Source organism: Cryptomeria japonica, chromosome 4, assembly GCF_030272615.1.
Source record: "Cryptomeria japonica chromosome 4, Sugi_1.0, whole genome shotgun sequence".
NCBI lineage: Eukaryota > Viridiplantae > Streptophyta > Pinopsida > Cupressales > Cupressaceae > Cryptomeria > Cryptomeria japonica.
Genome location: NC_081408.1, coordinates 557775525 through 557847613, shown reverse-complemented (window position 1 = coordinate 557847613; position 72089 = coordinate 557775525). Strand labels below are relative to the sequence as shown.

General features: G+C 35.1%; 1 protein-coding gene across 1 annotated transcript; it reads left to right on the top strand.

The window, feature by feature from the left end:
• The first annotated feature begins 60281 nt into the window (after positions 1–60281).
• On the top strand, positions 60282–64380 carry LOC131029449 (protein DETOXIFICATION 41). Its single transcript, XM_057959939.1, has 9 exons — positions 60282–60834; positions 61741–62285; positions 62457–62543; positions 62657–62713; positions 62820–63058; positions 63142–63260; positions 63495–63581; positions 63669–63785; positions 64129–64380. The coding sequence occupies exons 1-8, from the start codon at positions 60484–60486 to the stop codon at positions 63744–63746; spliced, it is 1563 nt and encodes a 520-aa protein (XP_057815922.1). The 5' UTR covers positions 60282–60483; the 3' UTR covers positions 63747–63785; positions 64129–64380.
• Positions 64381–72089: the final 7709 nt, after the last annotated feature.

The window sequence follows — 72089 nt, the reverse complement described above, 5'->3', positions numbered from 1 at the left end:
AACTACACACCAATTGAGCGTGCATGTCTCGTTGTGGTCTTTGCTTTGTAGAAATTACGACATTACATGTTAACTCATAAGACTAAGTTGGTTGCAAGGATTGATCCATTTAAATACCTTCTCAATAAAGCAACACTTACTGGGCGACTAGCCAAATGGGTGATGCTCCTAAGTGAATTCGACATCGAGTATGTGGATAGAAAAGCAATAAAAGGACAAGCTATCGCAGATCAATTAGTAGATGCTCCTATGTTAGATGGTGTTCCTCTAATTTCAGAATTTCCAGATGAATCCATTTTAACAGTGTCACATGCAAAACCTTGGCAATTATACTTTGACGGCTCATACACATAGCATGGGGCAGGAGTTGGCATCCTCTTCATAACTCCTCAAGGGGATTCTATACCAAAATCATATTGATTATCATTTTCCTGCACTAATAACATAGTGGAATATGAGGCATTAACAACTGGATTACGGATTGCAGTTCAGTGGAAGATCCAGGAACTTCATGTTTTTGGGGACTCTCAACTTGTAATTCATCAAGCAACTGATGACTACCAAACAAAAGATGAGAAATTAATGCCTTACAAAAGAATGGTGGATGACTTGAAACTACATTTCACAAAGATAGACTTTGAGCAGATACCAAGAGAGCAAAATAGAGCTGCAGATGCCATGGCTACAATTGCTTCACTAATTGATCTACCACTGAATGAGACCCACTATGAGTTCTTGGTGGATAACCTTTTGGTTCCCTCATATGAAATCACTCCTACTGAGATGATATGTGTTGTTGGTCCTGAGTCCTAGTTATACGGTTCCATTTTCACATACCTTCGTGACAATACCCTACCTCCTGATCTATCCAATAACCAACGTCGCACTTTCATTCGCCAATCTTCTTGATACGTCATTTTAGCTGATATCCTATACCATCGAGGTCTAGATGGCACTCTTCTTAGATGTTTAGAAAGCGACGAAGCTCAGATTGCGTTACGTGAAGTACATGAAGGGATATGTTGTCCACATTCTAGTAGTCCTACCTTAGCCAAGAAACTCATCAGGACTGGATATTACTGGCCCAATATGGAAAAAGATTCATATCAGTTTGTCAAGAAATGTAAGCAGTGTCAACTTCATGGAGACCTCGTCCATGCGCTAGTGCAAGAACTTCAACCAATTACGACTCCTTGGCCATTCTGTCAATGGGGACTCGATCTCATAGGCAAGATTCACCCTCCATCTTCCAACAGTCATAAATTCATCATCACTGCCACAGAGTATTTCACAAAATGGATCGAAGTCGTGCCTCTCACACAAGTCACTAGAAAATAAATTGCTACATTCATTCTCAAATATATCATTTGTCGATATGGTATTCCTGTTTCCATCATCACTGACAACGAGCATCCCTTCAAAAATCAGGATGTTCGTGAACTCTGTGACCGCTTTCATATTACTCATCATTTTTCCACACCTTATTATCCCCAAGGTAATGGTCAAGCTGAGGCGTCTAATAAAACAATCCTTAAAATCTTGAAAAAGACATTCGACGACGCTGGTTGTAATTGGCATATCCAACTTAATCCCGCACTTTGGGCTTACCGCACAAGTGTCCGCACACCTACAGGAGCTACACCCTATTCACTTGTCTACGACACTGAAGCTATCTTGCCTATTGAGGTCGAGTTACCCTCTTTATGAGTCTCTTTGCAAAACATTATCAGTGATGAAGACTACATGGTCTCTCGCTTACAAGAACTTGAATTATTGGATGAACGAAGACAAACTGCTTTTAATCATCTAAAGGCTTATCAACAACGAATGAGTCGCAGCTACAATCATAAATTCAAGCCTCACACATTTGAGGTAGGTGACTTGGTCCTCAGAGAAAATCCTAAAAATCAACAAGATAGAGAGAAGAAGGGCAAGTTCAAACCAAACTGGCTTGGTCCTTACATCATCACAACAGCATATGGATCTGGTGCATATCAACTCTCAACCACAGAGGGTGAACCTTTGGAGGATCCTATCAACAACATGCACCTTTGCAGGTTTTATACATAGCTCTTCAGAGTATCCTAATTCAAAACACAAAAAAAATAAAAAATATCAAAAATACAAAAAAAAATAAAAATAAATAAATAAATAAAATTGAAAAATAGAAAAATATTTCGTCCAATGGTGAAAACTACTTCGGTGGCGCCCTGGGCAAGTACCATGGTGAAAAATGGGTCACCGACGCCAGGCGTAGAGACATTGCTCCTCCCTCCTTCGGGATTCCATTTTATCCTTCACTTTGCACACACTCACAACCTATCCATTCATAATAAACTTACCCATTCCCATCATGGCTTGTTATTGATCTACCTAAGATTAGTTAGCCATCCATAATAAACATTCCTTTTCACCCCTTTCCATTCATAATAAATCAGCTCCTATCTGTGGCTAAGGCAAATCCTACATCTAGTGATGGGTGTGGAATTGAGAGCATCACATATTTTGAGGAGTACAGTTTCTTCCACTTTTCTTTAGTCTATCCGCGCACAATCCACAATAAAGCAACACTTGCATCGCCAATCCGCAATAAAGTTTTGTCTTCTCCACAATAAAGTATCAATTTCATGGATTCAGTCGGTTTCAGATGAGGCACAATAGTAAAAATGGGCTTCAATAAATCAAATCTTTCAATAGACTCAGACAACATTATGGTTCAGTGCTATCTATCCTTTTTGTGAAAGTAAACATCATGACCACAATCAAATAAGAGTTATACAAGTGACAAGAGACACTAAACTTGAGGACTACAGTGGATGTTGGTGTCGAGTCTTGGTTTTCTTTTGATTTTATCTTTTGGTGACATGTCTTTTACCTTTTCCAGGATGTCTCTGACTAGAGATTTTATCTCCAGGATGTCTTTGACTAGAAAGGCGAGGATGGGGTATCGTCACCTATTTTTCTTTGTTGTCTGTGGATTGTCTCTTAGTAATGCTATGACTTGTCCAAGGATATGAGGACGTTGTGAGTCTAATGTGAACTAGGGCATTCCTTGTTTGCAACTGTCTTATCTCCATGCAAACAGGTACAATGATTTCTGGGTCGAACATATGCCTAGATTGTCATAACCTATTTTGCCATAATAAAGCTCAATGATGATAATGCACAAGAAGCTCCTTCACTTCCATATCTTCTACCTTCCATCCCCCTTTCTTAATTGACTTCCATCATCCTTCCTGAGTCCGTGTAGCCTGCTATCACATGACTGAGTATAATGACACACCAAAAAAATATCTGCATTTCATGTAGTTGCACCTGCATTACCACATGTTTAAAGTTCATACATACATATAGATATCACAATTACATCACATCCTGCACACAACACATGTTAGCACATTTTACATTTGCATTATCATATTCATCTGCATTTCATACATTTACATTTGCATAACATTTTAAAAACATAAACACACAAAAAAATATTGCATTGCATCATATTCATATTTGCATCCATATCATAAGCATCACATCGAAACATACATCACATAGGTACACATGCATATAGCTGTCGCAAAGATGAATCATCTCATATATATATATAATCAAAAGTGTCATGATACAATGATGTCAAAATCATATGGCTACAATCACCTGAAGGTGTCTACATCATCATATAAAATAGTACAAAACTGATACATAGGGAGCCCTCTATGGCTATGATGAACTCCCTCCCTCGGAGCCGCCTGGCCTCGACGGAGTCTGAGCCCTAGAAGGACCCTCCCCAGGATCATCTCTCTTGCCCCCTCTATCCGGTGGTGGTGGAGGACCCATAACCCTACCACTGGACGCTTGTCTCCTCTGACTCCCTCCCGTAGTCGTCGTTGTCCGCGATGGTCTGCAGAAGCTCCTCGCCCACTGCTCTGGTGGCACTGCCCCGTAATATAGGTCTCGCCAATAGCCTATCTCCTCCCCTGCCTGCAGAACATAGGCGTATGCAGCCCCTGTGTCCTCTGTTGCCTATCTCCCAGCCCTCAGTGCTATCTCAGCCTCAACATAGAGTTGGATAGCTTGATCCTTCTCTCGCTCTATATCCCTCAGCTGTCTCCTGAGCCTAGCTGTCTCCCTCTCCAGGTCCTGGATCTCATCTGCCTGTTCCTGGCAGATCTCCCTCAGCTCAAACAACTCATCCTCCTCCTCCTCGGCCCCATGTGCCTCTGCCTATGGCTCCCCTTGTACTGGTGGCTGTGGCTATGGTTGTGGCTGTGCCTCTGCCTGTACTTGCCTCTGTCCTTGTCCCTGCACCTGTCTAGGACCCTATGCTGTTGGCACCTATAGTGGCAATCCACCGCGACCCCTCACCACCCGAGCCTGCCTCTCCTCCCCACCCTCTCTCTGTGGAGCCACTCTCCTCTCTCCAACAACCCCCCGCCTCCTCTGTCGGCCTCTCCCCCCACCATCTCCATCTTCATCCCCATCCCCACCACCATCTCCATCTATCGGCTCCCCTGGGTCTGTCAGTTGTGGAAAGGGATGCTCCGCCCAATATGCAGTGTACTCTGCATCCATCCCTGCATCCTCTATCTCTGGCCACATATCCCAAGGCATAGGCACCATCTCTACCAGCTACATCACGACCTGATCATACGACAGCAGTGGCCCAAAGTGTGCCTGGTCTCGCATTGTCCGCGCATACATACCAAAACCCCATGGCATCTACTGGATCCTGCCAAACTGCCTACATACCCTGTCAACCAGCTGTCTCTCTAATACATAGGGCGTCCGCCCAATCATATATCTGCTCCGGAAGGTATAAGGTAGATCCACTGCGTCATCCTCCCACTGCTCGCACTCACGGTACGACCTCCATATCATAGTGTCGATCTCATCCAGGACTCGACGCTAGTGCTCCAGTCTCCCAATCCATGGCTGCGAGGTAATCATATCATATAAATGCACAAAGCTGCATCCATGACCCCTGCCCCTGAAATGTATCAGTCGGGTAACCGACAGATGCTCATATGCCCACACCTGCAATAATGTAACTTCACAGCCCAATCCTACAGATCCATGATAAAGAAACTGATGAAGCTCATAATATTAGTGTGCTAGCATGCACTGTCCCTAGGCATATCTGGTATGTTGTGTAACCAGTGTCTCCAAGGTGCTCCCCCATCCTACAGCCAACCCTCGTGTCACCCTGTCTGGACACAGGAACCCACTGATCACTCCTCCTAGCACTGCTGGTAGTGCCAGTCCTGTTGTTGTCATGGTGTCCCATGCCACGTGTCCAGCCCTCATCTCCAGTCTTGGATCCTGAAACACTCATCTTAGGGCCTCCCTATCTCCATCTCGATCATAGGGTATTAGCTCCCCATCGATCGGTATCCTCAGAATCCTATAAACATCCTCCAAGGTGACTGTCATCTCACCCATTGGCAAATGAAAAGTGCATGTCTCAGAATGCCACCTCTCAGCAAGCGCAGTCAGCAACCCCATGTTCACTCGAAACGCAAGCACATATAGAATGAATCGCAAACCCATAACCTCAATTGCGGCTTTGTCCTCAAATGTCAGCTCTGGTTGTAACCTCTGAGTCGATAGGAATCTCTCTCGTGACTCCACCATAGGTAGGTACTCCTGCAGTCAAGCAAATCAATTATGTCAATCATAGTGGCATTCCCCGTTTATCACAAAATGTTGCTTTTTATCCTAGTGCTTAAATTTATCATATGGTGCTCTATCCTAGTTGCACTCCATGTTCATCACAAAGTGTTGCTCATATTTTGCACTCCCTATTCATCACAAAGTGTTGCTCATATTTTAGTACTCCCTATTCATCACAAAGTACTATGTTTTGACATTCCATGTTCATCACAAAGTGCCTTCATCTATTCCAGTCTTCCCTAGAGGACCTTCTTGAGTGTATCCTCTCAATAACTCATCCAATCGACAACGTATGTTCATCATAGACCTGCCGATTTGACCTTGAAGACATAAATGCGCCTTGATGACATAAACGCGCTTACAAACTGCACAAATGTGCCTGCTCTGCACAGACGCGCCTGAAATACACAGACGTGCCTATGCTCTACACAAATGCACCTATCTTGCATAGACGTTCCCACATTACACAAATGCGCCTGCACAACGCAAACGTGCTCGCATTTTGCACAGACGCTTTTCCCAGCATAGACGCGCCTGGCACAAACGCAGACGCACCTAGCCAATATAGATGCGCCTAGCACCAACGCAGATGCGCCTAAGTATTTTTTGACCTTGTTTGACATATTCTAAAATGCATTTATTGCACTACCTAGCATGCATTTATGACAACAATTAATGCGACAAAGTACAAGGAGGTTTTGTGGTACTCACCGGCTCTCCTGCATCTGCTGGCCTCTGAAATCGGCGAATGCGATCGAATCTGTGAACCAATGCCATTGCTGCTGACTGTTGCTGCTCTCTTCTTGCTCTGCACTCTGATCTCTTAGATGTGTGGATGACAATGAGGATGTTTCCCCATTGTAGTTTATTTTATAGACTACCCTAGCCCTCGTTTCCCGAGTCAGTCTTCATTATCCTGTGACTCTTTCACTCTATCCTATCCGGTCAGTCCATTCTAGCCTTTCTTTCTTATCGAGAGATTGTCTGCGGTATTTTCAGACATTTTCATCCAATCTCTCGAGGGGGCATATCATTCCCATCTTGGGTCAACTTTGTATCAATTCATATCATTTTCTTTGAAACAACGCGACAAGTTGCATTGTCTCAAAGAGGGGCAAAATGTAGACACCTAAAATTATCATGTCTAATTAAATAAATATCTTTATTTATTTAATTATCTAAGCCTAATTCTTCTATTAATAAAATAAATCTTTATTTATTTAATTAATTCATTTATCCTCTTCTAGCCTTATTTCTCATTTAAATAAATACATTTATTTATTTAAATTACCCTTTTCCTAAATTAAATAAATATCTTATTTATTTAATTGATCCCACTTTTTCTATTAATTAAATAAATCTTTATTTATTTAATTAATTCATTAACCTTTTCTACCCATGACACATGTCATTCATCTCTTAATTCATACACTACCTACCCTCTTATTATTTTATTATTTCTTTTACCTACCCTCTAATCATAGCCGACCTCTTTTACACCTCTCAATCTTATCCCTCCATTTCTTATAGTGTCTTCTATATAAGAGGATACTTCCTTCATCATCAAACCCTGACTAACTCACTATGCATTTAGCCCCGACTACACTTTTGAACTTGCATATGCAATCAAGCTTACTTGCAACCACATTTCAGTTCTTTGTTGAGCTCTTGTGCACATATAAAATCTGAGAGCAAATATATCAAGCAAGATCAATGGAGATAGGAAGAATGGAGATCCAAACCCTATTGGACATGTGATGGTATAATCTTTGTGATTTCATTTGATTTGCATTGTCTTAGGTAATCTTCATATGTTATGGTAGATCTTTATTGTTGTTAGGCTAGGGTTTTGTGGTTGAATTCATTTAGTCTTTCAATATTGTTGTGTCCATTTTCACCATATACAATATTAATAGACAATAAAAAATTATCTAGTGGGTAAATAGCTGTCATTGGTAATACCCAATAGATGGGAAATAAGTTAGTAATTAAATCAATTGTGCAACTTTGTTTGTACCAATAGTGCAAAATTAGTGGGACATGTGTACATAAGCATTGGATGAGTTGTGCAAATTTTGTGGTCGTCAAACTAAACGGTTAATGGGGCAATATGCAATATGCATGGGACGCCAACTCAAAATAATCAGTTTTTGACCCATGTGTGCATAATGAATCCCATTGTGTTTGTCGTAACTACCTAGTAGCCAAAACAATAGCTATAAGCACTTAAGTCGCATACAAAGATAACAAAAAAAAATTGTTAAAATTTGAGGTACCATCTAAGAGCTTAGGGTGCATGAAATTAGCTATAATGGTTATTGGTACACTTCCCCTAATACCTACAAGAATTATCTATTTAATTATTTTTAATTTTTATTATATTAATACAATATAATTTTTTATTTAATTTATTTTTCTTGATGTTACAAATAAAAAATCTATATTATTTATTACAAAAATATTAAAATATTTTTTAAAGTGGAAAAATACCATTTATCTTATATACTATTGGTTAAATGGTTTACATGATATTTAATAAAAAGATTAATAGATTTATATTAAATTTAATACAGACTCAACATATACATATAGATATGATAAAATATTGGCAATAACAATTAATAGCCTTGTAATGGTAGTAGTTTATTATGTTGGTGTTTTTTTTTATCTTAAAAAACAATAGGTTTTGAAGGGACTCCAAAACCTCTTACAAAATGTTATCCAAGAGAAATAAGCATGGATAACATTAGCAACCAAAACACCCATAGAAGACCAACAACAAAATAATAGCCTATGTGGTGCTATTAGCAAACTAGCCACACAACAGTAGAAAGAAAACACAAAAAATGAAAGAAAACAACACTATTACAATCTCTTTAAAGCTTCAACAACCTCAAGCTCCTGTTTATAGAATTGCTCCTAGAGACTAGTGTATCTATTTTTAAAAAATATAGGTAAATTATGCCGAGAGATATCTTATAATAGAAGGGAATCTGAAGATTGCAGCAATATTATTATAGCTGCTTAAGTATGTACCAACATTATCTAAGGCGACTTGACATGAACCTGGAATTTAGAATCATTAGATACTCACAATGCCAAGCCCACTTCTCCACTAACCTCTCAACGCTACTTGATTTTATTGCTTGTTCCCTTTTAAATGTTATGGCACTCTTCCACTATCATTTGAATGTAATGGTTTCATATAGTTGGAGACAAGTGGCGAGGGTTCTATTTTATTTGGAGTAATAAAATATCACCTCCACAAAAACCAAAAGTGACATATTTCATGCATTTACCCGTCATTTCCATATCAAATTATTTCAAAATTATTTTTTTGTTTACGAGCATTTTGATGTCATTGTAGATGCCTCTTGGCATAATTAATAAAACTGACTAAATCTCTCTTCTTGTCTTTAAAGAGTTCATTTTGGCTACCTCTGGTATGGAACTATCATGGCCAAAATTCACCCTTGGGTATGATGCAACTAACTCTTTCTTGTTTAATTATATAATAATGATGATTACCACATACTAATGGGAGAACAATATGACTACCAGATGATGTGGCATGTGCAAGGTCACTAAGGTACGCTATTAGAGGAGTAGTGGAAAGGGAACTTGTCCATGTGACCTAATCAAGGGATCTAGCCCTCATGGATATGTTAAAGTGCACATTTATCTTACTAATATTTATCCAAACCTGTTATATTTAATTGCTACCAAGATCAAACCAATCTTGTAAAATACTCTAGTAACTTACAAATGCTTTGCACAGTTAGGTTAAGGATCCATAGTGGAGAACTGCTGCATTTCACATACTTGGCTTAGTCTATTGTTGGCATGTTTGGCATAACTGATATAGATGGAGAATGATGACTGGACTGGTACAAGACTGTTTGAGATGACATTGTGATGAAGAGATTGAGATTGCATGATGGATGACTTTGATCAGTTATTTGTGTTGTCATTGATGACAACTAATGTTTATTCATGTCTACTGATGTTTACTTATGTTGCATTGTGTCATCTAAATCTTTTGGTCTACCTGATAGAGATTACCGTTAAAGAATCAAGAAACTGAGAATTAGGACCTTAACCAGTAAACGAGGAAATATTATGATTGTATCTGGCGATTGGTGATGATTGAGGCTTTGTGGTTTTGAATGTAAGTTTCTATCATTGTAACATGTATTTGACTGGAACTGCATCATATTGTGACAACCAGAAGTTATGTTTATAATTTTTGTTGAGTTTTTGCTAGGGTTTAAGAAGGGTTTAAGGACCGGTAAAGAATTCCCTTGACTGGTAATGATTTTTGGTTTGGCGGTGATCTACATCAAGTTCACATGTTGATGATAACACGACACAAACCGAATATGTTTTGGCGCGTTTGGAGAGCGAATTTCTTGAGAATGTGCAAAGTGCTAAGTGGAATGAGCTAAGGGTTTGACTTTGTACCAGATCGACTTGTCATGAGGACTTATGATCATTCAACGATTGATATTAATTTATAATTGATTGTAATGATCCATATGATGATCTGTAATGAGTTATAAAGATCTGTGATGATATATGTAGTAAGTCTTAGGTTTTTGATGTCGACCTAGTTGTAAAGGTTATTTATGTCGGTAAGGTTGATGTTTTCAAGTGTCGGTGATTTTCAAAAGTGTGTGAAGCCGAACCAGGGTGTGTGAGAAGATCTACTAGAATGATGCAGACTTACAACTTAATTGGATCTGATCAAGCAAGCAGTTGAGTGCTATACACAGATCATTCACTGTTGTTCTCTAACAATTACAACAACTAAAATCCCTTAACTGGGTAGGTCCTAACAGGCCTCACATTGTAAAATCCCCTAACAAGGTGACTCAATATCTAAGTTCTAAATCCTCCTGCGAGGTTGATCCTAACAGCTCAAAGCTCCTAATAGGGGTGAGGTAAATCCATTAACCGGGTGACTCCTAATAGGGTCTGCTCCTAACAGGGCATCATTGTAAGCATCTAACCGGGCTTGGCTCCTAACAGGGCGCATTCTGAAAGAGTGCAAAATATTTGTGGGTACCAATTCCCATCGTGGTTTTTCCCTATTTGGGTTTCCACGTGAAAATCATGGTGTTCATATGGTGAATATTTTTTATATGATGTTATGCTTTACTTTCAGTTTATGCATGGTTAATGAACACTTAATGTGCAACATTGATATATTAGTTTAGCAGATGTTTACCAGCAGATACCGGTACTGGTAAATGACTCTAATGTTGGTCTATATTTGATTTGGTGAAAGTTTTATGAGTCTAAATTTCTGATTTCAAATTATTGTTAATATTGATTCACCCCCCCCCTCTCAGCATTAACTGGATCCTCTAAGATTAACAGTCTATATCCTAAGAGGGTAACTTATCCTTCCCCCCTTCCCCCTCAAGACTAACCTAACCTCTTTGATTCATTTGACGTTGAGAATTCTATTATTAATGAAGGAAAAGATTACACCCCCTAAAGGGTTTTGCAGTGATAAGTCGGGGAAGGCTGTGTTGGTTCATTTTAAGTTTTGAAAACTTTTCTTAAACAAAATATTTCAGTGCTTGTGTCAGGTTCCTCCATTGCATACTTTTGGAGTCATTTAAGCATTGTAAGGCTTGTCTATGAGCTTTATGACCCAAATTGCCTTTGGAGTTGTTGTGAGGAGAACTTCTAGACCAAGTATCCCTCCAAATCATTATAGTCCTACTAGATTTGGCTGGATATTCTTAGGTAATGCAGATCCAAATGACCCTTTTACTTCATGTCATTTCCCTAACAATTGTAAAGTGGAAAATTGGGAACCTTAGCCAAATTAACCACTTGGGAGAAAGATGGGAACTTAACTAAGGTTCAATTTTCACTTTGGGAAACTTTTCATTCAAAAGAGGGGGACGGGTCTACTAGATCAAATCCTAGAGGATGAAAGGATGGAATACTAAGTAGATTGGAATGGAATTAACCCTCTTTTGTAAGTTGATTGATTTAATTAAGACAAAGTATGCAAAAACAGTGAGCTACAGATTTGGGATTTAGCCATGCACCTGGATCTGAGAAGTTTGAGATGATTCAAAGCTACTCTATGAAATCCGACAAAAGTTGCAGGGACCGTGTGTCTGAACAGGGGCGCCCTCCTATTGGTCCTCTGAACTTTCCGCTCATCGAAAAGGGTTTTTTCGTCTTTGCGAATAAAGCTTAATTCTAGAAGTATAGTTGCGCACCTATTTCCTACACACATAAAGAAAGGGAAATGTGTTGGGAATAGGGGTTTGTCTTCATATCAAACCCCAGTTTTGGAATTAACCAAGTGGTTGAAATAATCTAATTGAAATGACTGAAAGTAGAAATCCTCCTCTTTCAGAGGATGTTGAATTGAATGAAATTGAAACACTTATACCTCCTTGTGAAGTTTTGCATGCCTCCACATGGAATTAGGGTTTCATGAAGTAAAATTTTGATCTCCTCTTCAATGCTTGAAATATTGTCTCTATTGCTGCTCCAAAGCTTGAAGGAAGACTGAAAAATGCTCAAATGCTCTTGAATGCTTGAATGATTTATCTCTTGGATGCTCGGATGCTTGATAATGATTGATGATAGATTCAATAACATGTAAAATGAGAGGGGAAATCCCTCTTATATACTTTCTAGTGGGTTTAATTGATTGATTTTCTGACTTAGGCTGACATAGGGGGGATTTTCCGCTCTAATTTGAGATGAGCACAAGGGAGGGACCCCAAAATGGGTCCCAAATAGGGGATCCTAGGGTGCCACACCCTATTTTGGGGCAGGATCAAGGTGTAGGTAGAGTGCAGGGTTGAATTGCAATGTATTTTTAATGTGCATGAGCATATTCAGGTCTCCAATCAGGACGAGGGGCACAAACACTAAGGTGAAGACCCAAATGCAGTCAAAAATTGCAAGGGGTGCAATTTTAGGACGTTACAACAATGTTGTTACTGGGGGCTCTTCTACATCTGACTCACAACCTAACTCTCAAAATAATACTTTGATGAACACTCCTCTAGAGTCTCCTCCCACTATTGATCATGAGTTTGCACTTACAATTTTGTTTGACCTAATTTATTCTTCAGAGGAAAACCTAAGGGACTTCAAAGGGTTCATGAACTGAGAGAATGATTAATAATTTGAGAGATATGCTTATCTTGGATAGCAAGGGCTTGGATGTGTTAAGGGCTCTATCTATTATTGTGAGATCTCATGTCCCGCTTGTTGAGGCTTGCACCCTAGATGATTAGTCTAATACCATTGGCACATAGATTGGTGTTGCTATCCCTGGATTGTTAGTCCACATGGTGGTTGCTAGATCTACTATTGATCTATTATCAAGTGACACTATATCAAGTATTAATGTTTCTCTCACCCCCTTGGGGTACACCAACATGTCTACTGGCTCCATTGTTGCCACATCCACTACTTAGGCTACTTTTGCTAGCATTTAGTGTGGGTGCTAGTACTGGTCTTGGTGCTAGGAGAAGCTCTAGTGTACATGCCTTTGTTGCTTCACCTCCACCTCCTTCACCTAACAATCCTATTCTAAAAACCATTTTACATAATATGGGACAATTGCAACAACAACTGACCACCCTTGCATTTGTCGCTAATCAATCTTCACTTCCTACATATTATTGCCACAGTCTACTTGACCTGAGCATCTTAAACACAATTTATCCTTGTAATGGGGAAAATTGGATTTGGCAATTTGCAACATAGAAGGGAGAAATCAACAAATTAATTTTTCTTGAAAGCCCTTTACATTCAAAAGACGGAAGGGAATCCACTAGATTTAGTCACAAATTAGATTAGGAACTAAATATTGAATGTATTGATTAATTGTTGTGTGGTTTTTCCTCTCTTTTGTAAGTTGAAATGTTACATTAGGGTAAATTTCTGAAAAATAAAGGTAAAACTGAGAAAATAGTGAGCTATAGATGCAGGATTGAGTTGGGCACTTGGAATTGGGTAGTATAAGCTGAGTTAGATTTGACCCTCATAAAAGCTCCTAAAAAGCTGGGAATAGGATGCGGCACCATGATCCTCCAAAATTTTCACGCATTGAAAAGGGTTGATTCATCTCTGTGAATGAAGATTATTTTGAGAAGTAGAGCTCTGTACCTATTTCCTACACACAGAAAGAAAGGGAAATAGGTTGGGAATAGGGGCTTGCCTTAGGTCAAACCCCAGTTTTTGAATTAACCATGATATCCAAATAAATGTAATTGAAATGACTGAAAGGAAAAGATCTCCTTTTGAGGGGGATGTTGAATTATGACTGAAAATTGAATAATGATACCTCCTTGTGAAGTTTTGCTCGTCTCCACATGGAATTAGGATTTCATGAAATAGGATGTAGATCTCCACTTCAATACTTGAATCTTGACTTTATTGCTGCTCCAAGGGTTGAAGGAAGACTCAAAATGCTCAATTTCTCTTGAATGCTTGATTGCTTGATCTCATGTGATTTCCGGATTTCTTGATAGATGTCTTAGATGGATCTTCAAATGAGAGGGGAAATCCTCTTTATATACTTGCCTGTAGAGAAAATTGGCTAATTTTTTGACATAAGTCGACAAAGAGAGGGAATTACCGCTCATATTTGAAATGTGAAAAAGGGTTTAAAGGGTTCCAAAAGTGAGGGTGACCATGGCATGGTGCCATGGTCCTATTGAGTACCAAGGTGCCACGCCCTGGTCCTGTCCTATTAGGGGGCAAGGGTCAAGTGCCAAATGAATGCCAAGTGATGCAATATGGAAGGGGCATGAGCATAATCAGGTCCCAAGTAGGTCAAGAGGCTGAAAAACTAAGGTAAGGACATAATGCTATCAAAATTCCAAAGGGGTGCAATTTTAGGATGCTACATTTAGCCCCCACTTTAGCGGGAGTATGAAGTCAATCATAATATCGGTAAAGTACAAATGGTTCACATTGAAAAACCTTCACCAAGTCATCAAGGAGGCAAGATACACTAAGCCCCCAGTGGACTTTAAGATATTACAACTTCAATGATAAGGTAAAAGGGAAGACCATGAGAGACAGAATGAGAGAGAACCATGACTACAAACTAGTAAGGTTCTCTTACTATGAGTCATGAAAAGAAAAATACAAAAAATTACAAAGCAAAAGACAAAGTTTGATAAGTAACTTTAAGTGTCAAGGTATGCAAGAGAGAGAATCATTGAGCAGAGTGTATACCGCCACGTTAAAGTGATTGTGCACGCCTTTATCGGGAGAAATTTCTATCGCAAAATACAAAGCATGAGGCAGTTTCACTTAACTTTGGAGTTAGTATGCTTTTTATGATAGCCAATGTATATCATGTGTATATATATGCATAGAATTGTCCTCATCCTCCAAATAAAGGAAACCACCATGGGAGAAGGGAGCATGTGTCTTTTAAGTCAACATGGGAGAAAATAGATCTCAACGCTTTGCATCATCCTCAAGTAGACAAAGACAAAAGCTGCTCAGATTAGGTTGGCGTGAAGAAAAAGTTGTTGCTTTTTCGACATTTCAATAGGAGGTGCATGGCTTAAATTTTCATTTCCAAGGTCATCCCTTGGATGAAAAATTTGAAGACATATGGAACAAAGAGCATAATGACACCTCCAAAGAGAAAGAAGATTCCTAGGAACAAAAATGGAAAGGTAAGAAACTAGAGACAAGGCCATCAATGGGACCATTAACACCTCAAGTGGCAGCAACCTATGCAAAAGTCCGATAGTCGCAGACGCAAAACTTGAGGAGGAGGCTTCGGTCCATGCAACAAATTCAAGGATCATTGGATGTTAATAGTCCATCACTTGGGAAGAGGCAAAAGATGAGTGATGTTCAAAGAGAGGTTGCAGAACAAATACCTACTTTTGTTCAATCCCCAACGACTCCTACTACATAGGTATATTCTTCTCCCCCCTTACTCTCTTCTCAGTCTTTGGTCTATTCAGTGGCACCTTTGCCCCCTTTCTTTTTTCATAGCGTTGGTATCTTTGTTTCAACTTCTACATTCATAATGGGGCACGTTCAATCCCCTTCACCTACCCTTGTTATTGTTCTATCCTTCCTACCTCTGCAAGTGCTCCCGTCACTGGTCTCTTCTTCCGTCACCCAGTCAATTGCAATACCAATAATGTCGGTACCAATATTGTTTGTTGAGGTGTCATCAATACCTGCATCATAGGTTGAAACACCTCTTTTTACCCCACCACCCTCATCATCTAATTTGAGCACCCTGCTCCCTCTTGCACCCATGGAAGCTTTGCAAAGTATCCCTCCTTTCTCTCCTTCAATGCTTAGTCTGCCAAAATAGACACAATGTGAGTCTTCCATGATTTTGATTCCCTTTGGTCTTCATGTCGGGGCTCCTTTTGTTGGTCAATATATCCAATATAAATCCAAGTTTTGGAATCAAGATAATGTAACTAAGATTGCACGGGCAAAGAGAGCACAAAAAAGAAAAGAAAAAGATGCTACTAGAACCCAACAAGGAGACTATTTTCAATGAGACACACCAATAAATAATGTTCACATCCAATATTCCTAACATCGTAAAGCCTAAAGGACAAAGGTGGCCAAATGATTACATAGTCCATGCTGTCTAAGAATCAATTTGAGCCAAGCTTGGCCACAAGAAAAAGTAGAGCTCGTCAAGGAAACTTAAAAGGTGGTAACCATATATCTACTAAAGTTGAGCTGGTGGCAAGAGAAAAGGGAAAAATAATTACAGAATGTAAAAGATACAATTGATCATCTGAAGGAAAAGGAGAAAGGAAAAGATGTAGAGATTGCTCAGGGTAAGTGCAAGAAGCCGTGTCCACTTAATGTGGAAGTTTTGGACTTAGTTAAAAAGTGGAAATCGGGCGGAGTGAATAGGAGATGAATCGGGATCCCGTTTACTCTCAGGATCCCGAGTTGAAAAACAAATGGGATCCCGTGGGCCCCGGGATCCCGAGCCTAGAACCCCAAATGGGATCCCGTGTTAAAACAAAATGGGATCCCATTTCGAATATATAATTATTATTTTTAAATGAAATGGGGTTTATTTTTGCCATACGGGATCTCGATTGAAGGAGTGGAGCCCTCCCAGAAATTTCCAGCAACCTGCCTGCAAGTCTTCCAGGTATGCCCAACACCCATTTTTATTCAATAATTCATATTTAGATTAATTTTTTAGTTAAAAAATTAGATTTTTAGTTTAAAATTATTATTTTTGTTAATGATATTTAGTTAGGGCATTTATGCTCTTGATCGATACGTCAAGGTACCCCTATTGAAAGAAAGTCCCCCTACTATCTATAGGCCATCGGGAGAGCACTCGTCCGATATAACTATCCATACTATAACTATAGTAGGGGGTGGGGGGGGGCGCTCTCGACTGCCTCTAGGGTTGGGCCTCCCTCCTTCTTAAACTGGGTCATCTCCTGCCACGTTTATAGTGAATGCTTAAATTATTATTTTTTGTTAGAAAAAAAATGATTTTTAGCTTAATAATTATTTTTTTCATTAGAAAAGTATGCTTTTAGTTTAAAAATTAGTGAAATTTAGTTTGAATTTTTTTTTATGAATTGATTAGATTAGGATTTTTTTTAAACGAATAAATTTAATAAAAATGTTGAAAACCTTGAAACGAAACCAAAACCCCCAAAAAAAAAATCAAAACCAAAACATTTAATTTACAAGATCAAAACAAAAATAAAAATGAAAACCAAAACCAAAAAATTACAACAAAAATGAAACTATTTAAAACATCTAAATTGTATACAATATACCCCCTATGACCACATAGGATCACATCACATCCAACCCCTTATGACCACATATGACCCCATAGGATCAACCATAGTGTCCAAAGGGGTCATGTATGTGGTCGTAAGGGGTCATGCATGCACATTCTAATGTACATGTGTGACCCCTTAGGACCACATACATGACCCCTTAGGACACTATGCACGATCCTATGGGGTCATACATGTACATGGTCCTAAGGGGTTGAATGCATGTGTGATGGGCCTTTAGGACCACATTGTGTTCTAAGGAGTCATATATGTGATCCTAAGGGATCACACATGTGTTCTAACACATGCGTGACCCCTTAGGACCACATATGAGCCATAGTAAAATCCTAACTTAGTTGGGGTATACAATTATACGCCAACTACTAGGATGTTAATTTAGCCCGCTCATATGTGGTCCTAATGGGTCACACGTGTTCTAACGCATGCATGCTCGATCCATTAGGATCACATATATGACGGTCCCTTAGAGCACAATGTGGTCCTAGAAAGGCCTGTCACACATGCACGCGTGAACTAACTCATGTGTTCAACCCCTTCTATGACCATGTATATGTGTAATCTGACCTCATAAGATCACACAGTTGACCCTAAGGGGTCATATGTGGTCCTAAGGGGTCTCACATGTACATCGTAGAACACATGTGTGTATCCACTTAAGCCATCTCCTATTTTCAAATTCATTCCCCTTTTAAGCCACATGTGTCCTATAATTTAGTTTGAGCCATGTCCAGATTATACCATGAGTTAGAATGCATGCATGTGTGTGACGAGCCTTTACTAGGACCACATTGTGTTCTAAGGGGTCATAATTTGGTCCGAAGGGGTCACACGTGTGTTAGAACACATGTGTGATCCCTTAGGACCACATATGACCCCTTTTACCATCCTATTAGTTGGGGTATATTGTATACACTAAGTATAAGATGTTAAAAGGGCTCATAGGTGGTCCTAAGGGGTCATGCATGTGTTAGAGTCACACATGACCCCTTAGAACACAATGTGGTCCTAAAGGCCCATCACACACATGCACGTGCTCTAACTCATGCGTTCAACCCCTTCTAGGACCATGTACATGTATGACCCCTTAGGATCACATGGTGTCCTAAGGGGTCATATTATGTGCTCCTAAGGGGTCATGCATGTACATTAGAACATGTATGTGTGCCCCCTTAAGCTATGTCTCATTCCCCTTTTAAGCTACATGTCCTAATAAATAGTTTGATCCCCTTTCAAGTGCCATATGTCCCAATTAGGCTTGCATCCCCTTAAGACATATGTATCTAGTTTAAACATATGCACGGATAGCCCCTTAGGACACAATGCCACCTTTGTAACATTTATGTACACAACACGTACCCCTTATGACCCAACTTGACCACATAAGATCTCATATATTGTGTACATACGTCCATCCCCTTAAGTCATGTGTCTTAAATGAGTAATTACAAAATTTGTAGATGTTAAATTTAAAATTCCCATTCTAAGTACATGAAATTAACTAATTAACTAATTATGACTATACCCCTCTTAAAACATACTATTACGACCATACCCATTTTAATGTATATTAGGACCTATTAAATATATATATTATTAAATTCCATATATTAAATAGCATAATAGGTCCTATTAACTATATATCAAATTAAGTAATTACGATCAAATTAAATAGAATTAAGACCAAGTCTTCTTTTAAGACACATGTAATTAGGACATGCATGTGTCTTAAGGGGATCCCAGTCATAATTATTTATTTAAAATGATCCCCTTAAGCCACATGTGTGCCCTATATTTAAAGTAGTTCTTCTTTCCCTTACTTGCCACATACATCCTATAATCTAGGCCTATCCCCTTAAGCCACATACATCCTAATTAGGCCTATCATCTTAAGCCACATACATCCTAATTAGGCCAATCCCTTTAAGTCATATGTCTTAAATGATTAATTACAAAATTTGTAGATGCTAAATTTGAAATTCCTATTCTAAGTACATGAAATTAACTAATTACAACCATACGAGCCTCTTAAATAGCATGTAATAGGTCCTATTAACTATATATTCAATTTATTAAACTTAATTACGATCAAATTAAATTTAATTTTGACCATGTCCCCTTAAGACACATGTAATTAGGAAATGCACGTACATCCTATAATTTAGGCCTGTCCCCATAAACCACATACATCCTATAATTTAGGCCTATCCCCTTAAGCCACATACATCCTAATTAGGCCTATAGATCATCTTAAGCCACATACATCCTATAATTTAGGCCTATCCCCTTAGGCCACATACATCCTAATTAGGCCTATAGATCATCTTAAGCCACATACATCCTAATTAGGCCAATCCCTTTAAGTCATGTGTTTTAAATGATTAATTACAAAATTTGTAGATGCTAAATTTGAAATTCCTACTCTAAGTACATTAAATTAACTAATTACAACTATACGGGCCTCTTAACATACTATTACGACAATTCCCCTTTTAACATACTAGGACCTATTAACTATATATATTATTAGTTGGCAATCTTTAAAAACTTTGAAACAAATGCGAACTCGAATAATGTTCAAAAAAATATACAACGCTGAGAAGAAAAAACAAGGGTTCGGAGATGAGCGAAAAAGGTTGCATGTGTAGCGATGGAGGAGTGGTGGTAGGAGATGGACATAGAAGACTGGGAGATGGGTCGCTAAGAAAGGATTTGGTGCAGGATCTTTTCAACAGAGGTGGAGGTGCAAGTCATCAAGCAAGGCAGATGCGATGGGCAGATGTGTCATTTGACGACCATGATTTGGCTCAGTTACAAATTTCTAATCATTCTCCTCAATGGGTTGTCAAGGATGGTCGCTGGCGTGACTTGGCCTATGACAAATTCATGCCGGCTTCGTCATATTTTCGCAAATTTACAAGTAATTCTGTTCCAAAACCTTTGTATTCTTATTATAAATCTTCTATTCCCAAGGCATTAATATTTCAAGGCATTCTATGTCCTCCTCATGTTGATCACCCAAAGACTCCTTTTAAGTGTTTTCATTCCTTTTTTGGTTCTAAAAAACCTAGGAAGCGTAGATCTGTTTTACCTCAACCGCCATTCGACATTTGTGATGGCTCCCCGTGTTCTGATGGTTTTTCCCCATTAGCTCCTTCTAGATCTCCCTCCCAGGATTGTAATCCTTCCCTCCCATCTTATGTCACCTGGCTAAATTACACTTTGGTTTCTAACCCTCACTTCCTTTCTTCCCCGAATGACATTCATGTTGCTAAATGAGCTCCCTTCCATCCAAATCCACTTCCCCATAACTCTCCCTCTGCATTTTTCATTTTGATAAGGGGTAATCTGCATTCTTCTGTGCAGTATAAGGTTATATTCCCCGATTACATGATTCAGGACTCTATGAAGTTATTGCGTTCTACTGCCCTCATTGGTAAGCTTCTTTCTCTGATTTCTTTTGGTAAATTGTTAACATGGGCAAAGTCTAATTGGGATGGTATGAAGGATTTATTTCTGTTTGATAAAGATTCTCTATATTTCACTATGATTTTCAATTCTGAAAAGTATAGGGATTGTGTGCATAGATTTAAAGGGTGGTTTTGTTTTGGGATAGGAATTTTTACCTATGCTTGGTCTCCTCATTTTGATTCAATCGGCGAAGACACAGTTTGTGCCCTTCTGGGTAACTTTCCCAGGTCTTCCTTTGGAGTATCGTGATGTGTATATGGTTGAAATCTTGGCAAACAAATTGGGCATCTTTATTAAGGATGATTTAGTTCCTTTCGAATGACCTCATCTTTCGGCTAGGGTTTGTTTGTTATTAAATCTGTCTAAACCCATTCCCTCCAAGATTTCTATTTGCTCCAAATATGGTGCGTGGATTCAGCTTGTGGTAATTCAAGATTCGATCACTATTCATTCTTGTGCTCTGTTACTTGGCCATTTCACCTCTCAATGTTGTGGTGATTCTCATGCACCTTTACAAGTTTGTTCAGATTTTTCATCTGATTTTTGCCAATGTTCCTTTTTTAAAAGTAAGGATTGTCAGTCTTTGAAGGATCATAATGTTAAGGATTTTGCTCCTTTACCTCTTTCTATTACATCTCTCGTTCCTTTTTCTGGATATACCATATGTGATGTGCCTCTGATGGATATTACTTTTCTCTACTCTCTGGCTGTGTTCTTCTTTGTTTTGTCTGCCATTCGTTGGTTTTGTTCTGTTTCTTCAAACTCGGTTAAGTTTCTTCCTAGTCCTTTCAAGGATTACTGGTCTTCTGAATTTTGTTTTGAACCTTTTTTGTTCTACTTTGTGAGTTTTTTTCAAATTTCTTGTCCTTCGGCTCCATTTCCAAAATTGTTGTTACCTTATAATGGTTGCACAGATCATTGCTCTGTTAATTCTTCTCATTCTTCTTTTTTGGGTCTGGTGGATGATACCAAAATTGCTCATAGTTATTCTTTTTTGCCCATTCCATGGTCTCCTTCTTCTCTTTCAATTTTTGAAGAGAAGATTCAACTTATTGCTTCAGATATTTTATTTTCAGTTTCTTCTGATCTATTTGATGAGATTGTTGCAAAGGAATTTCCTGAATTTTCTTTTTCTTCTACATCTGCCTCTTCGGGGCCTGTCCATGATGGCTGTCATGTTTCCTCTTCTCAGCCAAATTTAGTTGAAGGTGTGGATGTATATCTTATTGATAGTCCTTCTTCAACTGTTTCTAATTTGCATGGATTTGATTTCTCTCAAAAGTTAGCCTTGGAGGAATCTCCTTCTGTTTCCCCCCTATTGTTAAAACTCCTAAGAAGAGGGGTCAGAAACCAAAATTGGCTAAAATCAAGGAGGAGATTGCAGTTGGTATTCAATCCACTATTGTAGAGAAATTTTCTTCCCAAGTAAAAATAAGGAGGGCATGTTTCTCTCCTTGTGATAAATGAGGATTTTATCTTGGAATGTCAGGGGCTTAAATGCACCTAACAAAAGGGGAAGGATCAAGAAATTTCTTGATTCTTCAAAAGTGGATATCATCTTATTGTAAGAGTCTAAAATTTCTTAGGATTCTTTTGATAACATAATTTCCAAATGGTCCCTTTGGAAATTTGTTCATGTTCCTTCTTTGGGTGCTTCTGGTGGTCTTATAACTTTATGGAATCCTAAATCAGTCAAAGTTGAGATGTTATCTTTTGCTTCTCATTGGTAGTTGTTAAAGGTTGACTAGTTTGAAGTCTCTTTTGTTCTATTCAATATTTATGGTCCGACTTCTCCTTCAGATAAAACCAACTTATGGGATTCCTTATCTGAATTATTTTTATGATATGATGATTTTTTTATTGTGCTTGGGGGTGATTTTAATGCTCTCCTTTCCCCGGATGAAAAAAGAGGGGGCAATCCTACAACTCAGAAGGTTATTGATGACTTTTCTTCCTTTGTACAAGACAGTGCGTTATTCGATATTTTCGTTTCTAATGGTTCTTTCACTTGGACTAATAGGAGATCTAAATGCTAGATTGCCTCTCGCCTTGACAAATTTCTTATTTCCCTAAACCTACGTTTGAGAAACTTTTCCTTTTCTTCTGAGATTCTTACCTCCTCAGATTCTGACCATTTCCCAATTTTTCTCAATTTTGATAAATTGGATCATGTGTCCTCTGTTAGACCTTCTTTTAAGTTTGAGAAAATGTGGTTCACTCATCCTCATTTTATTTCTTTATTAAAGAAATGGTGGATAAGTGCTCCATTTTGCAAAGGTACTAAGATGTTTCAATTTTATTCCAAACTGAAATTTGTGAAATCTCAAATTATGGCTTGGAATAAATTGGTCTTTAAGAATATTTTTCATGAAAAAGAGGCAGTTGCCAATGATTTGAAGGTTGTTAATGAGACATGGCACTAATTCCTCCACTAATGATGCTCAAAAGAAATTGCAAGCTTACTGAGAGATCCTTTGCTCTCGAGTTGAAATCTATTGGCAACAAAAGTCTCGTGAGGTTTGGCTTAAAGAAGGTGATAGGAATACTGCCTTCTTTCAAGCTACAACCAAGCTTAAACAAGTTGCTTCTACCATTTTTAGTATCAAGGATTCTAAGTCTGGTTATGTCCTTAATTTAGATCAATAGATTAGAGAGGAGGGGGTGTCTTTTTTTAAGGAATTGTTATCTCCTTTTTCTTCTTCCTCTATGGATCATCATGTGAATTTTCTTTTAGATTCTATCCCCTCCCTTGTTTCTCATGAGGGTAATGACTTTCTTATGAGGCCTTTTTCTTTAGATAAGCTTCATTCTGTTGTTTTTTCCATGGCCCCTGACAAAGCTCAGGGTCCTGATGGGTTTACTATCTTGTTCTTTCATAAATGTTGGGATTTTATTGGTTTTGACTTATTAATGGCTTTGGAAGAGTCTAGGAGGGGTGGGTATATCCTTAAAATTTTTAACATCACTTATATTGCCCTTATCCCGAAATCTAAGAATCCCCAAACTTTTGCTGAATTTAGACCCATTTCTTTGTGCAACTTTATTTACAAAATCTTCACCAAGGCTATTTATGTAAGACTTAAAATTATCCTTCCTCATATCATCTCTCCTCAACAAGGAGTTTTTGTTCTAGGTCGGGAAACTCATGAGGGAGCAATTGTTGCTAATGAAACTTTACATTCCATAAATTCGTCCAATATCCCAGCTTTTGTGGTCAAACTTGATATTATGAAGGCTTATGATAAAGTTTGCTGGGCTTTTTTGCTCAAAGTTTTGAGAAAATTTGGTTTCTCTGAAAGTTGGTGTAAATGGATCACGAGTTGTATTTCTACTGCTTCATTTTCTGTCATCATTAATGGAGCTCCATCTGGATACTTTTCTTCAACCCAGGGTGTTAGACAAGGAGATCCTTTATCTCCTTTCTTATTTATCATTATGGCGGAAGCTTTTAGTCGATTGGTTATTAAGTAAAGGGATCTGGGCTTTTGGCAAGGGGTGTTAATTCCTAATTCTAATATTTTAGTCATTCATAACCTTTTTGTTGATGATACACTTTTATTTGGGTCTTCTTCTATTCAAGAGGCTACTTATATTAAATTTATTCTAGATACTTATACTGTTGGATCTGGCCAATAGATTAGCCCCCATAAATCCAAGATCTTCATTTTTAATACTCCTCAGTTGGTGGCTAATAGACTTGTGAATATCTTAGGTTTCCTAGTAGACTCTCTTCCTTCTACCTATTTGGGGGATTCCTTTCTTTATGGGATCTTCTAAGTCTTCTTTTTGGAATTCGGTTATTGAGAGACTTAAATCTCATATTTCTGCTTGGAAGGCTAGGTGGTTGTCTCTTTCAGGTAGGATACTTCTCATTGAAATGGTCCTATCTGCCATTCCTAATTAGTATATCTTAGTTCTTCAAGATCCTAGATCCATCATCTCCCAAATTGAAAATATTATTCGATCTTTTCTTTGGAAAAATAACATGACAGAAGATAAAAAGATTCCACTGATTTCTTTGACCAAGATGTCTGTTTCCAAGCAAGTTGGTGGTGCTGGGATTCAGGACTTATCTAAACGAAATAGGGCTTTTGGGGGCAAACTAGTTTGGTCTATGTATACTAATCCCCAATCTATGTGGTGCCAAATTATGCAGGCTAAGTATTTGGATTCCCAGAATCCTACTAGGATCTTCACAATTTCTAATCCTCCACAGGGGTCTGCTATTTGGAAACTTATGATCTCATGTAGGGAAGTGGTCTCTAATTTTCTCTCCTAGCAGGTCCATTTGGGGGAGGATATTCTTTTTTAGAAAGACTCCTGGAATGGCTTTCCCCCTCTTTCACAACATGTTTCTCTTGCTTCTATTTCAGTTGTTCTTTCTCAATCATGGGGAGTTAGATTGGTTGATTATGTAGATAGTGTTGATCTGTTTTCTCACAAGGTCTCATGGAAGGATCCCTCTACTCTTCCATTGTCCTTGCAGGAAGTTCAAAATTTTAAATCTATTTTGGAAGACCAAGTGGCTTTCCTTCCTAACATCAAAGATCAACTTATTTGGTGTCCTTCTAAATTGGGAAACTACTCTGTTAAAGAAGGATATTTTGTTGTTCAACAAATGGCCAATCAAAATGCTCCTAATCGTGCCTTTTTGTTCTGTTGGAATAATTCAGTATTTCCTAAAGCTGGTGTTTTTTCTTGGCTCGTGCTGCAAAATAGAATTTTGACTAGTGATCATTTAGTCAAATTTAATATTGCAGCCTCCTTTTCTTATGTCTTATGTGGTAAAGCTCTTGAAGATGTCAATCATCTTTTTCTTCATTGTGAGTTGGCGAGTAGTTGTTGGCATTTTGTCCTCCAAAAGTTCTCTTTCATTCCCTTTGCCTTTATCTTTATGGGACATGTTTCAGTCTTGGCCAGTTTTGTATTCATCTTCTCTATTTGCTTGTTTGTGGTTTATAATTCCCTCTTCAGTCATATGGGCCATTTGGTGGGAAAGAAACTAGTGCATTTTTAGATGTGACTCATCGGATTTATCTATTGTTCTTGGGATTTTGGAAAGAAGTATTATTGATCAAGTTAATGCTCATGTTCAAAAATATTTTTATATGAATTCAGAGTTCTCTTCCTGGGATAATTTTATGATTTCTTCTTGGAAAAGTATCATTATTCCTGTATCACCTGCCTTTCCAAGGATTCAGAAAACACCTGTAGATAGAAATTTCATAAAATGGCATCCTCCTAATGCCTTTTTTTGTAAATTGAATTTTGATGGATCCTCCCGTGGAAATCTTGGTGATTCAGGAATAGGGATAGTTTTTCGTGATCATTTGGGTTCTTTATTAGCATTAAAAGCTATGCCAATTTCTTCTGGCACAAATAATATGGCTAAGGCTTGTGCTCTTTTAGAAGGTCTTGTTATGGCTAAGGATTTGAATTTCAAATACCCTCATATTGAAGGTGATTCGACTATTGTCATTAATGCTCGCAAGGCAAGAAAAGCTGATAATTGGCATTTCCGGTATATTCTTGAACAAATATGGACTCTTCTTGATACATTTGAGCACCTCATCATCTCACATGTTTATCCTAAAGGTAATGCATTGGCTGATTGCCTCGCTAATATGGGTTGTTACAAAACTATTATTGATTCCTCTCGATTGGGGTGTGATTTGATGAGCTTCCCAAACCTATTAAGTATAGCCTATAGAGAGTTAAGTATTTAATCTTTCTTATTATATGATTGCTCGTTTATACGAGTTGATATTCTCTTCTCTTAGTGAGGTATTCCTTTTCATACTTCCATTTGGTTTTGATTTGAGGTACTTTGCTTTACTCGATCATCACTTGGCATTCATTAATGATGAGTTGGTTGGTATTGATGTTGTTCGTTTGTTTGGTACTCTCTTTCGGTGCGAAATATGGAGATATTTATTTTCACATTGGGAATTTGTCCTTCATATGTCATTTAAAGTTTGGCGTGGCATTGTTTTCATGATTATCTCTGTATGCCGCTTCTTTTGGTTTGTCAGATTTTTTATGATATATCTCCTCTTTCTTTTCATTTACGACATAAAAATTTTGGGCTTCATTTCTCTCTAGCATTTCCGCATTCACCTCTTCTCCTTTGGCATTTGTCTATAATGGCGGACTATAGATCTCATGTCATTGGTTTCAGTCATGTTTTGGACCCTTGTGTTTCTTGTAAATTCTCTGCATTCTGTAGTATATATATTTTGCTTGCAGGAGTTCTTTGTTGCAAGGCCTTCAAGACATCCCATGAAGATGGATTTGTCCTTTGATGCTGGTTTAGTCCTCTTGCTTTTTGGAGCTCTCTTCTTCATTCACTGGACAACCTATGTTATTTATTTTTCATGTCCTTATTTTGTAAATAAGCTTGCATGCTCCTATTCTGTAAAATGAGCTTGCATGCTCCCATTTGTAAATGAGCTGGCATGCTTCTTTGTTGATCTCTATTTTGTAACTAGCTTCGACTAGAGGATTGTTTACTACTTCTCTTCTATAGTCATGTTGATGAGCAATGACTGAAGTTTTTCTTGCTGGTTCTTTTCTTTGGGAGCTCAGTTTGAACCAGTTTTTAAATATATTATAAAAATTATATATTATTAATAAAATATATCAAGTGGCATTGCCACCTTGCCAAAAAAAACAAAACTATATATATATATATATATTATTAAATTCCATATATTAAATAGCATGTAATAGGTCCTATTAACTATATATTCAATTTATTAAGTAATTATGATCAAATTAAATTTAATTTCGACCATGTCCCCTTAAGACACATGTAATTAGGAAATGCACGTACATCCTATAATTTAGGCCTATCCCCTTAAGCCACATACATCCTATAATTTAGGCCCATCCTCTTAAGCCACATACATCCTAATTAGGCCTATAGATCATCTTAAGCCACATACATCATGTATACACATAAAAAATGGCTATGAGCAATTAAATAAATATTTCATATTTATTTAATAATTATTCTTCTATTAAATAGTTAATTTGAAAAGATTAATTTATTTAATTCATTTTCATGTCTTTCTATTAATTAATATTTTATTAATTAATTCATATGTCTCATTCCTCTAATTAATTAAATATCTAATATTTAATTATCCTATTCCTCTAATTAATTAAATATCTAATATTTAATTATTCTTTTAACCAAGTTAATTAAATATCTAATATTTAATTATCTCCTCCAATGAATTAAATATCCAATATTTAATTATCTCCTCCAATGAATTAAATATCCAATATTTAATTATCTCCTCCAATGAATTAAATATCCAATATTTGATAGTTATTCTCCTATCCTATAATCTCAAGTATTAAATAGTTCTTAAATTATTACAAGTAACATTCTGTATACACATAAAAAATGGCTATGAGCAATTAAATAAATATTTCATATTTATTTAATAATTATTCTTCTATTAAATAGTTAATTTGAAAAGATTAATTTATTTAATTCATTTTCATGTCTTTCTATTAATTAATATTTTATTAATTAATTCATCTATCTTATTCCTCTAATTAATTAAATATCTAATATTTAATTATCCTATTCCTCTAATTAATTAAATATCTAATATTTAATTATCATATTCTTCTAATTAATTAAATATCTAATATTTAATTATTCTTTTAACAAAGTTAATTAAATATCTAATATTTAATTATCTCCTCCAATGAATTAAATATCCAATATTTAATAGTTATTCTCTTATCCTATAGTCTCAAGTATTAAATAGTTCTTAAATTATTACAGGTAACATTCTGAGGATGAAATTCAAGCTCACACACATCCTAATTAGGCCAATCCCTTTAAGACGTGTCTTGAATGATTAATTACAAAATTTGTAGATGCTAAATTTGAAATTCCTATTCTAAGTATGTACATGAAATTACGACCATGTACCCCTTTTGACATGTATATTATTATGACCATACCCCTTAAGCCACATGTGTCTCCTATTTAAAGTTTCTTTCCCTTAAGCCATATACAACCTAATTAGGCCTATCCCCTTAAGCCACATACATCCTAATTAGGCCTATCCCCTTAAGCCACTTGTCCTAGTTAGGCCAATCCCTTTAAGTCGTGTATCTTAAATCATTAATTACAAAATTTGTAGATGCTAAATTTAATTACGACCTATTTAGGCCTATCCCCATAACCCAAAATTATCCTATTTCTAGTTTGTTCCCCTTAAGCCACGTGTCCTAACTTTCAGCCAATCCCCTTAAGTCATGTGTGTCACTTGATGATTAATTACAAAAAATTTCATAGATGTTAAATTTTAAATTCTTATACATGATCATTTTTATCATTTATCTGTCTGCAGAGCTTGTATATATATATATATATAGATTGAACATGTTTTAAATTCATGTTTAAGTTTTAAAAGTTAGATTTTAAATTTTTATTTGATTTTTAATTGAATGTATGCATACAATATATATATATATATATATGCAGAGCTCAGATTACATACACATCATCACATGGATGAGTTTGATATAGAAGATTTGCTTAATACAACAGGGCCTCAACCCCCCCCCGCCCCAAAGATGACCCTGCCCATGGTGCACCACCTCCACCCCCACCCCCTCCTCCACCTCCTGATTCTGCTGAGGCTCGATTTCAAGCCATTATTGATGAGAATGTTGTTTTCATATAGGGAAAAGTTAATGAGATCCTTAGAGCACCACATATATCCCCACACATGCACCGTTTTGCATCGTTATTGATGCAGTTAGGTCTATAGATGCAGAGCTCGATTCACATCAAACATGGAGAGAGGAGAGACGATAGTTTTATTCTGATGGCCTCTCCTATAGGGATATTTTGAGCCTAAGAATAGACAAATCTCACTTTGTTCCATATTTTTCAAACCCCATCACAGGTGAACCCATTCCACCAAACAAATCCTGCATATCCATGGGGTGGTGTACACATTGGGGCATGACCGATAATTTTTGGGATCGATGGCAGATGGTATTTGACACCCCACCACATGCCAACTTAGAGTGCCCTTTTTACTTCTTGAGAAAATAATATTTAGAGTTAATTTTGGGTTTAAAGCCCAATTATTTTGATATTTATCAAGTTTCTCCTATTTTGTTAGGAGAAATCAAAACTGAATCATCAAATCTATTTATCTATCAAATCAAAATTGAATCATCAAATCTATCTATCTATCATATCAAAACTGAATCATCATCTATCTAATTAAGTTAAAAATAGGACATGTGGCTTAAGGGGAAATTAACTAATTAGGACATGCATGAGGCAAGCTAAAGGTGATGGGCATAATTGGGACGTGACTTACGGGGATCAAACTAGAAATAGGACATGTGGCTTAAAAGAGGATCATTTGAACTAAATAGGACATGGCTTAAGGGGAAATTAATTGATTAGGACATGACTCGACTTAAGGGGACGGGTGTACAATTGGGACATGTGGCTTAAGGGGATCAAAATAATAAAGACATGGCTTAAGGGGACAAAAAAAATTAGAATCTAGATGGAAGTGCAAAATAGTCAAGTTCACATTTTAAATGAATTATGAAAACCTATATATTTTAAAAGCAATTTATATCAATTTAAATCATTTCAAAAGACATGTACTTTTAAAAACAAGTATACGTACCTCTATATATTAAATACTTATTCCATTAAATGTACCACAATTGTGTAAGAGCTCTCAATAAGGGGATGGACCTATATATATCAAACAATAATATTTAAACCATCTACACGATCAAATGGTATGTAATAATTTTTTTATATATATTTAATATGTATATATATATTATATACATGTACATATACATATATACATTTAATGTATACATACCTCTTTATTTAAATACTTATTCCATTGTACCATCTGCATCCTCTCTTTTTTCCAAAGCATCTATAATTGTCTCGTGATCTTCCATAGAAATTGTCCACAACTTTTTATTACTAGGTCTGCCGCGATATCTCACTAGTTGTATATTTGTTGCAACAATTAAATGTGAGTAGTGTATTATCTTCTTATGTGTTTCATAATATTCAAAAGCAGACAAACCATTCTTCCTTGTCAAATATTTCCTTAGCCAAGTTCCAACAACTACCACTGAACTAGCTGGATAATGAAAACTATCGTCATCTTCTCGAGGATTAACTAGTTTGTGTTTAGTCTCAACACATCGAGCCAACCAATATTCTATTTCCTCTTCATTGTCCTCAGGTGCAACAAAAACATACACATGTCCTACAAACAAAAAATTAATAAATTATCAAAATTTAGAATTAAAAAATTACCATATTTAATTTACACTAAATATAAAAGAGTTTGAAATTTTATTAAATGGCCAACAAAATAATAAAAAATGATCACCTTTTTTTACAAGGTTTGAACAATGATCATAATCATCTGATGCAAACAATTTATCATTATCTTCAATTGTGTTAATTTGATCTTGTGCTTGAGTAGGAGTCAACGATCTTTGATTCCAAACTTCAACCCATTCAGTATTCTCACATACATCAGAATCACCTGAAATACAAAACTGACAAAAACATGCAAGTTCCCTTATCCATATAGTTCATGTGCTTGCATTTGAACTCTTAAATGAATGCCATTTTGTCGATCCACTAATTGTCTCACAATCAAGTTTCGGCACAATGTTTTCCTCTTCAACTAACCAAAAGAATCGTTGAATTATAGAGTTCACACCTGGTCCAGCAGATAAGGTTGTGTTGCACCAATCTACAATTGCACGTGCATCTTTAAGTTTTACATTATCTTCAAATTTTAATTGCTCTCTAGCAAGAATTCTTTTAACACATGCACCAACTCCATCATGTTCTCCTTTACCATGTCCAGCTTCAAAAAAAATCCATATATGTTGGATATTGTATTCCTTGTGAGCCCTGCTTAACCAATAAAACATTCGAGCATTCTTGAATTGTCCAGTACAATTATCTGACCATATAAGATGTTTTGTCATCTGGATTCCTCTTTCTCTTATATTTCTGTAAAATATGTTGAAACAATATTGAATAAACTCTGACGAGTGCATCCTATTATCACTCACATAGAAATGATACTCCCTTAGGATTTTTCTATCATCCTCTGTGCTATCATCTGCATGTCTATAAACAATATGAACAAAAATAACAACTTGAGTGGAATTGTAATATTGAGATTGAATTTCCTCTTGCGGCATAAGAGTATAGTTTTCTGCAAAGTCCACCACTGATAGTATACTTCCAACTGGAAATGTATTTCTACATGTGCGAAATTGAGAATCAAGCCATCTAGCATGTTGAGAGTGTGTCACATATTTTGGTACAATCTTACTTTTAAATTTTGACATGAATGCATGTACACTAACCTTCTCTATGATTAAATCAACACGCTTTCCTATTTTCCCATCCTTTAAGGGATACTCAACATTCTTAAATCTTCTAACATCCACTAGTTGTTGTCCAAAATCAGTTTCACTACTCTCATGCATACATTCTACTAGTGATGAAAAATTGCCACAACTAGAACATTGTCCGGAGATACATGAATGTAAATAAAATAACTGCCCATCAGTTATTTGACAAAATAAACTTTCTACAAATTCCTTGATTGATTCAGGTGGCATATCAATACCACATTCCTGGATAAGCATGTTACTATGCAAAACACAATGTATGTATCGAAAAACATCATAATAGTAATGAAATTGCACGTGTGTTTTACAACAACAAGAGACTCTTTGCTTATTATTTTTCACATACCAGGGCTTGGATTTTTCAAATGATCTTTGACTTATAGTAATATTTCCAGGTAACACAACTTCATCCAAATTTGTTTTATAAAATTCAGTTTGAGTTGTGTCTAATAGGTGTTTTGGATGAGGGTCACGAATTTTACACCTCACTCTCAACTTTAGAACATCTCTAGCATTAGATGATACCCTTGTATTATCATGCCAAAACTTTTCAACGAAAGATTTCACTTTAATATTTAATTTCATATCTGACTTGCAAAGTCTATTACTAAAACTCCAACTTTGGTTGATTGGATCACTTTCAATACTTTCTTTTCTTTTACCTGCTCTAACCAATGTTTTAGGATGCATCTTTAAAATTCCACTAATGTTACTTACCATCCTTTTATTCAAGGTTTCTTTATTCACTATGGCAGTTGTTATAGCTCATCATGCCGCATTCTTATCTTTAGATCGACTTGTTGTACCAATAGATTCAATGGCACTTGCAACAGTAGACATAGCATGCTTAACAGATTCTTTTTTTTTGATGGTTTCACATAGATGCCTATTTATTTCATCACTTTTCTCATTTTCCACATTCTCATCAATTGCATCATAAGTTGACATTGAATTGCAAGTTTTTTTCGATAAAAAAATTCTTTGTATATTCTATTGGCATATGTTCTTATCTGTCTCAAAGAAATCTTACCAGGAAGATTATCCAAAACCTTTTTTTCAATTTTTATAAAAAAGTTTCCTTGATCTTCAACAATTGGAGGATTTTCATTTTCACCATGTTCAAAAGGATTTTCACTTTCAACATTCAAAAGAATTTCATCTTTACCAACATGAAGGTTTTCATTTTCATGGACAATTCTATCAATCTCAACATTGGTATATCCAGCTTCTACTAAATCATCAATATGAATATCACCTATAATCACATTATCTATGTCTTCCAGAGAAGGATTTGAAGATGTACCTGGATTTGAGTATGTTGTACTTGGAATATTCTTCATAATTATTTCATTCACATCAATATCATCCATAATTGAATCATCTACGTCCATCTGATCCCCCAAGAAATCATCTTGAATGATTGTCTCTTCCATTGTTGTGGATCCAGAAGCATCATGATTATTCATTTGTCAAATCCTCATTCTTCTATCTCTTTGACGTTTGGCCTTCTTCTCTCTTTCTTCTTGAATTTCCTTGATGGTCATTTCCCTCCTTTGTTTCTTCTTCTGACGTTGTTTAGATCCCATGATTAAAAACTTATGCAATAAATGCCACCTTCAAAAAATGGATCTAAAATTGCAACAAAAGAGCATCCAAAGGACAACTAACTCATAATATATCATGTAAAAACTTGCACATTTGAAGACATGTTTTATTATGTTAAATCATCACAAATTTATAAAATTCTGATTTTTTTTTAATGAAAAACAAAATGGGATCCCGTTTTAATTCAAAACGGGATCTCGTGTTGTTTTTTTTATTTTTAAATAATTTGCAATATAGAACGGGATCCCGCTTCCCTGTTTGTAAAAAAGTGTTTTTGGGGCCCGCTTGTAGGTTCAAAATTAGGCTTGGAAAATGGTTCAAAAAGCCGAACCTAAGGCTCGGAACTGGTTTGACCTACAACTTGAAGGCCAAATCAAGCTTCATACAAAAAAAAGACTTAAAAAATATATCTGAACACCTAATTTTCCGAAAATTTTTAAACAACAAAAACCCATTATAGTACACACTATCTAGATTCCATATATATATATATATTTATATAAAGAGAATGGATCAATATTTTTAATTTTAAAATAATTTCTAATGAAAGAGATCCATAAACTTGAAATAACAGGGTTTTTCAAAAAACTAATAACTTTTTTTGTCTTTAAGTTTTTTGAATTTTTTTATATGGAATTAAACAAAAAAATAAAAAAATGTGAAGTTTAGATCAAATTATGCTTGCCGTACATGCAGATTTTTCAAAACAGTGATTATGCCCAATTAAAAATAACAAAAAAAATATATAAGGAAAAAAATTACAAAAAAATATTCTTATCAAAGGTGAGTGAGTTATAGATCTTTTTCCAAAAGGATAAAGAAAAATACTTTCAGTTAGGTCAAATTATGCTTGCCGTACACGGGCATGGTATGGTCCTAAAAAGTAACTTTTAAACTATAGGTTTTACTAACGCCTATTCAAACTTCAATTTTAATATCTGCGTATTAAAATAAATTACATATTTGGAAAGTAGACTTCGAGCACTACATTTTCTATTACTGATTTTTTTAAAGAATCATTCTTTAAGTGCCTCAAATATTTAGGTCAAATGGGACAAAATTATAAAAAAAGGGAAAAACTTGTACTTTTTTGACAAAAAGTGGACACAACTTCTTGTAGGCACCCCTCACTTATCCAAGGAGTTGCAAGAAAATAATCTTGCTATCATGCAACAAGGATAGGCAGAAAGAGATAAACTCTAGGAGGAGTTGAATAAATTTATGACTCAAGCTCTGAAAGACCAGTAAGAGAAGGAGTTACCTGAAAGGCTCCAAGCAAAAGATCAAGAGCTAATGCACATATAGTTGAGACTTTCAAAAGCGGCCAAAGCTCAAACATAATTGCAAAAATATGATGACAGACAAGAATGCCATACAACAAGATCTAAAGAAGATATAGGTCCAACCGACTGAAAAAAAAACAACAAGCAAAATAATTGGTAGATAGTCAATTGCATACCAATCTTGGTGAACTCTCTCAAGTTCATCAAGAACTTACTACTTCTATGAACCTTCAAGTGCAAATGTAGTAGGAGCTGTAGGATAAACAAACACAATTTGACAAAGAGCTCCATGAGGCATGAGTCTTACTGGAAAAGGAGCATGAGTCAAAAATAGAAGCAGAGAGAATCTTGCAAGAAAAGAACTCAAAGTTGGAGGTACTACGCCAACAAATTTCCAATTAAGATAAAAAGATTGATGAATTGATGGAAGAAATAAGGGCAAAAGAGGTGCATATTCATCTGTTTCAAGAGCCTGCCATGATTTCCACTCCACAAATTGATTTCATCCTTGTTTTACAATATCTTTATATGTCATAGTGGGAGAAGATCAAAATGGTCATAGCCTCTTTCTAATTGGCCTTGAAATTTGTTATTGATGCCCATAAGTTGAGTGTCGAAGTAGGGAGTGCAGCTGATCAAACTCTATAGTCTATTGCACCAAAAGTGTCTGAATCCGAATTATTTTTTTAAAATTTGTATATGGTGGTGGATGATGCCTCATTCGCAATGGGCATAGGAGATCGTAGATCAACTGTTAGGAAGACAAATAAGATTATTAACTATAATAAAGCATCTCTTAAGGCTAGGGAATGTCTAACTACGTTAATAGCCACCACAACTCATATGAGGAGGCAATTTGAACAATTCGTGCAACTTGGGCTGCCATCTCCTTTCCTCCCTAATAATTCAGTAGTAGTGAAGGAATAGATCATGCAACTTTTGGAGAAATGCTAGTATGATCAGTTAATCTTTCAGTCACTTGGCCAAATTCTGGATGCCTTTGAAATCGAGAATATTATTCACCCTTTGGCTCAACTCAATTTTCACCTCAAGTCGACATTCAGGATGCTGAGTGATTTGTCCTTCAAAGAAATGATCAAGCTGGATCAAGCATATGAGAATTTGTAGGCTCAGACACAAGCCCCTAAGGCCGAATGGTTGCCCTTGTAGGCGAAAATTTCCTAGCTTTGATGTTTCAATTTTCAGTTTTGGTCTTGGTTTGCATATCTAGAAATTTTGGGTTCTCATCTCCACAAGCAGGATTCCTAGTTAAGTCGCCAGAAGCTGTAAAAAAATCCATAGTTGCTCTTCCAAGCTCCTTTTGCCTGCGGGTTTTTTCTTTCGCACCCCCAAGGTTTGTTTCAAGCTATTCTCCATGGAAGTCACGTGTTGGTTGGGTGTATTTTTGAAAAAGGTTCTCTTGCCTTGATCCCTCAGAGCTCTGTTAGGCTAGCACATGCTCTTTCCTTGGGCGACCCTCCTGAGCGACTCTATGACACAAGTCCTATATGCTAGTGTCGCCACATGTTGCCTCCGTGGGATTTATATAGAGAAAGAAATAAAAGGTGTTGAGAAGCTCCGCTCATGTGCCATGTGTCCCAACCGGTAAAACAAATAAGACACCATGTGTTAGCAAGGTAGAGTCCTTAGGATTTTCATAGCCAGAGTCGGTTTAGCAGCGTGATCAAATGCCAAGTGTTTTTTTTGGGAAATGTGAAGGTAGGCATGAGGAATCAATCTATTGAGGTAGTTGTAGAAGAAATGATCTCTTAGTGATTTAGAAGCATGCTCATGAGGAAAAAGGATTGTAATGTCCTTGGATGGCAAGGGCCACATGACAAATTTTTATGATTTGTTCTCTTTCCTCGGGTATCCCAATTCATGAGGGAGGGCTTTTTAAGGTGAAAGGTCATCAATTGTAGGGGGTTCACTCTCAGAGGAAAGAATTTTAGCATTTTACTCTTGGCCTTAACATTGTTATCATAAAATTTAATGCAAATTGGACATTCAAGTTGTACCAACTTTTGGTCTTTGTGTTTGTTATATTTCATCTAATAGAGAAATTGTGTTTTGTATCAAATTTAGGTAAATGTTGAGGTTCTGTAGTCTAAATTCTGGCTTTTGTGATTTCTAATATAGCTCCCGTGAATTGAATCATGTCTGATACTCTTTCATTATGTGGTAATTCTGTGTGAAAATTACATTATGCTAAATGAATGGGATTATAAATGATCAATTGTTTCTTTACAATACATGTATGATTAATGAGCCTTTGGTTATGCTACTAAAGTGTGACATTCTGTGCTTTTTGAGTCTTAAACATTGAGATTATAGAATATCACCCTAGTTTAGTTTAATTATTAAGTTTTTCTTTTACCCTTTTCCTCTAGCATGAAGAACTGACTTCTAAATCTTGAAAGTTGTCCAATGAAGCGCAATTGGTTCCCCATTCACTGAACTTCCCATAAGGTTGTTTTCCTAAAATGCAATTTTAGGAATCAACACAACCATATATATTAACATGTGAACCTTTATAAACATTAATGTGCATCAATAATCAAATAATAAAACTTTAATAAAATTAATCTATAGTAATAAATTAACCAATGAGACATCACTATTTGCAATTATATATAAATACATATCTGTGAGAGGACTTCTATCTGACACACACAAGATCAGTTATAGGTTCTATCTTTCTAGGACAAGAAGCACTCTAGGAGGACAAGTTCTTACATAGAACCTCCCATGCCTTCACGATATGAAAAACACAACCCTGGCCAAGACACTTCTGGGTGTACGTTGTACCCTGAGTTGGACACATGTTGCATGCTCCTTCTCCAATGCCCATTACCTAGGCAAAGACCTTAACTATTCCCTCTTGTGTGCTCTCTGTAAATGTTCCCTTTTTCTATATTGTTCTCTGTATGTCCTTCTCTATTGATTCATAGGTTTTAAATAATGTCTCAGGGATGGTTACAAAAGTCACACCCCTTGCTAACAATAATAATGTCCATAATTGTTCATTTATTTAATACTCTTTATTGCAATTTCATTCCATGAGAAAAAGTCCCATAACATTTCTCCTCTTGTAATTTAGCTATTGTCCTCAGTAGTAAGAGATGCATTTGCATCATAACTCAAAAAATATGATCAATAAATCAAATTATTGACATTGAATATGTTCATACTTCATCATATTTCTATTTTTATTTTACTTCATTTATATTCTTTTCAACTTTTAATTTGACAAAGTTCAATAATCATTTTTCCAATGAAAATTACGATAATATTTTCATAGAAATGCATCATAAATTTTTAGTTGAAGAGCCTATAGTTTATATGTTTTAATCTCCTATCTTTTTAAATTTATCGCTTTACTTACTCATTTAACTCCTTTGTTTTTTTTATAATAGTATTATCATACAACACTTACTCCTATATTATATAGTCACTTGTAATTTATTAAAGTATAACCTATATAATCAAAATACATTCCAAGATAATATTCATGCATTCCATACTACATGAATATCTTCTTTTCATATATCACATGCATACAAATACACAATTATATTATATATACAATAGTTTATAAAAACATGTACACAATTATTGGGTTGATGAAGTCCAATAACAAAGTACAATAAAATAAAACATGGCAATCTTGCAAAGCATCTTAATAATAATTAAACAATATCAAATTATTAACACGTATTGAGCACTTCATAGGGAAATATTAGGTATAACTATTCATTTATTTTAATCCAAGGGTGAAGGTGGGTTTAATTAAAAATTTGATAATTTGTCTATAACAATGAATATTTATATGAAAATCATAATAAAAATTATAGAAGCACAAGAAATATCTATATTAGTGATCCCTCAAAATCTGTATGATCCCAAGAGACCATATACAGTTTATTTGTTAGGTTTGCATTTCTTTCACAATGTTTGTTAATTCGATTATATCACTATTAAATACCACAATATGATTATCTTTGAGATGAATTCCAACTTTTGAAGATAAGGCATTCAATACATCTTTTTATGTTGTTGCTACCATAAAAATCTTCAAAATAAATATCATTAAATGAAGTTCTAAATATATTTGATCAATCTAACCCACACATATGACACAACTAAGCATAACTATTTTACCAATATGAAAGAGAAATTTAAAATATAAAATTTTAGAGGTGGTTTTCCCCCCTATAAAAATTGTACATGTCCCCCATGTCTAAGGGTAAGAGGAAATTTTTAGTTCAAATACTTGTAAACCATTGTATTATATTAACTAACATATTTTAATAGCTTAGTATTTTAGAAATTTAAATTATGATCCTAGGACCTATGGGTTATGGTCCCACAATGTAACCTAGGTCTAACTTAGGTAAATCTAGATGTTGATTTCATAACAATAAGTATATTATGGCTATCCTTTAAATTCACCTTTCAAATTCTTATATACAAAGACTTAATGTTTTAGTTTTAAAATCTCTTATAAGATTATAGCTATCAAGATCTCAACATAGATAAAATTCATGTAATGCCCGCCAAAATACCCTAGAGAAATAAATATATCTAACATACAAATAGAGATAATTATAAAAAACAAAAAACAAATACAAATGCAACATATTAAACTATCATTATTCAAGATCATAAATTAACATATACATTAATGATTAAAGCATCATGAACATATATAACGCAAGTAGAAATATCAACATCGCAACTATCTCTTATTGCATACATTCATCTACACATTTATTCCCTAGGGTACTTCAACGTCATTACTTAATATTACCATCACATAACACATACATATCATAAACCAATTAATTGCTATCTTTCTTATCTCGAAAATCATGAACTTACAAATGCATATTCTACCATAATCCCATTAACTTCCTAAGTTCATTTTAAAACACCAAATCCAAACGTTCCTAAACCCCATTTCTTCACAAACCATCTATCACAATTTAAATCCAAATAGCACTTGTAGACACCTAAAAATTTCTCATTGATCATGTACTAATTATTCCTCTAATTGATTAAATAATTATTTAATTATTTAATTAAGTTAATTAATCATATTCTTCTAATTTTATATTTCCTCATCATCTTACTAATTATTCTATTTTCTATTTCTATCATCATTTAATCATTTTAACCATTTTCTAAATATTAATTAAATATTTATTATTTAATTAATTTTGATTAATTCCACAATTTAAATAATCTTTATTATTTAAATAGATTAAATTCTATTCTCAATTTCTATCTCTAATCATCTAGTCATTAACCATTTTTAAAATATTAATTAAATATTTATTATTTAATTAATTGTAATTTAATCCTTTATTTTAAATAATCTTTATTATTTAATTAAATTTCATTTCTAGATAATTAAATAGTTTCTTTAAATTATTTAATTAGCTAATTAATTCTTCCATTTCCAAATCCCCAAATTCTAATTTCATTTAATTTCAAATTCTTCTAAATTCTTCCAAATTCAAATACATGTGCATGATTTCAAAAACCAAATTGAAAATCAAAGTCAAGTTCTAAATATTTTAAAATACTAAATTGAATTAAAATAAATTCAATTATTTGAATAAATTTCATGCAAGGATTAAATTGAAAATCTAAGTTAAAGTGCAAGCACATGCTAAATTAATTAATTCAATCAATTAAGTAATTAAATCATTTATCTCTCCAATCTCTATTTCCATCTTCCAGTTCTCTTTGTCATCTTCTTTATTTATTCCAATAATTCTTTTTCTTCTTTCAGTTAGTTTTTTCTCAATCAGTTGACTCAATTAATCTATTCAATCTATTCTGTTTCACCTCCAAGTCAGCAGTTCAACTATCAATCTTCATGTGAGCTCACCTGAGTTCCACCTCTTGATCAATCTGTTCCACCTTTCAATCAATCTTCTCCAAAAATCTATAAATTGAGCATTCAATCCTCACAATTCCTCTAGATCATGAACTTCGAATCTTTGTGTCAATTGTAGGTTGCTAGCGCAATATCTGAGAGTCATCATACCACAAAGAGGAGAAGAGCAATGGAAGCCATATGAGATCATGGAATAGGGAGTTTTGATTAACATATTTTACATTCCTATTTCTTAATTGCATTATTTCATTGGTTTTATGTTTGAATTGCTTAGATAGTTAAGGAATTCATGATTGTCCTTATTTCCTATTTAGCAATGATGTATTTGAGCATAGCACATTTTGGTGAACTCGATGTCCTTACTATCATCCTAAGTCCTTTCATAGTTCTCATTTATGTCCTTACTATCATCCTAAGTCCTTGCATAGCCCTCATTTACGTCCTTATTATGATCCTTAGTCCTTGCATAGTCCTCATTTATGTCCTTACTATCATCCTAAGTCCTTGCATAGTCCTCATTTATGTCCTTACTATCATCCTAAGTCCTTGCATAGTCCTCATATGATGTCTTTATTATCATCCTTAGTCCTTGCATAGTCCTCATTTACGTCCTTACTATCATCCTAAGTCCTTGCATAGTCCTCATTTATGTCCTTACTATCGTCCTAAGTCCTTGCATAGTCCTCATTTATGTCCTTATTATCATCCTTAGTCCTTGCATAGTCCTCATTTACATCCTTACTATCGTCCTTAGTCCTTGCATAGTCCTCATTTATGTCCTTACTATCGTCCTAAGTCCTTGCATAGTCCTCATTTATGTCTTTATTATCATCCTTAGTCCTTGCATAGTCCTCATTTACGTCCTTACTATCATCCTAAGTCCTTGCATAGTCCTAATTTATGTCCTTACTATCGTCCTTAGTCCTTGCATAGTCCTCATTTACATCCTTATTATCATCCTTAGTCCTTGCATAATCTCTATTTTACGTCCTCATTATCATCCTCATATACGTCTTCATCTAGACTTCATATACAACTGTCTTAGTCCGTCGTCATTTGCATAATCATCCTACAGAGTTATAGCATGCATCTTAATGGGTCTACCAGGTGATGGTTTTCTCCCCTTCGTGCAACCTAATCTAGTGCCAAACGATGATCAACGAGAAATCATTGAAGGTCTAGCTAACTTAGTCTGAGACTCAAGGAGAAATGCACCCCAGTATATAGGAGTCGAGTACGAGATAAATATCAAGTATAAAATTGCCTGTAGGATTGATAGAGAAATTCTTGCAAAATGTCTAAGAGAAGACATGGAAAAACTTGCATTACAGAAATCCCGAAATACTCAACAAGTCTCGCGTCAAAATCCCCAATAGAGAGTCTAGTCTAGTTTTGCATACCTCATACCTACATCTAGAGTCTAGCATTAGTCATCGTCTTGCATAAAACCGCCCTCATATAGTAGTCTTAAATGCTCGTCACAAGGTCACAAAAGGCAAAAGGTATAATGGACCCAAACAAAGACCAATCTATAAATCCAACTTGGAATATGGACATATCAACTAGTCAACAATCAGGTTCTCAGGCAATGTATACCCTAAATGAATTACAACAACATTTAACAAAAGAAGAAATTGAGTCAACTCAACAAGATCCACATGTCCTTATGATCTTAGATGCACTTATACATAGTGATAGGGACAAATATCTCTCATTGTTATTACAAAATGGGGCGAAACTACCTGAAGATTTTGATGTCACAAAAATCTTACCACTAGGAAAAAATTTAGGTCAAGATAATAGTCAAACACTGCCCATAACATAGATACAAGCAACGACCTCCAGTTTTCCTTAGAATGCACCTATGCAAACAAATGTCGGTACAAATGCAAACTTTCAATCAAGTGCATCATCTTCAGCGATAAATGCTAGTATACCAACATAGAGCATACCGACAATATCAAGTGTCTCAACACCTAATCAAACACAGATTCCTCAGGCAACAAGTGCAACCCATCCTCCGGTTTCCTATTCTATAGGATCAACATATAGTCACCAAAATGCAAATCTAGATCTTACCAATACAACAAGTACAACTCAGCCAAATATGGGTTCACATATCACTTATTTCATGGTACCTAGTGGAACGTACAACACACAAAATTATAATCATGGTACCTTCCAACAACCTCCTAGTTATGCAACCACGAATCCTTTTGTGGGACATACATAGGCACAAGGTGTACCTTTGACCCAAACAGATATTCTGACACAACAATTATAGAATTTGCAACAACAAGTGACGACCATGCAGACTGGTAACAATAAAAAGAGCTACACAATGCAATATCCTTTTGATCACACATTATACATGCCGCCTTTCCCACCACATTTTGAAACACCCAAATTCGACAGATATTGAGGAAAGGGTGATCCTAGAGACCGCATCAGAGAGTTTTTTACGACATGTATAGAGGTTGCAACAAAAGACACTTACTTAATGAGACTATTTCCTAAAAGTCTGGGGGGCCCAGCCTTAGAGTGGTTTTCACATTTACCACCAACCATCACATCATGGGGAGAATTAGCTGAACACTTTATTGCAAATTTCTCGCATAACATTGAAACCCCGATTACTTTGATGTACTTGTGTGCCGCGAAACAATACAAGAATGAAACATTTGCATGCTTCATACAACGATGGAGGGCTCTCTATAGGAGGTGTAAGACAATTATCCCAGAAATAGAGCAAGTGGATATGTTCACAGAAAACTTGATTCCTAAGATTAAATATCCGATACAAATGCAATGTTTAACCATGTCAAACAAATCACAGAAAAAGCTCTAAAATGTGAGAAGGGACTAGTGGAACAAGGTCTTATTAATTATGGCAACACCAACAATAATGACAAATCCACGTTTTGGTCAAAAAAACAAAATTGTGACCAATGATGGTGTTGTAGACGCTAGAACATTAAATAGAACTCAACCGGTTTTATCTTTGAACGAGTCAATTATCAAATTCACATATGGAGAATAACCCTGCTTCAACAAATGTAAACTCTACACAAAACATGAACACAAGATACCCTAGGGTAAATGCTCCAATAAGGAATTACACACCTCTAGGAGAACCTATTGAGTTAGTGCTCAAAAAGTTAATATAGACAAACATGATCACTTTACCGGAAATAAGAGTATATGAACCAGGTCCTTTCAAACCCATATGGTGGAATGATAATGATTTCTGTGATTATCATCAGACTAAAGGTCACAAAACAACGAGTTGCTATAAATTGAAAAACTTGGTCCAAGATATGATAGACCAAGGCAACATCACAATCGATACTAATAAAACCTCAGCAAACACAAATCATACAATATTTAAGGATCCATTTGTTAAGCATGACAAAGGGAAAGCTACCACATCAGGTACTCAAGACAATACAACTAACTACACAAAGGTCTCATACGACTACACTATTCATGCCATTAGCTCAAGAGATATAGTAAACAATGATTCACAAGAAACACGTGATCAAGATGAGTAACATCTAGATGCTCACACAGATGATAACCAAATTTGCATGCTATCAAAGGCACCAAAATATGATGATGATAGAAATATTTGTCTCAGAGACTGGGGGCATGATGAACCATCTCATTCGGGATGGTTTGAAGATGAACTCATAGAACAAATCATGGATGTCAAACATACACATAAAGACTATGAAGGGGGATTTAACATAAACCTTGATAACACAACATATGATACCGACAATACCTGTAAGTCACATGATACAGTGGCTACGATCACCATAACTCCCAGCGACAAAGACTGTGCAGTAGTTACTCACAGATCAAAGGTAACTTTACAAGGAATACCACCAAATCATCCACCAACAGTAGGGACCTATAATGTTGTTGAGCAACTTAAGAAAACTCCAGTACATATATCATTATTCAAACTCTTGCATATTTCACCCACTTATAGAGGTATTTTAGAAAAAGCACTTCAAGATTTGGTAGTGGACAAAGATATAGATGAAAATGCCTTCCAGTCCATGGTAGGAAATTTGACACAAGGCACTCGTCTTACATTCACAAAACAAGACATTCCTAGTGACAGATTGCTCCATAATTACCCGCTACATCTAGAAGCTTACATACATAAGAGAAGAATCAGAAGAGTACTCGTAGATGGAGGCACTGGTCTCAATATTTGTACTTTACAACTGGTTAAGGTGCTAGGATATTCTGAACTTCACATTGACTCATCGAAGAAAATAAATATCAAGGCATATGATGATGAAGAACGTCCCTCAAAAGGCATTGTAACACTACCCATACAAGTGGGACCTATAACAACAGAGGTCACTTTCCAAGTCTTGGACAAAGAACTGGGATATAACATGTTATTGGGCCACCCATGGATCCACACCATGCAAGCAATACCATCCATATTTCATCAGTGTGTCAAATTCCCATATAATGGTATTGAAATCACCATAAAGGGTGATCCAAATCCCTTCCAACATTGCAATTACTTGAAAGAAAGTATGGATAATATGGTCCTCATTAATCAAGAAGCACCTCTCACTACACAACTAGAGGCATTAGCGATCACAGAAACAAAAAAGAATATGCCTACAACGTCCTCCTTACAAATACAAGATATGGGTTGTGGAGAGTATTCTATTACAAATACTTCAAGTGGGAAACAATTGTCTCTATCTCCCAAGTCTTTTGGGAAACCTCAAAATGCAGTACAAAAACAAGACAAAGGAAAAGAAATCATCAGATACACAGACTCATGCTCTTTCATTAGATGGGGTGACTTACAGGAAGAATGCCTGAATGAAGATGTCAACCATTGGATATATAGAGAAGAGGATCATATGACAATACCAAGAATACCCATAGATCAGTATGGCAATGGATTCAAAATACTCCAAAGACATGGATATGATGGTGCCACAGGCCTGGGGTTACAGAAACAAGGAAGACTACAACCTATTGTTCCTAATGATAATCTAGGGAATCAAGGAGTGGGGTATAAGCATGTACCACATATCACAGAAGCAAGACAACGTACCCTTGATATACTAAATAGACCAATGAAACCGTCAGACTACATACCAAAAAGGGATTTGTCCACGCGGGTGCTTCCCTCTTCATCTCAAACAAGTAATCAAGTACCCACATCGCCTAGCATGGAATCAGATGGGGAACACATGAGACAACTCTTGCAAGAGCCTAGCACTAAGTCACAAAATGATGCAGTTGTTGACACAACAGTACAAGCTAATGTTGCAATAGATGGAGGTTTACCACCGACAGATGAATCTAATCCATGGTTATTATCAATACTTTTGCCATGGGAAACGACTCAAGCTCAACCTAATGAATCAGATGAAGAAAGATTGCAAAGGCTTATACCATGCTTAAGAAGGGTGACTATTGTCCAAAGAAGACCAGTCAATATACAACAGAATCAACGACAGGAACAAGAAGATATAAGTGATGATAACTCAGATGATGAAACATACATTGAAAGTGAGATAGACTCTCATGACTATGAGTTCTTATCACTCCATGATTCTAGCCCACAAACAAGTGTCATACTAAGGTATCAAATAAAGCCTACACAAGATGAAAACAAACCAAGTCATTCAAACAATCAAGTCTTCATGTTATCAGAATCTACTATAGAAGGGAGTAATGACTTACCCCTTGTACATTCACACTTGATTGATTGGGGGCAAGAAGGAAAACCAACACTGAATTGGTTTGAAAATGATGAAGCAATTGCAGAATTCTTTGGAGTCAGAGAGGGATTTCCATAAGGTGACCACAAAGAAGGGTTTGTTGTAGACTTGGATAGAACAACATACTTTGGAGAGGAAAGTACCTCTACAACAAAAGATTCATAATGACAAGAGCGAGTTGGGTAACCTTCCTATTGAAAGACAAAGTTCAACATTGCTTATAGAAGAAACTGAAGAGGTAAAAATAACAGAAGGAGAGGTTGCACATAACATCCATATGGAAAAATCACTAAACAAAGAAGAAAAAGATAGATTCATTCATTTTTTCAAGCAAATACCTATCAACTTTTATTGGTCCTATGCAAATATGCCAGGCTTAGACCTTGAATTAGTGTTGCATCATTTACCTTTGATACTAGGAGTTAAACCTTACAAGCAAAAATTGAGAAAAATACATCCAAGTATTGCATTACTGGTTAAAATAGAACTACAAAAGCTGCTGGGTGTAGGTTTCATTTGACCTATTGACTATGCGAAATGGATATTCAACCTGGTACCTATGACTAAGCCCACAGGAGGCATAAGAATCTATACTGATTTCCGGGATCTAAATAAAGCTTTTCCTAAGGATGACTTCCCACTACCCAATATAGATATGATAGTTGATCTAGCAACTGGAAATGAAATGCTATCATTAATGGATGATTTTTCAGGATACAACCAGATTAAAATTGCACTAGAAGATCAACATAAAATGACCTTTACTTGCCCATGGGGAACATACTACTGGAATGTGATGCCATTTGGTCTCAAAAATGTCGGAGCAACATACCAAAAAGCCATGGCAATGCTATTTCATGACATGATCCACAAAATAATGGAAGATTATGTGGACGACTCATTGGCTAAATCACAGACAAGAGAAGGTCACCTTACAATCCTTGCACATATATTTGATCGGCTGGAGCAGTATAATGTCAGACTAAACCCGAAGAAGTGTGTGTTCAGCGTAACAACAGGTAAACTGTTAGGGTTTATTGTGTCCAACAGAGGAATTGAAGTAGACCCTACCAAGGTCAAGGCAATCATAGATATGCAACCTCCATCAACACTTAAACAACTAAGAGGGTTACAAGGAAGACTGCAATCCATAAGGAGATTCATAGCGTAGTTGGCAGATAAGTGTCACCCATTCCAACATTTACTCAGGAAAGGAGTTACTTTTAAATGGACAGAACAATGCCAAGAAGCTTTCCAAGCTCTGAAAGATTATCTTCTAAACACACCAGTGTTAGGATCACCTACTCCAAGAAAACCTCTGTTTCTATATATATCAGCAACAAACTCAGCTCTTGGAGCTCTGTTGGCACATCATGATGAACAAGGAAAAGAAAGAGCCATTTTTTATATAAGTAGAACTCTGATCGGTTATGAGCTTAATTATACTCCTATAGAATGAGCATGCTTAGCAGTAATATTTGCATCTCAAAAGCTCAGACATTACATGCTGAGTCATAAAGTACAACTTATTGCACACTTTGATCCACTTAAGTACCTATTGAGCAGAGCAACATTGACTGGGAGATTGGCTAAGTGGGTCATGATCCTGAGCAAGTTTGATATAGAGTACATAGACAGAAAGGCCATCAAAGGACACATTATAGCAGATCAGTTAGTAGAGGCTCCTTTACAAGACAATCACCTGTTGTTGACAGACTTTCCAGACGAATCAGTGTTTACATTGACTGCATCTATAATGTGGAAATTATATTTTGATGGGTCATATACAAGTCATGGATCTGGAGTAGGGATTCTTTTCATCACCCCTCAAGGGGATTCTATACCTAAGTCATTTAGGATAAATTTTCCATGCACAAACAATATAGCTGAATATGAAGCTCTCATCATAGGGCTTCACACAATTGTACAGTGGAGAATAAAAGAATTACAAGTCTATGGTGATTCACAATTGATTATCAACTAGGTCAGTGATGACTACAACACGAAAGATGACAAACTCATGCCTTATAAGAAAATGGTAGAAGATTACAAGGAGTACTTCAACAAAATTACTTTCGAACAGATTCCAAGGATACAAAACAAGGCAACAGATGCCATGGCTACCATAGGATCTCTTCTAAATATGCCCGGTAATGAAACTCAATTTGAGTTTATTATAGAACAATTGATGATACTGACATATGAGACTCCCTCAACAGAATATGTATGTGTAATTGTGGGTCCAGAATCCCCGTGGTACAATGAAATATATACATATTTACACACTTAGTACATGTCACCGGATCTGTCCAGAAATCAAAAGAAGACTCTTATTCGTCAGACATATAGACACACCATTATAGATGATACATTGTATAGAAAGGGCTTCGATGGAACTCTTCTCTGATGTCTTGATAAAAAAGAAGCGCAAATTTCTCTAAAGGAAGTCCATGATGGAATTTGCGGGGTGCACCAAAGTGGTCCACCATTGTCAGAGAAATTGTTAAGAACGGGTTATTACTGGCCAACTATGGAAAATGACACTTATAAATATGTGTAGAAATGTAAGAAATGCCAAAAGCATGGAGATCTCATTCATGCACCAACACAAGATCTTCAACCCATTACATCACCATGGCCATTTTCACAATGGGGATTAGATCTAGTGGGTAAAACCAATCCTACTTCTTCCAATGGGCACAAGTTCATCTTAACAGCCACTGAGTACTTTACCAAATGGGTTGAGGCAATTCCTCTTACATACACAATTGGAAAGCAAATAGAAAATTTCATGCTCAATTACATTATATGTAGATACGAGATTCCAATGTGCTTCGTAACAGATAATGGGTGTCCATTTAAAAATCAAGAAGTGAAAGAATTGTGTGATAAATTTCAAATACAACAAAGATTTGCCATGCCATATTATCCACAAAGCAATGGACAAGAAGAGGAAACAAATAAAACAATATTGAAAATCCTTAAGAAAGTTGTCACTGACACAGGACGAGATTGACATCTCCAGTTAAATCCTTCTCTTTGGGCTTACAGAATAGTAGTACGTACCTGTACAGGAGCAACACCATATTCCTTGGTTTATGGTACAAAAGAAATACTCCCCATTGAAATAGAAATACCGTCTCTAAGAGTCTCCTTAAAGAACATCATATCAGAGGAAGACTATCGGGTAGCAAGATTACAAGAGCTAGAAATGCTTGATGAAAAGAGATAAACAACGTTCAATCATTTGGAAGGTTATCAAAACAGACTGAGACAGTTATAATAAACGAGTCTGCCCACAAAATTTTGAAGTGAGAGATCTAGTTCTTAAAGAGAACCAAAGAAATCTAGTGGAATGAGAAAAGCCAGGGAAATTTGAACCTAACTGGCTAGGTCCTTTCATCATAACAAGGGTTATAGGAAATGGAACATATAATTTGGCTACCATGGAGGGAGATCCAACTCTCTGACCCTATGAACAACATGCACCTTAAACGATATTATACCTAAGGGCTGGGCTAGTTTAGGTTTTACTTTTTGCATTGCATATCATATTATTCAAAACACTGCATCACATATAGTTTCTTTTTTAAATGCATCTCATTCGCAAAGTTTCCGCATTTTCATATGGAAACATCAATAAAACAAGGAAACTGTCCAAGTTCATCATCTGTTTGCATCTAGGAGAAGCAAGGGTCATCTCCTTTCTTAGATATTCAGACATGAAGTCTTTAAGATCCTAAGGTCATTCATTTTCAACATCACCCCGTGATGACACTTTACTTATGGTTGGGTAGTGATTTCACTATTTGAGACTTGTTAACCCAAAATATATCAATTGCTATATCTCAAACATATTAAGAAGATCTCTAATTCATTCGAGACACCTAGTTGATCATATGACTAGTTAGCACCATTGTAATTGTCACACCCAAGTAGGTTTCATTACTTACAAGTCAAGGCAGGAAAAAAAAAAAGCAAAAAAAAAGCTATGCCAAATATTCATCTCAAGGCGAAAGAGCAATGATATATAACTGAAATATCACGCATGCAAGTGCGATAAAAAAGCTTGACTATGGGAACATGCAAATAACTCCATCAAGGCTATGAACGTCTACTGGCAATGGAACGATATTTGAGAAATTACAGTCTATAACCTCGTCGGAGCTCTATAAGCTTGCTGGTAGTGAGGCTCTATTCGAGATGCTTTTGAAGTTAGGATAATCAATGTAGATAGTCATATAGGATGCTAAGGATCTTTAGTGAACATAAGAGCAGGAATTAACTCATTTGCACACACATGGGCAAAAGAAGATCAAAGTTTCAAGAACCAATGGGGAAGTTTTCCGCATCTCCATTTGTAAATCCTAGTCATTAAGTGTGTTGAGTTGAATGTTCCAAAGGACCTTAGGGATCGACTGACCGCTTATCTATGAAATGTTTTGCACCTCCATTTTAATTGATGTATTACAAAAGGCTAAACAAACACAGTCAACCCTGTTCGAATAGGAAATGCATCTTCATCATGCATATTGCATTAACATAGGTCATGTGAAAAATTCATTGTCTCCACATGCATTCTGTAGATCATCATGTCATACAGGTCTGCACACTGGGGGCATAATTGAAAAAAATCCTAAAAATCATATACGATCTTGAAAAAATCTTAAAAATCATATAAAGTCCTGAAAAAATCCTAAAAATCGTAAAAAGTCCTTCAAAATCCCTGAAAAACTCAAAAATCCAAAAACATTCAAATACGATCCTGAAAGAAATAAAAAACATCTGTAAAATGTCCTGAAAAAATACCAAAAACATTCAAATATCGATCCACATAATCCAAAAACATTGAAAAAGCTCTTGAAAACAAACTAAAAATCGAAAATCAATTAAAAAACTTGCAATAAAATGTCTTGCGAGAAACAAATACCCTAGCAGATATCCAACAAACACTTCACATGAAGTTAACAAAGGATGCAACTATCCAGTCAAACATCTGCAATCAACTAATCAAACTATCTTATCAATCGTATCATATCCATATCAAAGTGATCATTATCTTGTCTTAAACAGAAGAGAATACACTCAAAATCAGACAGATCAGTCTTAAACGGGGTCCACAACTTTCTGAGATCAAACATTATCAACCATCACATCAAGCAACTGAGAACGAAGGTGCAAGGTCAGTATAGCTGCTTAATTTTGTCCATGTCAGTCTTTATCTTTTATCATTTGGCGACAGATTATGTTCCTATGCTACTCAGGGATGTCCAAAAGTGACTAGAGGAGCCATGATGGGCATTATCTTTTTCTTTGTTTACTGCTTGTCTGCTACGTGTTTGTTTCTACAATGAGATAGCTTTACATCTTGGTTCCTTATACCACTTCATTGTTCAATAATAAGGCTTAGTGATGAATATATATGGCGCAATAAATAAATGACACAGGTTCGTGATTCATTCAATTTCATCCTCATCTCATCTGTTTATTGGTAGTTTGCTGATTCTTTTCTCATCATCTTTTTCTAAATTAATCATCTTCAATTGCTTCTAATTCTCATCTAACATTATTCTTATGTCATCTTCACATCACCTATCTCTATCTCTAATCAACTAACCATTCTTTTATCTTTCATCTCACATTCTTTTTTTTTCGAGAGATCATTCATGTCTTTAGTGCACAAACAATCTCCCGAGGGGGCACTACACCCTAAGTTTTACTGGGGCATACTGGGGCACAATTTTTTGTTTTCTTTGAAACAACGTCATTCTGACATTGTCTCAAAGAGGGGTAAATGTAGACACCTAAAAATGTCTCATTGATCATGTACTAATTATTCCTCTAATTGATTAAATAATTCTTTAATTATTCAATTAAGTTAATTAATCATATTCTTCTAATTTCATATTTCCTCATCATCTTACTAATTATTCTATTTTCTATTTCTATCATCATTTAATCATTTTAACCATTTTCTAGATATTAATCAAATTATTATTTAATTAATTCTAATTAATTCCACAATTTAAATAATATTTATTATTTAAATAGATTAAATTCTATTCTCAATTTTTATCTCTAATCATCTAGTCATTAACCCTTTTCTAAATATTAATTAAATATTTATTATTTAATTAATTGTAATTTAATCCTTTATTTTGAATAATCTTTATTATTTAATTAAATTTCATTTCTACATAATTAAATAGTTTCTTTAAATTATTTAATTAGCTAATTAATTCTTCCATTTCCAAATCCCCAAATTCTAATTTCATTTAATTTCAAATTCTTCTAAATTCTTCCAAATTCAAATACATGTGCATGATTTCAAAAACCAAATTGAAAATCAAAGTCAAGTTCTAAATATTTTAAAATACTAAATTGAATTAAAATAAATTTAATTATTTGAATAAATTTCATGCAAGGATTAAATTGAAAATCTAAGTTAAAGTGCAAGCACATGCTAAATTAATTAATTCAATCAATTAAGTAATTAAATCATTTATCTCTCCAGTCTCTATTTCCATCTTCTAGTTCTCTTTGTCATCTTCTTTATTTACTCCAATAATTCTTTTTCTTCTTTCAGTTAGTTTTTTCTCAATCAGTTGACTCAATTAATCTATTCAATCTATTCTGTTTCACCTCCAAGTCAACAGTTCAACTATCAATCTTCATGTGAGCTCACCTGAGTTCCACCTATTGATCAATCTGTTCCACCTTTCAATCAATCTTCTCCAAAAATCTATAAATTGAGCATTCAATCCTCACAATTCCTCTAGATCACGAACTTCGAATCTTTGTGTTAATTGCAGGTTGCTAGCACAATATCTAGGAGCCATCATACCACAAAGAGGAGAAGAGCAATGGAAGACATATGTGATCATGGAATAGGGAGTTTTGATTAACATATTTTACATTCCTATTTCTTAATTGCATTATTTCATTGGTTTTATGTTTGAATTGCTTAGATAGTTAAGGAATTCATGATTGTCCTTATTTCCTATTTAGCAATGATGTATTTGAGCATAACACAACACTATCTAACCAATAACAAATCTAATTTATTTCCTTCCTTTGAAATCATCATACATTCCATCAAGATAAATATATAGAAAACCATATGCAAATCTTTACATCAGGTACTAGTTTTCTTTCCAAATAAGATTAGCTATGACATGATTATCTCATAACACCATTTTCTACAATAAGGATACACATAGCTATTCATTTCGAATATTATTCCCATATAAATCTCAATCTCTTTTCTACATAATGAACATTCTTATAACATGAACCATACAATGAATACGACATCTTTTTCCATCGCAAGATCATAGTCTCTACATCATCATGTCCTATTACATAAGAATACAAGGTACAAGTACATAATCTCTTTGCATTTACAACATCATCATGAAACAATATACTAGATCCCAAATGCATAGAAATCAGCTCCACAAGTATCCACATAATGAAGTCATAGAATTCATAGCCACACACGATACCATCTAATGAAGAACATCCCAATGGAAGAAGGCATTAAACCACCTGATCATGTGGAACCAAATAGGAACCACCCCCCATGCTAGGAGATTACATGAGGTTCCAACTCACACTCAAGACCTAGGCTAACACTTAACAACCAATGGACTCAACAAGACATCCACAAGATAATATCCAAGAACAATGAATCGAACCACATCATGAGGCTAATCATAAATCAATAAACTCCCAGAGGCACAATCATCAACAAAGGCATAAGGATCATGGACACATGTAAGGAACGGATGTCATCACATACTATCCTCACAAAGAAGGGACCACACCACACCTTGATAGACATGTGGAGCTATCTCAACCTATGAGAAATCAAGGGAGTTTGGCTTACTGTCACAATGGCCTTCCCAATCCCATCTCGAGTCTCTCCTCAAGGGCTATGAGTGGGGCATAACAAATATTCGTTATCTTGATTATGTGAATCCTTATTAGCCATTCCCACTAATCAATTTATTATGGTTATCACTTGCAATTAAACATAAACTCTTCATGTGGTCCCATGACATGTCTAGACCCTAAGCATCCACTCTAGGAACCTCTTAGAAGCCTATTGCTCACGACCCTGGTCCTACACATGCAAGAGCCCACTCTCCCTATCCATGGATCAAGACCTCAGGGTGAGAATAATCACAATAACATCATGAAGGCTCAACAAGAGATGAATCCAAAAAAATCACAACATAACTAATACCATACTGAAGCACATATGAACCATAAAACCAACACACAAGCTATAGCCTTCAAAAATCAAATCTCAACAATAAAAAAGAGTAAGGAATGCATTCCTCTTACTCAAACACAATCAAATACATTCTCAACAATGAGGCACAATCCTTCCACTGGAGTTCACATAAATCATCCCTCAACAATAAGGCATTCATCCTCTTGCTGGAGTAAATCAAATGCATATACACAATCCTCAATGGTAAGGCATAATACATTTACCGACTCAAATAAAGTGATCTAAATAGCATCATAAAAACCTCTCAGAAACTCAAATCAATCATAGAAAGCCTGTGGTAAAAACCCAAAATCTAGAAAAGCAACCATATTGAACCAAACTATGAAAAACTGACAAAAATCAGACAATTTAGCGCATCCAAAATCCAGATTAGCACATCTGAAACATAGATTAGTGCATATGAGATCTATATTAGTGTATATAAAACCCATTTAAACGCATACGACTCACACTTTAGCGCATATGAGATATGATAGATTAGCACATACAAAATAGTGAATCCGAAAACCTAGAAAATGGAAAGATTAAAATACAACAACCTCAGAAAGACATCAAGGCATAAAAATTGAATCTTAAAACCACCTAGAAAGATTTAATAACCTTCCAAACATAATAATCAAGGGAAATTGGTTCTAATAATTGATTCATAGGCTCAAAATCCACTCCAATCTACCACAAAGACTCTCGACAACACTCAAAGAGAAAACTCCCAAAAACAAACTAATGAAATCATGAATTGAGTGTGCAATCACTCCTAAGACTCATAAGGAATTGAGAATAAACCAATTTAATTCTACCAATGGACCCAAGACAAGCATCCAACCAACACAGAAAACACAGTTCACGCACATAGCCATTCACGACAATTTTTCAGACAAATAAACTAATGTATACACACAAAGGAAAACACATAGAATCCAGTTTCCCCAATTTTCAATTACCTATGAATATAAATTTTTTTATTATTATTATTTTCTATATAAAAATTTACTTCTCCCATTCCCGCATTCAGAATGTAGACATAGAGAAAACACACTTTTCCAAAAAATCAAATTGCAAGAGGTAAGATCCTCCAACCTAGATCTAGAAGTGATGATATTGATAATCGAAGAAGCGCAATCAATCCAATCCAACTCCAACAATTCAATTCTAAGCTCCAACAAAACAAGAATCCAAAATATTCAAGAAATATTTGCAGAGAAGCCAACCCCGAGAATGTGTTGGATATTGTTGCTGCTAAGATATGTTGTTGTCATTGATGTCAACATATTCTATGTCTTGGTGTTTCAGTACTGCAGAAAGTCTTGTTGGTGTTTGATTTGTTGAGCTTCGGTATGATCATATCTTTGGTTGCAGATTTGGGAGAGTGTCTAAGATGTTCATGTGTATCTTCATTTCAGATGGTTCATGATTTGGTGCTCTGCAAGTTATCCTTCTAGTCCGAATTGCTGTTGTTAAGTGTTCTTGAGTGTTAGCATTTTGATCGATGAAGATTTGAATAAGTGGTGTTGGTGCAGCTATTGCGGATGGTTCTAACGTGCTTGTTGGTGTTTCCTGATCATGTCCTATTTGTTTTGGTGGTTTGCATTGATCATTGTGTGCGATATTTAAGATCTTATGGGTCTGATGATATTCTTCATGTTATGCGATCTTTTCAGCGGTGTAGCATTTTGCGGTTGATCTTGGTGAGATCTTTGGTGGTGTTACGTGTTTGAGGATTTGATTTGGGTCCATGTTATGTCGTCTATGGCATTGTATTGGTTTGGTGGTTGATTTATGTAACGTGTGATGTAATTTTGTAATTAGGTGTTGAGGGTTTAGCTGACCTTGTAGTCAAGGTTGATGATTTGTATAAATGGGTGTCATATTCATGTAATTCGAGTGTGGTGGTTGTGTCTACATTTTCAAAGAGTGGTGTATGTGCGAATAAGCGAATTCATCTTTTTGTGTGGTGTGTTGAGCAAAGATTGTTGCAGGGCAGACACATGAGCTTAAATAGAACTGTCATCAAGCATTAGGAGATGCTAATATTTTAGTTCATCATAATCGGATTGTAGTTCGAATGTCATTGTAAGGTAGTGAACCTTATCTGAGGGTTGTAGCCTTTCGGGTTATCATATTTTGAGCAATGAGCTCTAGGTAGTGTGCCTAAATGCATGTGCATTCCCCATTGTAGTATTTACACATACTATTGTAGAGTATTATCTTATTGTGGGTAGGTTTCCACCATGGTTTTTCCCTTAACTAGGTTTTCCACATCAAAATCTTGGTGTTATGTGTGTTGCTGTTATTGTGTTTATCTTCATTTTTGCTGCAGTTGATCAGATATGAGATTGTGCTTAAATTGTCTAATTCGGTGAAAACTGATTCACCCCTGATCCTCTCAGTTTTCCTTCCTTGTTGTTGCCAACAAAACAAGAATCCAAAATCTTCAAGAAATATTTGCAGAGAAGCCAACCTCGATAATGCATGACAAAAACCAATAAATAGAAAAATTAAACCAAAACTCTAGAAATACATCGAACAATCAAAATATTCCTAAAAACCATATATTATACCTACCTTGCATAAAATAGAGGTAAATAGTATAATTTTTTTTTATTTACTCACCCCCACAAAATCAACCAATCAGTTAAAAGGGTAGGTAAACTATATAATATATCATATTTAATATTTTAATCACTCAATCCATAATAAAAGAGGATTAATACATCAAAAGCATAAAATAGGCTTTATGGACAAATAAAATATAAAAGCTCCCAATAATATAATTATAACTAAATATCAAAGCCTCAACTATATAAATTAATTAAAGTAATCCAAAAGGCTCAAATAAATAAATAATGAATAATAAATCAAAACCAATTAATAAATAACAAATTAAATAAATAGAAGCTAACACAATAAAATCCAATTAAATATGAAATCAACCAACATAAGAAAACATTGATAAACAATAAATAATTAATAATAGCCAATAAACAATAAATCAAGCTCAATTAATCATTAATCAAGCCAACACAAATAAATATTAAATAATCATCCAAATAATAATCAAATTATCAAACAATCAAATAGATCAACTATAGTATTAATGGTATATTAATCAAATGCCAATTAAATATTAATCACATACTCACAACACCTCAAGCAACCCGACATAGGGTCAAACATCGACACACGACTCTAACCACCAACTTGCATCACGACACAACTGACAAGGCGAACAACTTAAGCCTATAGTGTAAGAGGAAAACACATGCCATCTCCAATAACTTGCCATTGGGATAAAGACATGCTTAGACCTGTGAGACTAGGTGGAGTCGATGTCTGGTACCTACAATCCTTAATCCACCACTAAGCACAATACTACATATATACAACACATATACATCATAAATGATCAGGCAAGTGATAGAGAATCACAACCTCATATCGTGCTCACAATGAGTGGTATGACATCGTCCCTATCACAAAGACACTAGAAAACAATTAGAATCATTGTAGTATCAACTTTGTTATCATAATCATAGAGTAGGGTTAGTGTAATCATAATATCATCAAAGTCCCATAAGCAATACGATCCATCATGAATAATGAACACATATAAATCATCAAATATAGGTCCATCATCAATATAGTCTAAGGTATATCAATCATCCACATAAGTCATCAAATAGCATACGTCCATATAAAGTGTCTAGCATCATCAATATCATCTGAGATAGAAATAGAGTCATAAACATGAATCAAAACACCTCACAAGAGTCTATATATGTCTATTGATGCATAAATCAAAATGCAAGTCTAGGAGGGACAATACAATTCATTGTATACAAATAAATCGTAGACTTCTTTGGGTATGTCTTTATAGCCTTGACAACAAAATATAAATTCTTTAAAGTTGCTCCAATAGAAGTGTCTATGCAATTAAGGCCATTTCCAAGGAGATTTACGTAATAACCCCTTCAATTTAGATGACAGATTTATTTAAAACTTGGCAATCAAAAAATAGTCAACTATCATTTAGTCCATGTTCAAACTCATGGAACTCACACATACAAGCAAGATCATATTCATATGAGTCAACTTAAGTGTTAGACACATAACTCATACATATAGGTTAAATACCTTTTCACAACCCAACATCATATTATCAAGACAAAGGTTCCAACCTAATTTAACTGAACCAATATACAAAATATGTGTACAATTGACCCTTCTATTGTACTAAGTGATTAAGTTTCATAAGAAAGCCATAACCTAATATACTATGACAAATCAACCTCTTGTTGAAAAAAATTCAATAATTTGTAATGACTATTAATGTAATATTTAGATATGAAGAACAATGACAACTTTATAATTTTTTTTGAATCATATATATGCGAACCTATAGCTAAACCTATGCCACCAACCACCCCTATAAGGACTCCACTTGAACCATCATTTCATTTCAAAATATAGCTCTATATATATAGAGCTATATTTTGAAATTTTTTTCCCCACAACTAATAACTTCCAAATTTAATATAGATAATACACATGCTCAAAATTGAGAGGTTATTGTGTTTCATTGGACAACATGATGTTGACAAACAAACATCTTTTGAAATATCTACACAATTTATTAATAATAAAAAAAACTTGCCTTCTTATTTTCAATGATTTTTGACACTGAGGTAGGTAATGTCTCTAATTAACTCATTTTTCTTTAATGACATTACCTTTAACAAACAAAGGCATTAAATGCGAGACCAAATTGAAAGTTTTTTCAAAGTCTAAATAATATCTTAGAATTAATTTAATTATTGTGAAGGGTAGCTGCAAAAATTCGAAGGTTCTAAACACTCCAGCATGTGTTTGAATATTAGGTGCCAATACTGATTCAACCACGTAAAACCAGAAAAACGTTGATTTTTGTCCGACAGTAAAAATAATTCAGAAAAAAACAACTAAAATTCATAGCGGGCTGAGAAGGAATGGTGGGTGATTTCCTGATTCATACGCGCAACTTCCCTTCTAACAGACTTGTAAATTGTATGTATGAGAGAAAGGAATGTTTGGTGAAACCATTTATATTTAACAATGAGTACTTCATCAATGGATAAGAAGTCAAGGGTGTGCCGAATAACAGAATTACTCCTGTGAGGCATTAGTAGTTCAAAAAAATTCTTGTTTTTCAGGAGTAGCCATGGCCAATGATTCATTTGAACCAGTGGTGGATCATCCCTACAGTGCTCTAGGTAATGGGAACAATGGTTTGAGTAAGAGCCAGAGGAAGCTTCTGCAGTCTGAGGAGGATTCAGACACCATAGAAACCTTGATATCACAGGGGCAAATTGAATGGCCCAGAGTTGCAAAAGCAGCTCTGATGGAGTCCAAGAAGCTATGGATTCTGTCAGGCCCATCTATCATAATCATGCTTTTCAATTATATGCTCAGTGTCATTTCTCAAATGTTTGCTGGTCATTTGGGGGAGTTGGAGCTGGCAGGAGCCTCCATTGCCAATGTGGGAATCCAAGGATTGGCATATGGAATCATGGTATGTAGTAAAGGGGGCTGAGATTTGAAGGGTTTTTCATTTGGGTTTGTTTTTGTTGTTGAATCGTGGTGTGGATTGAGTAAGGCAGAGGATTTAGGTTGAAAGTAAACAGCCTGCACATTCTCTGTTGTTTGGAGCATATAACAAACAACTTGACAGTTGTTTAAGCTCTACTGAAGTTTTATGTTCTCTGAACTATAGTTTTATGTTTGAGAATCATGGACTGTATTGAAACTGGCAGATATTTTAAGCTTTTTCCATCTTGTTGTTGAAGATAGTTTTTTTTACTAGTGTGTTGAAGAAGAAGAGATTTTATGTTCTTTTATATTTGGATGTTCAATTAAGGTTTTTGTTATGAACTCATGTTGTTGAATCAAGATGTGCATTGAGTAAGGCAGAGGATTTAGGCTGAAAGTATTAGTAAACAGCCTGGACAGTCTCTGTTATTTAGACCATATAACAAACAACTTGACAGTTGTTTAAACTCTACCAAATTTTTATGTTTTTGAATTATAGTTTATGTTTGAGAACCATGGTGTCTGTCTTTTTGCATAACGTTTCTACTCTTTGAGCTCTCTAACATCACAGATGATGCAAAAAAAAATAGACACAATCAAATCCAGAAAAGCAACAAATAGCATTATGAGTTATAAAAAACTGATATCTTGGAATGTATTGTAAATGGCAAATATTTTATTTTTTGTGTGTTGAAGATAGTTTTTGTTATAGTGTGTATTGAAGAAGAAGAAGAGATAAGAGATTTTATGTTTTTATATTTGGGTGTTCAACTAAGGTTTTTGTTATGGACGCATGTTGTGTATTGAAGAAAGCAGAGGTTTTGAGCTTTTTCATCTGGGTTTTAGATAAAGTTTCTGTTTTGATAGTTTGATGGTTTGAACTATGCAGTTGGGTATGGCAAGTGCAGTGCAGACTGTATGTGGCCAAGCTTATGGGGCCAAGCAGTTCAGTATGCTTGGAGTCATTTGTCAAAGGTCTATGATAATAATGACTGCAACTGCCACACTACTGGCCTTTTTATATGGGTTTGCAGACCCTGTGTTGCGTGCAATAGGGCAGAGTGATTCTATATCTGCTGAAGGAGCAATTTATGCCAAGGGACTTATACCACAGCTCTTTGCTTTTGCCATTTACTGTCCAATGCAAAGGTTTTTGCAAGCACAGAATACTGTGGCACCTCTTGCATATCTGTCTGTGGGCACTTTTCTGCTTCATATTCTCTTGACTTGGCTGGCAGTTGACAAGCTGGGATTTGGGCTGACTGGAGCTGCCCTGACTCTGAGCTTATCATGGTGGATTCTGGTTATTGCTACTGCTTTGTATATTTTTTACAGCCCTTCTTGCAGGCATACCTGGACTGGCTTCAGCTGGATGGCATTCAAGGGACTCTGGCCATTCTTCAAACTCACTGTTGCCTCAGCCTTTATGCTAACGTAAGCTCATAAACAGTACTTCCTAGTTATCATTAAAGTCAGTATAGTTTCCATGAGTACATCCCTTTAGCCTTTTTGAATAGGAAAGTCTGAAGAGATTGAAATTGATTTGATCTGGTGGAGAATTTAAAGATAAATGAATTGGCTCTGTCTCTGTTTTTTCTGTTACAGGTTGGAAATATGGTACTTTCAAGGACTAGTGCTCATTTCAGGACTGCTCCCCAATGCAGAAGTTGAATTGGATTCTATTTCTGTTTGGTATGTTTTGATATCCAAATGCTTATCAATATGTTTGTGCATTTAGACTTGCATTATTCAACATTGCTAGATTTTTTTAATGAGGTGAGCTTAAATGTGTCTTATCCATGCAGCATGAATTATTTGAACTGGGACATGCAGCTTATGTTAGGACTGAGTGCAGCTGCAAGGTTTGAAGCACAAACATTACTTTATATGTCTCTCTAGATGCTCTTAAATAAATTTGAAGCTGCATTTCTTGATTCAATCTAAAATAGCTATAACTAAATTTTGCAGTATAAGAGTGGGAAATGAACTTGGAGCTGGGAGACCCAAGACTGCAAGATTTTCTGTCATGGTTGTGGTGTCTACCTCCCTGTTAATCAGTCTTATTCTTGCTGGTGGAGTTTTAGCCCTGAAAAATGAACTCAGTAAAGCTTTTACAAGTACCACTGCGGTCATAGAAGCAGTGTCTTCAATGACACCATTGCTTGCACTATCTGTGCTCTTAAATGGTGTTCAACCTATTCTTTCAGGTGAGATATTTGTTATTTTGTTTTTGAATGCTAAATTTAGACAAGTTCTATAGTTTCAAAACCCACATCTATTGTCATTGCAGGGGTGGCAATTGGGTGTGGATGGCAAGCTGTGGTGGCATATGTGAATTTGGCAACATACTACATAATTGGTCTGCCCATTGGATGTGTCTTGGGCTTCAAGGAAGACATGGGAGCATCGGTAAAAAATATTTATCTTGTTAGCACAATGATAAATTTGAAATTAATGGGGCACGTTTAAACAATACATTCTAAGCTTTGATTTGTTTAAGTAGTTTATCTGAAATCACACTAGCTTTTTCAATTGAATCTGCTTATTAGTGTGAAACAAATCATAACTTAAAATGTGTTTTTAAACTAAAACCCATGATTTAAAACCCATTACAGGCCTAACTTATGGTTTATTCATTTAAAGGGAATTTGGTGGGGAATGGTAATTGGAGTTGGACTTCAGACAATAGTCCTTGTAGTAATTACTTCACGTACTAACTGGAACAAAGAGGTAATGTTTGTTTTGAACCCAACAGAACATTTAAATTTCCATATTTTAAAATCAATGAGAGCTAATGAATCAGTGTAATTTATACAGGTCGAAGATGCTACAGATCGTGTTAAACGAACTAATGCTGCTGAGAAACCCACAGAGACGTATGAATCACTTAGTTGAATTGGGCTATTCTTAAACAACATTCAATTCAGATTAAAGGTAATATTTGTTCAATAATAAAAGTAAGAATTTTTTTGATAAAAATGAGGTGTAAAATGGTTTAGTTTAAATCGTAAGTTTTAATTTGTTTAGGTGGTTGATCTGAAATCAATTATAGATGGGTCTTATTAGAAAAACTAGAATGATTTCAGATGAATCACCCAAACAAGTCAAAACTTAGAATGTACTATTTAAATGTTGAAAAGTGTAATATTTAAATAGAATGATTGAATTCATGTCAATAGAAGTGAGATATACACTATGCATTGCTTAACCCATTGAAGCAAATATTATATTGTGAGGAATTTGATTTGTATTATCTCGATGCTTATTGGCTTTGCAGTGCCTGAATGGAAAGCAAGTTCTTAGTTGCAAAAATTGTCTCAATGCTGGATTGTCAAGGACTTTTTTCTCATGGCTGCCAATTTTCATTAAGAATAGACAATGTGTTGAGATTTTGATCAGTTCACATTTGTCTCGGATTTAAGGTGTCAACGCGATCTTCAACTTCAATATTTAGTCAAGTTGAAGTTCTTGACATCTATAACTTATTGTTGCAATAACATATATAAAAAGATAGCATCTTCCTTCATCATTAGAGCATTCAAAGATGAAATTGTGGACCAAATTGTCAAAAAGAAAATTCATAATAATCACCCTCTATTATTTTGTAATAGATCATACCTATTTTATCACAATCACCCTCTATTATTATTTGGTGATATTTCATACCTATTTTAAGCAATAACATATATAAAAGGATAACATCTTCATTCACCATTAAAGCATTAAAAAATGAAATTGTGGACCAAATTGTCAAAAGAGAAATTCATCACAATCATCCTCTATTATTTTGTGATATTTCATATCTATTTTATTAAAATCACCCTCTACTATTTTGTGATATTTCATATTTATTTTAAGAAATAACATATATAAAAAAATAGCATCTTCGTTCACCATTAGAACATTTAAAGATGAAATTGTAGATCAAAATGTCAAAAGGGAAATTCATCACAATCACCCTCTATTATTTTGTGATAGTCTATACCTATGTATTTGTAAAGAGATGTTGGAATCATGGTAGAGCCATATAATATCAACTTTAAAATCAACGCACATTTAACTAATCTCTTATATCAATCACTCTTATCTCACAATTCAAGAAAACAAACATATGCAAAATAAAGTTATCTTCTTGGTGTTTCCATTTTGAAGATCAAAATATTGAAACAAACACAATTTAAAATGGAATGAAATGTTCAAACTATCATACCTTTCTTCTTCAAGTTTTTTCTTAAGTTGCTTAATAAGATCTAGAACAAAATGAAGACCAAGAAAATTCTATTTGCATTATTTCTTCAAACAAGAAATTAGAATCTAATATTTCTTCATATAAGTAATTAAATCCTAATTTTGGAAATCATGGATACAAATTGTAGCAATAGTCTAGTCTTTTATGCAATCTTAATTCTTTGCTTAATAAGGTGGCTATAAACTTAATTTCAAATCTACTAAGAAGAGAAAAATCAACACTTTGTTGGTTTTTTTGGTTTGATCATAAATGTAATGTTTTAACATTCTTTTTTTTCATTCTATACATAAGCTAACCTAAACCTTTATCTTAAGCCCATTAATCATTAGCCTATCTCAATATTAAATGCACTGGACCAATTTTCTTTATAGTCACTCCTATGCCTTAACTTGATCCTGAATACAAATCTATCCAATAGATAGAAATACTCTTACAACCTTTTCCCCATAGTTCAAATATTTCTTTGTTTTCCAATATATTCCTTCCATATAATTTGATTGTTACGTGTATTAGCTTGCATCCCAAATATTTTGAATTGGGCACCAAGGATCTTGTACTATGGATAGTCGTTAAGCCATTGTTGACCATCACATCAAATCATAGTCCATTAGTTATTGCATCTAGGTAGGTACAACACAATAAACTTATTATCTAGGAATCTTGCATTTTTTCTCAAAGTGTATTTGAACTTGTTCACCGATATTTAAAAATGATTTCAAATGAATCACCTAAACAAGTCAAAACATAGAATGTACTATTTATATGTTGAAAAGTATAATATTTAAATAGAATGATTGAATTCATGCCAATAGAAGAGAGATATACACTATGTATTGCTTAACCCATTAAAGCAAATATTATATTGAGAGGAATTTGATTTTTATTATCTTGATGCTTATTGGCTTTGCAGTGCCTGAATGGAAAGCAAGTTCTTAGTTGTAAAAATTGTCTCAATGCTGGATTGTCAAGGACTTTTTCTCATGGCTGCCAATTTTCATGAAGAACAGACAATGTGTTGAGATTTTGATCAGCTCACATTTGTCTGGGATTTAAGGTGTCAAGGTGATCTTTAGCTTCAATATTTAGTCAAGTTGAATTTCTTGACATCTATAACTTATTGTTGTAATAAAATTTATAAAAGGATAGCAACTTCATTTGTCATTAGAGCATTCAGAGATGAAATTGTGGACCAAATTGTCAAAAAGAAAATTCATGATAATCACTCTTTTTTTGTTACAAATCAATACCTATTTTATCACAAGCATCCTCTATTATTATTTGGTGATATTTCATACCTATTTTAAGCAATAACATATATAAAAGGATAACATATTCATTCACCATTAAAACATTTAGAGATGAAATTGTGGACAAAATTGTCAAAAGGGAAGTTCATCACAATCATCCTCTATTATTTTGTGATATTTTATATCTATTTTATCACAATCACCCTCTATTAATTTTTGATATTTCATGGCTATTTTAAGCAATAACTTATATAAAAGAATAGCATCTTCATTCACCATTAGAGCATTCAGAAATGAAATTGTGGGTCGAATTGTCCAAAGGGAAATTCATCACAATCACCCTCTGTTATTTTGTAATAGTCGATACCTATTTAAGCAAGGTTGTGGTTATGTGATGATAATGTCACAAATTATTTGTGAAGAGACGTTGGAATCATGGTAGAGCCATATAATATCAACTTTAAAATCAAAACACATTTAATTAATCTCTTATATCAAACACACTTATTTCACAATTCAAGAAAAACAAACATATGCAAAATAAAGTTATCTTCTCGGTGTTTCCATTTTGAAGATTAAAATATTGAAACAAACACAATTAAAATGGAATGAAATGTTCAAACTATCATTCCTTTCTTCTTCAAGATAAAATTGCAACAAACAAATTTCTTCTTAAGTTGCTTAATAAGATCTAGATCAAAATGAAGACCAAGAAAATTCTATTCGCATTATTTCTTCAAATAAGAAATTAGAATCTAATATTTCTGCATATAAGTAATTAAAAGTTAATTTTAGATATAATGGATACGAATTGTAGCAATAGTCTAGTATTTTTATGCAATCTTGATTCTTTGCTTAATAAGGTACTCTTCTACACTTTGTTGGTTTTTTTTTGTTTGATCATAAATGTAATGTTTTAACAATTTTATTTATTTTTTTTTCATTTTGTACATAAGCTAACCTAAAACCTTTATCTTAAGTCCATTAATCATTAGCCTATCTCAATATAAATGCTCTAGACCAATTTTCTTTATAGTCATTCCTAGGCCTTAACTTGATCCTAGATATAAATCTATCCAATAGATAGAAATACCCTTACAACCTTGTCCTCATAATTCAAATAATTTTTTATTTTCCAATATAATCCTTTCATATAATTTGATTATTACGTATATATTAGCTTGCATCCCAAATACTTTGAATTGGGCACCGAGGATCTTGTACTAAGGACAGTCCTTAGGCCATTTTTGACCATCACATCAAATCATAGTCCATTAGTTATTGCATAGGTAGGTACAACACAATCAACTTATTATCTAAGAATCTAACATTTTTCTTGTTGTGTATTTGAACTTGTTCACCAATATTCAAGGATTGATAGTTAATAAAGAAACTTATCACTTTCCCCTACACACTGGCGATTTCTCCAAGATGCCTCTCATCACTAACCACATTAAGATACATAGGGGCGCATGTACCAAAGAGTACGAGAGTAGAGGATGAAACCCTATCACCAATAATAAACAAGGTTACGACCAAATCACAAGTGTAACCTTGTCCAAGAACTAAGTAGGCCTTTTGGACATATCTTTAATTGTCTAGACATTACTTATTCAATTTCAAAAGCTATATTTTGATAATCAAATTTTATTTACATTAACAAATCAGTCATTGACTACTCTATAGTAACATATAGAATTAAGCGTGAAGGGTGAAAATGTGAATAATATAAAATAGGAACAATGCAATGCAAGAACCAAATTCACATTCACAATCACTCAATAAAGCCTAAGATTGATGCATGAAACTCGATAATGAACAATTATACCATTAAAAAGATCTTGGTTTTATCCATTGTTTCTTTGATATTTGCTTGGATGCTTGATATGTGGATTGCTCTTCAAACTAACATAAACATAATAACACAATGATAGTATGATAACATGAGATTGCAATGAATAAACAAATATGTTTGTGGATAGTGTGTTGACAGAGGGTTTTATTTATATGCTCCACATGACATTTGATCAATTATGGTGATTAAATAGAAGAATCCGTGTATGAGAAAATTTGAGAGGAAAGAATAGGATTGATGAGATGGATTAGTTGAAAGAATTAAATACTTGGTTGATTTGTTTTTAATTTTATTTTAGTGGGAAAATGAAATTAGAAAATAATAATTAAATAAATTAATTTACTTTATTTAATTGTGGGATGAGTGTTAGCTAACTAATTAATTAAAAAATTATTTAACTATAATGAACCAAAAGAAATAATGGATGGACTAATTAAATAATTAAAATATTTAATTGATAGTGGACGGAAAATGATAAAATTATTAAATAATAAATAATTAAAATTATTTAAGTAATGTAGATGTAAGGAAACATTAAAATAATTAAATATTAATTAGAGATAAAAATAGGAAATGTTGGTTTATTTAAATTATTAAAAGTTATTTAATTAATATGGATAGAGGAATTGGCGAGAATATGATGAAATGGAAAGATGAAAATGCCTTAGCCATTTTTAGGTGTCAACATTTTGCCCTTCTTTGAGACAATGTTTTTTATGGCATTTCTTCAAAGAAATGATGTTTGTATGATAAATTTTGTTGGTGATGTGCCCCAATACACTCTAGTGTGCCAAGGGATGGAGGTAGGATGTCCCCTTAAGAGATTGACTAGAAAAATAAATTTTAGGTCAAACTCACGATAGGAAGACAAGGATACATCTAAGAGGTCAAGACTAAGAAAATGATTCAAATGAAGAATAAACAAGAAAAATAGGAAAAGGTTAGATTAGATCAGGCAACAAATGGTGCAAATGGTAAACTTGGGTAGGGTATAGACTAGGGGTTAGGAAGGCTATAAATTTAGGAAAGAAGAGTCATTTGTCCTCATCTACACTCTCCTAGTCTAGAAACTTAGAGACTTCAGAGCATCCATATTGCAAAGTAGTCAACAAGATGGTAGTAATTTTGAGGGTGATTAATCAAGCATAGTACGTGCAAGTTTTCAAACCACTAGCTGGGTTGGGTCTAGTGATAAGTGCCTAACCTATGGGTGTCTTAGATTAGCTATAGGTACACTTTTGAGGGGTATAACTAGGTTTTATTCAAATACGTAGCTTTAAATAGTAAGACATAAATGATGGATAACATTACTTATATGATGCATAGTTGCACATCTAATGAGCAAAACAACACAATTGATATATTATGCATTTGATAGGGGAATGTGTGTGATTGATGCAATTATTTTAAATGAAAGGTAGATTAGTAGATATGAAGAGTAGATCAACATAATTGATAGAATTGTGCAAATGAGAAGCCATGCAGTGCAATTGATTTACAACTACATAAATGATAGGGAAAAATATGCAATTGATTTACAACTGTGCAAGTGATAGAGATATTTGTGTAATTGATAAGATTGCATAAGTGATTGGGATTCTATGCATTTGATACAAAATTAGGTTAGGATGATTTTAATACTATCTGATGTTGTGTACGTGATGGATGCAAGATGATCCAAATCGAATCATGTCATAGTAGTGACATCCAATGACCATGATACTAAGACACTGACTAAGTGAGCTGGAGGGGGTGTTCCTAGGTGCAATGGGCTTATGGTATATCACTCACATGCTCGCAATCAGGGATAATTTCATGATGATGACAACACTAGTGGAGTGATGGCGCAACAAGAATGGTGCCTTCATCTTGTTGTTTGTAGAGATTACATATGATCACTCTAAAGGATGTTTGGATGATCTTGTAGATATCTATCTATGGATAGCGGGTGATCCATGACACTGACTTAAGAGAGAGTGCATTGAGAAAGATCTTCATGACTAAGGACCTAGGGATAGAGGATGTAGAGATGGATCTATGAGTAGCTATGGTGAGGTTTGAGACTCTTCGAATATTACTAGCAAGTGTGGTCCTAGATCAAAGGTTGAGGGACTTTTATAGTGGGGTTTCTGAGAGGATATCAGAGGAGGGAGTGAGCTATCATTGGGAACATGCATATCGTCTCACTTATATAATGATATGCATTAATTGTTATATAGGTATGGGGCCATCCTATCATGTAGAATGACTCAACTATACATATTGGCTTGCGAGCACATATTGGTTACTTCGTTATTGACAAGGTTAGAGGAGTTAGCTTCCCCTATGTCTACATGTATGCTAGCATGGTCACACATAGGTGGTTAAGAGACTTGATGTATTAGATGAAGGAGCAAGATGACCCATAAACTATTACATGGAGACCATGGAAAAATTATTTAGGCATGGACAGTTGATGATGAGAAACTACCTACTATTGAAAACCTAGATACTTGATTAGGTGGAGTATTCATATCAAGAGAGGTACATGTTGGAGAAAGTACACCAATAATTTGGGTAGGTACACAAAAAACCTATTAGAGAGGTGAATTTTGATCTAAATTAGAGGGAGGTTGAAAATTGGGGTCCCATGATATCCTCAAACACATCCATCACAACTTTTGAGTCATTGAAAACACTAACATGGGACCTACGAGTAGGTATGGAAAATGCATGGACCACTATATTATGATACATGGTAGGATAAAAATAGGCCTATGAGGTTGATAAGTCTAGGTAGTGTTGGAATTAGACAAAACAAAGAGTAGTAGGAAGAGGATGGAGGGTGCGATGGAGGAGGGCCAAGGAAGTTGTTATAGAGGGTGGGGGTGGTGGAGATGATGATGGGGTTGGTTAGGGAGAGTACAACAAGAGGAGATAGAGATGTTGACTAGGAGGATGCAACTACTGATGTAGGGGAGGATGTAGCCATGGATGTGGGGAAGGAAAAGGTAAAGGAGATGGAGAGAATTTAGAGGTTTGCCTGGCTACTACTGCCTTGTCCGAGTGTCACAAGGCTAAAAAATAGAGGGATAACGCCATAAGAGATAGGGAATATGCCCAAGTAGGCTGAGATTATCTATAACTACATCTTACTCAATGGATTGCAAAGAGAGATGGGCTACATGTGGAGGGTGATAGATTATAGGATTAGCTAGTCCAAATGACAACTGAGAGAGATATAGAGTTGTTTCTTTTGCATAGGGCCAAGGCTGAGATGGGATGCATTAGAGATAATTAACATGATTCCAAAGGTAAATCTATGATTGATATTACTAGGTCCGTATGTGAGGTCTTATACTACAAAAAAGCAACGTTCTCCTAGTTTTGCTACATACAATTAGTAAGGTGGATTTAGGTCGCAAAGATATGTGAGCCAAAGGGTTATGGTGCCACCACAAGGATAGCCACTAATAGGCTTAGTAGGTCCATAGGTTGGGACATTGCCTCAAAGGCTAAGATCACCCAACCCCTTTGAGGGCTCTTGTGAAGATAAGTTTTCAAGTGCAGGGAACACTTTTTGCTCCTAGAAATATGAACATGTTTTAGCACACTCATGTTTTATGTTAATTTGGGAAAATCATAACCTTACTTTGGCACCCAACCCAAAGACTTTGACTAGCTTTTCAAGGACCAGGGATGTATTTTTTACAAATTTTTAAAAAATGACACAATGTTGAGCATGCTATCCATCAAATTTGCATGTTTTTATGCCAAGTAAAAAATGGGCATAGTTACATAGAGCTCTCTCTTAGCTTTCTAACGATGCAATTTTTTTTCACATTGAAATATTTTAATCTTTAATTTCTTTTGCTAGTGTCTTTGTTTTTATTTAGAAAACTATGTAT

Coding starts and splice junctions, on each gene's coding strand:
- LOC131029449 (XM_057959939.1), top strand. CDS start 60,484: ATGGCCAATGATTCATTTGAACCAGTGGTGGATCATCCCTACAGTGCT. Junction 63,059..63,141: donor TGTTCAACCTATTCTTTCAG/GTGAGATATTTG, acceptor TTGTCATTGCAG/GGGTGGCAATTGGGTGTGGA. Junction 63,261..63,494: donor AGGAAGACATGGGAGCATCG/GTAAAAAATATT, acceptor ATTCATTTAAAG/GGAATTTGGTGGGGAATGGT.